The sequence below is a fragment of the Balearica regulorum genome, chromosome 2 (genome assembly GCF_011004875.1).
Source record: "Balearica regulorum gibbericeps isolate bBalReg1 chromosome 2, bBalReg1.pri, whole genome shotgun sequence".
Lineage (NCBI taxonomy): Eukaryota > Metazoa > Chordata > Aves > Gruiformes > Gruidae > Balearica > Balearica regulorum.
Genome location: NC_046185.1, coordinates 31,551,254 through 31,622,915, shown reverse-complemented (window position 1 = coordinate 31,622,915; position 71,662 = coordinate 31,551,254). Strand labels below are relative to the sequence as shown.

The following is a 71,662-nucleotide window of genomic DNA, read 5'->3' as shown; positions in this document are numbered from 1 at the left end:
TGAATGGAATATTTTTGGGGCCTTTGGCAACACCTTGCTGAAGGCAGTACTGGTTTTGGACACAAACAAGGGAGATGAAACTTTGTTCAGTGGGAAATGATATAATATACCATGGTGGCCAGAATTTATCATTCTTTGTCTTCATAATAAAATATGGAACTATTAATTTGCTAGGTAATGACAGACATATTGTTTTTTAGGTTGGCTCTTAATCTTGCATAGTATATCAAATGAGATAATTTGTCTTTATATTTAACATCCAGATATTTCTTTTTTCTTGCATGAAAGAGGTTCGTAGAAGATTTCAATAGCAGTTGAGCACCCTGACCTTTTCATCAGCTAGGGATTTTTTCAGATGCTTTTGCAAGCGCTCTCAGCTAGAAGAATCTGACTGCATCCCCTTTCCGGATGGCATATCGGGCTGTATTTTCTGCAGCTTTCCTACTGACCATTGCTCTTCCTTTTCAGTGGTGATGCCTGTGAATCAGTTCCACAGGCAACTGCCTGGCGAGCTCACCTCAGCTACTCACTGGTTCTTCCAGTCTCTGCCTCATGTCCTGGTTTGCTACTTACACTCTGTCCACCAGTCTTCTCCTTTCATGCCCTTTTGGAGAATGTGACCATTGGTCTACTGTGGGCCTGGAGGACCTGAAGTAAGCAGCTGAGCTCCATCAGGCTCCTCTCTGTCCCTCTAGACCCCTTTCTACATTGTCCCCTCTCTGGGACATTTTTACTTGATCTGAGATTTTCTTCCTTGCTTTTGTGGTTCATAGCATCTCACAGAGGGGATGTGCTCTGCCTGAGCCCCATGACTACTCTTTGTAAAGGCTCATTGTAGGAATTTTCAGTATCTGTTTCTTGCCAATGTTTTTTTGGCTTTTCCATAGTTTCTTTCTTAAAAGAGGATCCTAAAGTGTACTCTCCATCCCCTAGGCCTGCTCCTGGTCTCTTCTCTTTGTTTCTTTCCACACTGTTCTCCTAAAATCCAGATAGACGGTTCCCACCCTTGCCAGTCATTTTCTTTATTGAACAGGAATTCAATATAGTCCAACACCCGATCTGCAGAAATTCTCTTACAGCAACGTCTTACCTCCCTCCAGGAATCACTCAGTGTTCATGAAATGCAACTATCTTGTATAGCACTGATAAGTTGTTGATCTGTTGATAGGGTGAGCTGTTTCCAAGGAATAGCTCAAAAAAATTTATTAAAAAAGAGTTTGAAAGACAGTATTGTGAAAATTTTCTCCTTAAGAACTGCATCCCCTTTCAGGTAAAATTGCTTCATCATCCTTCTTTTCTTTATCATGAGTTTTTCCAAGGTCTATCATCCATGAAGTGTAACTGAGCTGTATCCAACAATGAATTTCTCAACATTTCAGGATGAGGTTATAGCTCTGAAATGTTTCTGCTAAATCATTTCTTATGACAAATATTTTCTCTTCCAGCTATAGAATTGCATGATCCTGATTATTCGCACTGAGATAGGAATTTAGAGGTGTGGACCCCTTCTCCTTAGAGATTTTTAAGAACAGATCATGGAAGGTCTAACAGAAAGGGATGGGCTAAGTGCTCGTTACTATTCCTCCTTGTCTATAGTATCATTGTGTAAGCTGAGAGTGAAAGTGTTTTCAATGAGTCTGAAAAAACTCAGAGTAGGCCATTACCAGAATAACTGGTGACACTGCTGTCATTCTGACTTGAGATTACCTAGTGCATAAAATATGCATCATCAGGCATTTGCTCTATTCTTTCCTTTAGAATGGTCAGTGCTATGAAGCCACTCTGAAAAACTCCATTGTAATTGAAATTGTCTGTGGTGGAAGACCTTGTGCGTAAATTGAACCTTATCTGCGTTCCAGTGTTCCAGCTTTGATATACTTTTCTTCTTACCTGCAAGTATGCTGCACCATTGCTGTTAAATTAAAACATACTTATCTTGCTGTTCATCGGTGTTACTCAGAACTTCCTCCTGCCTGAGAAACCGTCCCAGCCACCTTCAGAGTGCTTGCTGTAACTTTGAAGTTACAGTAAGCCAGAGGAGCCTGCCAGTAAGGAAATCTCACTCTTTGTTCCCTTTCCCTGTACATCAGGTGTTGGGTTTGCACCTTCTGCAAATCAGCACAAGAGAATGGTCTGTTCAAATCCAGGTGAGTTATTGTTCCTGAGGGCAACTGGTCATAGGGAAAGACATCCGACTGACTCTCAAAGCCTGTGTTTTATTTATCTTCTTGTATATTTTCTCAATCCCACCTTCCTATAAATTAGAAAAATAGCTTATTAAAATTTAAAAGAATACTTGATCATCTTCTCTTTCCCAGCTTCCTGCCTTTCCAGACAGCTTGTAATTTGTCTAAAATTTACAGTCAAAGCAGGCAGCTTTAGCTACCATAATAAATAGGAAAGGTTTCCTGTCCCTACTGGTCCCTGTTCAAAACTTTCTGTTATTTCACAAGAACAGGTCCACTGAATGGTGAGAATGTTTCCATAGCTATCACACTGTAGGGATATAAGGAAGTGGGGTTTGCAGGGAAAGCTTTATTAAGTCTTTATTAAACTAGCCGATACAGGTGGAAAAATCGGGTAACATTTCAGGCTCAGAATCCCTTCTTCAGTTCAGCTGAAATCATTGTGTTACACCTGTACAGATATATATGATTTCTGGTTGCTTGTTTCAGGCCTCTTACTGATGGACAAGGCTATATGAGCCTGAAATCTGGGAGGAAACAAAAAATCACTGCTGTTGATCATTCAAGCTGTCAGCTTCGATCACTCATCTTCTGGGAAGGACTGTGAGTCTGTCTGCATAAAAAAACCTCTGCCTTTCAGTTTGCTCCTCATTCAGGAATCTTGGGTTCACCAGAAAAGTTGTTTGAGACAAACGCGTTTCCAAAGCTGACCGCTGGGATGTATGTGACACAGTCAAGTCTCCCAAGACTGGTTTTTGAAGGAATCCATACGCCTGCCACTGACAGCCCTTTGCTTATTAACTGGCACTATTTGCTGTAAAGTTGCATTGATTTTCTCAGTACTGTAATGTCCTAGTGACATTAGGCAAGAATAGCCTGTACAAGTCTATTACCACATACTCAGCAAATATTACCAGACAAGAAAAAAGAACAGCCCTTCAAGTACTGGGAGAAAGGTTGTCCTAGTTCTTTGGAAATCTTTTTTGTTTCTTCTTTGACCTAGCAGAGACCTAGAACTGCCCAATGGTTTCTTCAAGGTTTTGCAACTGTGAGTCAAGAGTCTGGCAGAATCTCAAGTGCGGAATGAGTAAAGGGCAGCTTTCTGAATTCACTTGATAAAAGTGTTTGGAAACAAGATAGCAAAAGAAATGAGCTAGCACTAGCTATATTCACCCCTAGTAAATAAAGGGTCAGGGCTGTGGCCCACAGTGGGAAGGTGAGCTTGGAGCACTGCCCTGTGAGACAGTGGTGAGGTTATGATGGGGCAGACCAAGGCATATCTGGAGTTTCAAGGAGAAAAGAAAAAGAACAACAAAGGGCAGAGCACTATTGTGATATTGCTGGCTCCTCCTGTTCGCAGCACATGATGCAGAATGGCACGAGGACAGTGCTGCAGCTGAGATGTCAAACGTCGTCTTGCATGTGTGGAGCTGGCAAGTGATCTCCCTGTTGTCTTTGCACAAAATTGTGGCTTTGCTTTACTTTTGCCATATAAAAATGTCCCTGTCATCAATCCGCAGTGGGCTCAGTCCTGTCAAGTTAACAGACCGTCTGGTACTAATACACAGAAATCTCTTAAACTGAGGGATTTTTTAAAAGGGTTGGGAGGGGGATATCCTGTACTCCATTCTTTTTCTCTACAGCACCTCTGGCCCCCTCCTTCCACTTCCACACCCTGAGCTCAAGTTTGTAAACCTTTTGAACTATTTTAAAAAATGTACAGCTTGTCCTCTAAGACATAGGAAATTACATTTGATGGTCTATTGTATAAGAATTTCCATATTTAGAGAAAAATCAACAGATGCAATCTCTGATTTCCTTTTCCCTATACTCCTCATATTTGCTTCTTCTTGCATTGCTTGGTTTGGCTGCTGCCATGTTGTAGCAGAAGCAGATGTCATCAATTAGAAGATGGTTTAAAACTAATGAGAGCTCTGTTCAAAGAGCCTGCCTGTTCATCCAGCTACCGTGTACTCACCCTGGGCTGGGTTCTCTGCCCCAGCTCACATCTGGTGTTTTTGATGTTTTGTAGTGCTTTTACGGGTACTTCAGAGATAAGCTTCTACTCAGCCTGTGCAAAAAGATGTCATATTTAAGGAAATTGCGTCTCCCTGATTTACAAATTCTGAAGTAGTCTTTCTAGGACTCAGAAAAACAGAGGTCAGTGATATTAGATTGGATCAGTTATGTAGCTAAACTCTAAAAAGGATTGCTAAACATACAATTTGAGTTTCTTGCAGCCAACTGCTCAGTATAATCATAGTGTAATTTTTCTAAGTGAAACTAAACTCAGCAACAATATTGATTAAGGAAGGAACTCACTAGCAGGAGCTCAATAACTTTGTAGTAGCAAAATCCATTTGTAGAAGGGCTGGAGAGGAACACTACCAAGCAGAACAAACCCAGAAAGATATGTTTAAAAATTAAGCTTTCTGATTTAAAAGGAAATTACCCAAAATCTTTAAAACTATGATTTTGGCTAATTTTAAAACAGAGAAAATAACAGGTAAATCCAACAAATAAAAAAAAAAAAAAAAGGCAAAAAAAAAAGCTCTCAAATGAAACAAAGACAACAGCTACAATTTATCATTTGCCCTTGACACAAGATGTTAACCCTTTGGCAATTTAGACAAGAAGAGTCATTCTCATACTCACTTTCCAAATGGTGAGACGGACTCCCTTTGAAACAAAAGACGCTTGCAAAGATACAGTTTCTACTCTGACAACAGCACAGACTTTGACCTTGTCTTTCCCAAAACAAACACACATTTCCGTATCTATTGCATGCATAAATTTATTCCTTGGGTGGCGTTTCTGAGAAAATACATCTCACACAGCAGATGCTGGTCACCTCTTAAGGCGCTAATTGAAGGCTCTTGCACTTTGGTACCCAAAGTGATCCAGGTGCCCAGCTCCGACTGGCAGGAATTCCAGTGTGGTCAAAACTATCATGAAGTGTTAAGAAATCTGAGGTTTACAGATGAGTTCACAGGAAACAAATTAAGTCATTCTCAAAAAGAATAACTTCATTTTTTCCTGTGTTTTGTTTTGTTACACTGGATTTTTTTTTTTTTGCGAAATGAGGCAGATCATTATAAATGAAAAAGTTAATGCTTTTTGCTTTTCACCTTCCCACTAGTTTAAATATTTATGACAGTCTTCACTGTTTAGAAAGCACACGTAAAGCTTGCAAACAGGCCAACCTTTTGTGTAGTATGTCAGTTTATAAGATGTAGGTTCAGCTGGCTTAACCGTATTTTCCATTGTAAGCTTTCTGGCTCTTTTTTCACTGGTCTACAAAGAATATTTTGCGCTGTAGAATATCCATGTAACTACAATGTTTGTATTCACATGGAGAAAATTGTAAGCACATAAAAGTAAAGCACATTCCTCATGATCTTTACGCTGCTTGAAGATTAAGAATACAATAGATTAAAAGAATCCAGGAATAAATTGGTCTCTGGGGAGCATTCACAATATTTGTGTAAGTCTATGCTGCTTTAATATATGAATCACAAATAAAGCCCTAATAGAAATGTTTGAAATATTTTCCAAACACTCTCATTATATGGCCTCACCCCCCTTTGGCTTTTGTATTTCAGCGGTAGAGCTGATCAAAAGAGTTTGTGCCATGCATTTTTAAAAAAAAATTAAAACCAAAAAAAATCAGAGTCCAGTCTGTGCACAGTAAAGCAGTTCAAGCTATGTAGTTTTACAAAAGCTAGGAAAACATTCCCAGAAAGCCACTGTTTCCAAACAGATGGATTCCCAAAACAAATCTTTAGTCCTTTTTTTGCAGTATTTATGCAGCGTGACTTCTTGTAGGTGTTCTCAAGGCTCTAGTAAATACTTGAGGCTAGATTAAATAAGTTCAGTGTAATTGATTGGTGTGATTTGAAAAGCTTGACCATTACCTGCTTCCATCAAGAAATCACAACCACATTGTCACATGAAGCAAAAGCTCTTACCAAAAGATGAATAATTTTGAAATAAAATATTAAATTAATTTTTTAGATCTTATTAAAATATAGTGGCCAAATGGTCGATATTAAAAACACCTCTAGCAGGTGCCAGCTGAAAATCAATAAAAGCAGCACTAACACAAACTCACAGGTGACACATTTCAGAAAGAGGTCCTAATTTATGTTCCTTTTGCTATGATACCAGCTTGAAAACTGCCTTTATTCTTTTGGCATTAAATATTTATTTCAGAAATAAAAAAGTGAAAATAGGCATCTGCTTCTTTTTTTATGGGTCATGAAACCTTATATTGCTCTGACTGTATGTCTCTATTCTTACTCAGTTTCAATAGCAACCTAAGTTCAAGGAGTATTTTGCAAACACTATCAGTCTTCCAGTTATCAGTAAGAAGCCAAAAGCCCAGGTTTGAATGCAAATCTGTGCCCAGCTGGATTTGACTGTCAAGCATGCACTGCCATATCTGCTGCTTTCTGTAAAGCTAGATTATTTGGAAGGACACAAATAAATCTTCAAGAATATTGTGTTATGTGTGACTGAAATCTGTAAATTCATTTCCATGATATTGGAAAAATGAAATTTATCTGAGGTGATCAAGTGTGCAGAAAATATTTGCCCTGAAAGAAAATTCCCAGGGCCTACCTGACCCTGTGCAAGTATTGTGAGAGTATGTGTTCTCCTGCCTCACTTTTAAAACCTTTAGAATGATTTTAAGTCATCCTCACCCAGAACCCAGGCAATGCCAGGTGACCTAAGGTCCAAAAGCTGTTATTCCCCGTGAAAGTTCAGAAATCAATTAATTCATCTAACCACAAGACCTTCAATCTTGGTGCCTTCAATCTGATGCAAAACCTTCTTTGATTATTAGACTTCACAGCCTGTTAACATCAGTGGGCATAAATGAATCACAGCACTCTGTGCCCATCGGTGTCCTTTGAATCAGAGTCTGCCTTTTGAATGCCCGTGCATAAATTCAGTTTTTGGTCAGCACTGCTTTGATGATTTCTGCATCAAGCTCCATTTTGTGGTGTAGACATCCCTGTGTTAGCTAATACAAAGAGAGCTTGCAAAACATCCATCGTGAAATGAAGACAGTGTTATAATCAGATGTTGTTAGCAATAAAGACCTAATTAGACTCCAGTCCCATGCGTGATGCCAAACCCAAATAACCTCTTATGCATGCGTTTTTATTGTGCGGCGTATTTAATTGCCTCCTTCGAAGCAATCTAGGATTCACAACCAGATGATTATAACCCCAATCTCCTGAAGAGTTAAATCCTAAAATGCTGTGGCCAGGAGGAAACTTCAAAGCAGAACTACTGGCAGCTTTACCTCCTGTGCATGCTCAGCAGGTCCGCAATGCCCCGGCGGGACATGCCTGGGGAGCAATCTCAGCATGTCAGGGACCACGGTGGATGCACCTTGGCAAATGCTGCCCAACATCCAGCCATAGATGCTCCCACAGGATCCTCATGCTCCTGACAAATATTGTCCCTGGGAGTGCAGTAATGCTGCTGCGGCTGTGAGGAAGCAGAAGAGAGGTGCACAGCAATGCAGCGTTCAATGTACACCTATTTTTTTTCTTCTTGCTGACAAGGAGAAAAGAGCAAAAAAGTGTATTTTTTTTTACAGAAGTCACGTGCATTTAAATCCCACCTTCTTGACAATCTGTGTCTATGCAATAGGTAATATCTATCCTAACAAATGAAATAGGGCCAGAGCACAGGCCCAAGTCCTCATATAATACTGTCCGTGCTGTCAGTCACAGTGTTGTCCTAGGCTAGCTGGCACTCTTCCCATGGTGGCTTGTGGCAGTAGCATGGCCCAGGAGCAATCCCTACTTAGCAGATTGGCTGTGGTCTCCTAGTTTGGGGGAATAGGGGTGCTGAAGTCTGGGCACACCAGCCCGTATCAGTTGCCTCACTGCCAGAGAGCAGTCACTGGCCCTTTTTATCTGTTAGTACAGATGCAACCCTTGAGACCCATTAAAACAGTGCTGCAGTGCTCCTGTTCACAAGTATCATGCCCATGAGTACAGGTAACTGAGATTTGGCTTGGCTTCGTTCATCAGCAGAAGAACCAACAGGTAAGAAAAAAGAACAAAAAAATCTCCAATAGTTTTCAGTGTGCAAAGAGTACATGTTTCACAAAACTATTGTTCCTACTTAAATAAGTAATTAGTGGATCGATATCTAGAGCAGTTATTATTGTGAAAAATTGCATCCAAACCACTAACAGTCATGACTACTTAAAAAGCTAACTAAGCAATTAAACATTTGACTGATAAGATGAGTAAATACAACAAAGATTGCTTTAAATGACTGTAATGGGTATCAGACCGGTTTGATTCATGTGTTAGGAATAAAGACATTGCCATGTTTTGTTAGACCAATGGGTAAGCTTTTCTCATATGTGATGCCAGAGGAGTAGGGAGGGTCTGAATGCTCTCAAAGGATGCTTCTGGTTTTTGAGGCTGTTGGACCCAGGTCTATGAACTTTACCAGTGCTTTTCTTCCAGTATTCTTTAGAAAATGCTAAAGGCAGAGCAATGTGTCTGATGGGAAATGAGACTTCTGCAAAACAATCTTTTTTTTTGCTCTCAAGCAATTTTTTAGAAAGCAAGAGCATGGGGACCCATATTTAATGGCTAAACAGAGCATTTCAAGTGATATGCCAAAATATCGATCCAAGGAACAAATAAATCAGGCAGAACTAGTCGCAGATTTTACTAGGGAATTTGAAACGAGGCAGAAGTGCTGAAACAGCTGGTTTCAGATCCGAGCGTGCCCACCATTGTCGCAACCTGAATGGCCTCTGGGGCAGCCTGACCTGAGCAGTGGGAAAAGTGAGCAGGCTTGATGGCCCTGTCTTCTGCTGGCAGAAGTCAAGTACCTCCCTGCTGCTTTGGGCAGGGATTTCCTCTGTTGCTAGATATACTTTGGTCTTGAATAGGTAATCATGTCATTTGCTAATACTTACAGCCAACTTGCATTTCCTGGAAACAGGGGCAGGGCTGTTCAGTACATTTTTATGAGTTTAAAGAAATATAACAAACATCATATGAGACAGAAGTTCATTGAAAGATGACAGCAAGATGTCTTTCAAAATTGTTTTCTAAGATATTTGCGTCATTTTCATTAAAAAGCAAATGCAAATTTTCCTGATTTTATTTCACATCTCCTTGTTCTGGAGAAGGAGGGGAGGAAGCTTCTTTTAGCCAGCCTGGCTGGGTCATCTGGTAGCATATTAGAGGAGGTGCTTGTGTGGAAGTAGAATTTCAGAAATGAAAATGATTTTGCTAAAGTCCACAAGGAATTTGAACTATGATGTTGAAAAAGCTGTCCCCCTCCCCTGCTTTTTTTAAAGCTGTTTTCCCCGTTAAGGTTCATACTTTATCCTGGGAATTTAAATAGGAATTTTGTCTCTGATTCAAGAAGACAGGACCACATTCCTGGTAATTAGCTCACTAAGCTGAGCACAGACTATTCTCATTCCTTCCTTGCTCATAGCTGATATCTTTATATCTACCACAAGCATTTCTGGCCTATTGTGCTTTCTGCTTTGCAGGTATACAAGTTGAAAAAAGTAAATGAGTGATCTCTGTGCAGTTCTTCCCACCACTTTAGTGAATGGCAAGAAGTGAACTCTTTCTTCAGTATAGTTTTTCATTTCTCCCTAACTATATTTATCAAGCTTGTTGTATGAAAACTGAGTTAACAGTAGCATTTGCTGTACAACTCTGCTGTGTTCAGGGCAGTTGAGAATCCTGTAGTCTCTATTAACTTTGCAATATCAGGAAGTTTACTAAAATATCAGGAAGAGCTGAAACAGTTCTGTTAGGTGAGCTTTCCTGGACATTAGGGTGGAGGGGAGGACAAAATGTTAAAAATGAGCCTAACATCAGAACACCCATTTTACAGACGGATAAAATAAAGTATAGAAAGATTGACTAATCATTTGATTTTTCAAGCTGCTGTCCATCTTTAGCTTGTAAAAAAATAACCAGGCTCAGATGTGATACAGACTTAAAAAGGCATCTGTAGTCTGGGGAAGATGAAGTGAGAATGGTTGTTTTCCTCCCTTTGCCTTTTGCAGAATTCAACTTCAGGAAGCTAACAGGCAAGCACTGGAAAAGAGGCAAATGGCCATGATTTTCATGCGGTCACAAAAATTTGCTATATGGTGGAAATAGAGATCCCAGAACGGTGAGAAGGCCAGATGTATAAAACGACTCAAAAAGCAGCTAAATTAATGTGGAGAGGGAAGCATCTAGACTCCTCAATTTAGGAATGTGCGCGAGAGCTCCAGCTCCAGCAGTGCCTCATCCGTGGGTATCTGGGAGCTGGGAGGATGTATGACGGAAAGGACCACTTAGTACATGTCCTGCTTACTCTTGTGCGCTTTCCTCTGCATCCATAGATGGCCACTGCTGGACATCAGGTCCTAAATAGGACCTGATTTTCAGTCTGATTCCGTACCGCAGTGCTCATGTTCTTATCTCTAGGTAAGCGCTGCTTAGGCACAGATTTATTTTAATGCATCTTTATCTCAAAAGCCCTGTCAAGCAATTTCTAAATGATTTGAATAATTTCTTTTCACATCCCTAGTAAGTGATGCCAGGGAGCATTTGCTGTTCAGCATTTGTGAAAGTGCTGATCTATAATCAGATACTAATCTGTTCCTTTGCTGCCTGGAAAAAAAAAAAAAATGTTGCAATAAATTCAAAGCTGTCTCATGAGGGCTGCAAAGATCAAATGCTTTTTGTTTCCCCTTTTGCCCACAATAGCCTGCTTCACAAACTAGCTGCAGTAGGCAGTGGCACGGCAAGTGAATTCCAAATCACTCTGGGCTTTGTTTGACCTAGCAGTCAATATAAGACAGAGACACAACTGCATTATAACTTCCTTCCCACAACACAGCATTGTTTGGAAGCTGACCAAAGAATATTACACCACCAACTACATTCTTAGCCCGGTGGGTATCAGTAGCCCAGAAAATTGATTCCCTCCTTTGTTACTTAGAGAACTTCCCATTTTGTACCCAGTCCCTTAAGCTCTGTTCTCTTTCTAGTACCATCAGACTCTGTGAAAACAGAGATAGCCTTATGAACAGAAAAACTTGATGTCAGAGAATAAAAGTGTTCTCAATAGGAACTTTATAACATTTTTACTGACTGTTAATGAAACAGCAGGCACTGCTTTAAAAGTTATGTTTTCTTATTTAATGTTTTCTTCCTCCTTTCCTAGTGCCCATTTTTGTCCTCAAAACCAATATATTTAGTCACGTTATCTTTCAAGTGGTAGGACCAGTATGAGTGCATGATCACTGAAAATACGGCGTCTACCATGAATTTACATGGTAGTGACAGGTTATATGTTTTAATTAACATCATATCAGTGAAAACCATTGTTTATAGAGGCAAGAGCATTATAAACCCTTCCTGTACTCTTAAAAAAGACAATGAGGGCAGAAAGTCCCAGATACTAATTGCATATTCAAGATTAGGCACAAGCTGAAATTCTTCACTCTTTCAGAGCTTAAGACAGTAAGATATGATATTGAATAAGGAAGATAATTTGGGATAATTAATGACAAATTGTGTAATTAATCCTGGCTACTACACAGATTAGTGTAGTGTATTACGATCCTGACACAAACCTCTCCTTACCAAAGGCCAAACAGCCTTTGGTCCTGATCCAAAGCCCACTTGAGGACAGCAGGAGTCTTCCCGTTGACTTCAATGGGCTTCCAACCAGTCTGTTTGCTGTTATCTATTTATAGGTAATATTTGATGCATTTTGTTGTATTTTTACAATGTCTGAACAGCTGCTAATTAACCACATAGGGGTATAATGGAGAGCATTTACCAAGACAGCAAAACGCCGCCAGTGGGGCAGGAAGACCATGCTTTGTGCTGATGGCAGCTTCCCCGGGGCAAGGCAGCAGGCTTGCTCTGGCAAGTCCAGATCCCTGAAAAAGGAGGGAGGAGTGGGGTCCTGCCCTGCCAGACAAGCCGTCAAACTACTCAGGAAGCGGCTTTCAGTTCTGGCCCCACTTACCAGGGATTTCTGTGAGGATGTCCAGCTTTAACATCCAGCCCAGAGTGCAGTCCTGAGAGAGCAGGCGGCAGGCTCTCTGGCTTCCTTTGCTTTCCAGAGCTGTTGCTTGCACCCCACCCTGTGCAAAATATAGCCTGGAAAAGGAAAGTGGGTTCATTAATATCCCAGTGTCCTTGCTTCAGGCTTCCTTGCCTTTCCCCAGCTGGGGTGGTGCCATAGCAATCGGCTGTGCTCTGGGTTCGCACCCATGCCCATTCATCCTATCACTCCATGCCCTTGTAAACAGTCCCTCTCCAACTTTCCAGTAGGCCCCCCCTTCAGGTACTGGTAAGCCGCAATTAGATCTCCCCAGAGCTGCCTTTTCTCCAGGCTGAACAATCCCAACTCTCTCAGCCTGTCCTCATAGCAGAGGTGCTCCAGCCCTCCAATCAGCTTCACGGCCCTCCTCTGGACTCTCTCCAACAGCTCCATGTCTCTCCTGTACTGGGGCCCCCAGAGCTGGACGCAGTACTCCAGGTGGGGTCTCACAAGAGCAGAGTAGAGGGGCAGGATCACCTCCCTCGACCTGCTGGTCACACCTCTTCGGATGCAGCCCAGGACACGGTTGGCTTTCTGGGCTGCAAGCACACATTGCCAGCTCGTGTTGAGCTTCTCATCAATCAACACCCCCAAGTCCTCCTCCTCAGGGCTGCTTTCAATCCATTTTCCACCCAGCCTGCTTAGGATCGCCCTGACCCATGTGCAGGACTTTACACTTGGCTTTGTTGAACTTCATGTGGTTCGCATGGACCCACCTCTCCAGCCTGTCAAGGTCCCTTTGGATGGCATCTCTTCCCTCCAGCGTGTCGATTGTACCACACAGCTTGGTGTTGTCAGTAAACTTGCTGAGGGTGCACTCGATCCCACCGTCCATGTTGCCGACAAAGATGTTGAACAGTGCCGGTCCCAGCACCGACCCCTGAGGAACGCCACTCATCACTGATCTCCACTTGGACATTGAGCCACAACTCTTGGAGTGTGACTGTCCAGCCAATTCCTTATCCACTGAGTGGTCTATCCATCAAATCCATGTCTCTCCAATTTAGAGACAAGGATGTCATCTGGGATAATGTAAAATGCACTCCCAAGGTTGTGCCCTCCCATTAGACTCACAGCAAAGAAACCAACTTTGCTGCCAGGTGCACATTGAGCACAATTGGAAGATGTCTGTGCCATTGCTCTTGTAGATATTGATTATAGACTGTGCTGGGAACTCATCCAGAAAAAAAACAGCAATTTGGTCACCAAAAGTCTCTATGTACGAAACAGAGGAACTACTTCTACAAGGACATTTCTTAACTTCTGAGGGCTTGACTTGGCAGCTAGTACCATTCTTTTTAACATTTTAAAACACTGTATGGATAACCTATACATTCCTCTCTTAATAAAGCATAGATGACTCAAGGCGCAGAAAATAAGCTGTAGACTTTGCACTTCTAGCCTGCCAGCTGGAATCCAACCCAGATGACTCGTTCTCATCAGCAGCTCTTGGGATGTCTGTGCAGAAGCAGAGTGAGCTGAGGGCCATTTTCTACTTCCCATACCACTTATTCCAGTGCCAGGCTTTGCATTATCTGCTGTGTTTTTCCAGGGGTGGCCATAGGGATCAGCTGTCACATTAGGCATTAGGCATATGCATCCTAATAATAGGCCAGGGATGACTTGTGCTTGGAGAAAAAAATATATGGGGAAATTTGTCCCTGAGTAAGTCAGGCTGTCGCATGGATGACTAATAATAGCAGTGGCACACAGTCAGTGAGAGCGATGACTCAGAAAGTGGTTTTTAAGCTGAAAAAAAGCCTCAGAGCTGTTACTGAGGATTATGGATGCATGAGGAAGGTAGCATTAAAATTTGGCCTTTTGGTTTTTTTTTCTTTTAATTATTTGTCAACCTGCACATTTCTTTGTGCTCATCTACCACATATTTCTTTTCAGAAGCAAGTTCAGTGCCCTCCTGCCCTCCACAACCATTCGATGACAAAAGACATGGAAGAAGAAAATAAAGCTGTGTATTAGCACTGGGTTTTAGGCTTCTCCTGTAGTTTCAAACTTTTAAGAATATGTAAACAAAATACTACCTCTTCCTCCCCCATCAAGCTGTCTGTTTCACATTACAGGTTTTCTGTATGCCCCTATTGCAACTGGCAGGGTGCAAAATGGACAGTACATCACAAGACAGCAAATACTGTTACAAGTTGCAGATACTTTCTGAGTGGAAACTGAAGACTAAATGTTTTAGATGTCATTTGATTGTCAGGGCCTTGGAGTGTCCACCTGTTTGATTACAGGCTTTGTAAATCATATTCTTTTAACAGCATCTTCCCCAAAACAGCTTTAAAATAGAATAAGCATGATCAACAGACATCCCTGGCTTAGGATGCATGTGACTTTTTAACATAAACCTTAATCCTGGGCACCAAAGCATTCACATGATTATTTAATACATATTTAAAATACCAAGAAAAGTACATGACTTTGTGAGATCACTGATTTACTATTTTCCTCTCATGTACAAATGAAAACCCAGTATTTTATATATGTAGCTGCTTTGCCTAATCTTCTGGGACATCGTTCTCTGTCGGATAGGAAATGAATTGTATAATCTGTGATTTGTTTTCTGCCATTTTTTTTTTTCGATTTTCTGATACCTATCCTTCAAGAGTACATTAAACTGGAGAGTGCAAATTAGCTCAGAGCTTTCCTAGAGAACCAGCTATAAAATAATGAGTATATGAAGACAGAATATTTAACATGATGGTTTGCATTAGCACATGAATCAAGTTGAGGGTTTTTTACATGCTTTGTGACCTTCTGTTCACAGACCCAAATACTTGAAAGGGTAGCAGTGAAGATGAAGGGAGGTGCCAATGGCTCCCACACAGTGAAAGGACAGGGACACCATGCACCCAGGAGGTCCTGCAGGGTGGCACCTGGCCACCGTCCATGGGGCAGCCAGCCTTGCTAGCTGCAGGTGACATCTCCCTGGGCACCTGGGGGAACACAATTGCACAACAAACAAAAAAATCCATAAATGCAGGAATCATCTCACAATGCAGACCAAATTCATATGCTGACAGATAAGGTTAAAGTAGCCACAAAAACTGGTTTTAGGGTCAGGGTGTCTGTGCTACTTCTCACCAGGGACAGACCTGAGGAGATTTTTATTGCAGCCAGGTATTGTAAGGTAGCCATGTCGATGGGACACATGACTTTGCAAATTCTTGGCTTTCCATGGCAAGCTACCTCGACAGTGTACAGTCCTGTTGTGCCAGGAGAGTTTGGGAACAAGTGCTATGTATGCAATCTATTAAAAAACATGTGGGCTGACCTCATTCGTGACTTTTTTAATGTTCTTGAACATGCAAAAGCTATTGCTGATTCCTACAATTTAATCTAATTCTTTCACTTCTTTTCCCAAACTGTTGTGTTTCAGTGAGTTTGTGAATCTAAATCACATATTACTGGACCTTTCAAATATGGTCTCAGTGCATACTGTTTCAAAATCATAAACACACACAGTAAATAAAAATAGAAAAACAGAGAAAGGAGAATTCCCTTTGATTTGTCATATTTGATAGGCATATTTGATCTTTAAATACAAACTGGGGATTCAGAAGCCTGGGGAAGACTTGGCTGAAATAATAGACAAAACATTAACTTCAAAGGTAGATACTATGTTCTCTCTTTCTTTTTTTTGTAGAGCTTCCAGTTCAGTGAGACTCATGTGGACATTCAATGCTGTCCCATGACCCTCTGCTTTAATATATATAAAAGTATTTTTTGTCTGGCTTTTGTGTTTGTGGAGTCAGTCAGCTTTCTTTGCACATATTTTTTTAAATTCGATTTAACCACGTTTATTACTTTGCTCCTCTGTTCTTAAAACTGCCTTTCCTGGAGTAGCGTTAACATCCAAGAGCCTCAGTTTCACAAAAAAACCCAACCCAACAATAAAATAACCAGTAAACTACTAGCAGAGAAAGCTTGAAAATGTGATCACTGGCAGTGTAAGGACCAGAAGACAAAATGAAAGGGGTCCAAAGTACTGTGGTTTTGAACAACATCAGGGTTCCACGTGTTTGGCGCTGATGACAATGAAATGAGGAGGCCTAGTTAAGCATTTCTGAGAGACAGGATTCCTGTGGAATGGCATGCAACACATGCTAGGTCCGCACTTTAGGAAATCTCCCTTCCTCTATGGTGGCATCATGTCTGTAGTTAACCTCTTCTGTCTCAGAACAACATAAAAGGCAGCTAGCTGCGTTAAAACATCCGGGTAGAGAACAATATTCCAGTTTCCTCCAACAACATGTCGTCTCAGAAGTCTTTTAAAATAGTTTATAAAAATTCCAGTAGACACAGCAAAACAATAAGGTGATAACTTAAGAAAATCATCAAAAGCTAACTAGGAAATTAAGCTTTTAGAAAAAAGCTGGGTATGAATGAAGACCGCCTATGCACTAGCTTTTTTTTGTGTAAAGAGGAGGAAAATATTCTGTAGTTGGATAAGGTGGAGCTATGCGGAGACTTTGCCAAGTTACCACTAGTGTTGCCTGCTATTAGTAATAGCAAGTGGCAACTCCATGTCTACCAATTGATGTGTCATGTGCCTTGTCTTCATTTCTTCTACAAGTGATAGCAAATGTTTGTCAGAAAACTCATGGATGATTAACTTCCATTGCAACAGATTAAGTTTAGCCTCACTACCTCCAAAATACATTTTGATGGTCTCTGTCTGTCGATAATTTTGTATAAAGTACTCCTCTTTCTCCTGTGCTGACATTGCAGCATTCAGAGATATTTCAACAGCTGATCACCACAGTCAAGAGACCAGTAAATTACACATGTGGGAGATCTTTCCTGAGACTCATTGCAACAGAGTCTGGATTTTATATTGGATACATTAGAGGAAAGGGATGCCATCCAGAGGGACCTTGACAGGCTTGAGGAATGGGCCCATGTGAACCTCATGAGGTTCAACAAGGCCACGTGCAAGGTCCTGCACATGGGTCAGGGCAACCCCCAGTATCAATACAGACTGAAGGATTAATTGATTGAGAGCTGCCCTACAGAGAAGGACTTGGGCATACTGGTGGATGAAATACTGGATATGAGGATATTCTCACCAATGTGCACTTGCAGCCTAGAAAGCTGAATGTATCCTGGGCTGCATCAAAAGAAGCATGACCAGCAGGTCGAGGAAGGTGATTCTGCCCTCCTACTCTGTTGAAACCCCACCTGGAGTACTGTGTCCAGCTACGGAGTGGTGATAAGGGTGGTAAGACACTGAAATATGTTGCCCAGAAATGTTGTGAATGCCCCAACATTGGAAATGTTCAAGGCCAGGTTGGATGGGGCTTTGGGCACCTGGTCTAGTGGAGGGTGTCCCTGCCCATGGTGGGGGGTGGGGTGGGTGGAATTAGATGATCTTTGAAGGTCCCTTCCAACCTAAACCAGTCTGTGATTCTATGATTCTAAATATCCCCCTAGTCTTTGCAAGGATAAATCCAGTTTTAAGAAAAAAAAATTAAAGTGCTTTGTTGTCCTTTATAACACAGAAATCTAATATGGCTTATTAGCTCTGTTATTAGCTGTTCTGCCTCACATAAACATCCATACGTATTAAAATATGCATTCCTGCAGTGTTTTCTGCTATCACTAGACTTAGGTGATAGTGTTTTGGAACACAAAATGGACTTTTTACAAGTGTTGATTTTATTTTCGTCAAAGCATTTTGACCTTTTCAATTATTTGTAGTGTAGGTTTCTTTCATTCTTCCTTTGAACTTCATCTCCAAGCCTGCCATAATCTGGAGTTTGAGGCCTCTCCAATTTAATTCAAAGCTGCTTTCTTCCGGGAAAATTTGGTAATAAGGAATTACCTTTTTTTGCTCTATTCCCTCCCAAGTTCACAGGGCATTATTACATACCTATGTGTATAAGCTACCCCAGTAGAAAACCCACACTCTCAAAGAGACCTGCACAAAAACAAAGGCAAAGCTATGCACACAGGCAGCCATTACAGCTGTTGGATCATATTTTTAACAGCTACCTGAGAGTTACGTGGGAAAATTCATGAAAAAGTTACAACATGAAACACCAAGTCCTATCCAAGTGAAATCCCTGAAATCCTTAGCTCAAGGATTTCCTTTGCACAAGATGCCCAAACCTGTCACTTGCAGACTCTGAGAGAGGGAAACCTGAGTCAAGGAACAACCTACAGCCAGTAACACGGTGCACAAGCAAGGAAGAGGGCTTAGTTACCTTATCTGGACAAAGAGACTCTGGCATGAAACTCTACAGTGAAGTTATTGGAAAGTGTAAAACCAGTGCTGAAAAGAAGTAGGATTTTTGTAAGAATTATTTTCTGTCACTTCTTGTTCAGTGAGAACATTTCTAAGTGATTTTTTTTTTTTCTAGGTGTTTTCAATTTAAACAGTATCACTTTTTAACAATTGGGGTGATAATATTCATCATTATCTTGCTTTTTCTGTTTGGAGAACATAGACGGGACAAAAAGAATATGATGTATTTCACCATTTTTTATACAGAAACTTTATCGGACAAAAATAAATGTTTTTATTTAGCTGTTATAAATAGCTTTTATTTCCTGGCTATAAACATTCTGTAGAGTTACTGTTCCACCATTCATCCATCTTAAGTATCGTGCTTAATATGGAAATAAATAATACATGTGTTGGATTTCATATGTTGGAGCTTTCCGTTGCCTGAGGGCTGGATTTCCTGCTATTGTTTGTTACAGGTGCCTATGTATGCTCAATGACCACAGTGAAGACCAATGTTATCTGAGGTGGTTTTTGGCCCGGTACCTGCGGAGCCAGACTTCAGAGCACGTCCTTCTGTTTGGGTTAATAGTGGAAAAATAGAAAATACTCTTTGCATGGAATGACTTTTCTTCCTTCACTTTGAAATCAATGTCAACTTTTTTAATGCGATTAAGAGCTAATTCCTTAAGTAAGTGTCTTGGGAGACAGATTTTCATGCTGACTGAGATGAAAAAGAAAAGCAATGAGCTTTCTGTGTGTTCAAACTACACACAAGTCAGTGCACGATACTCTGACCATGGGTTCTTTACAGAATGACAGATACAAAATTATTTTCCCCTCTACGTCTTGACACATGGCTCCTTTTACCTGTCTACCACAGCTACCATTCACTTGTGGTGACCAAATCATCCTGTTCTAGTTTCCACCTGTATGAATGCAACTAGACTGTCCTTTGGTTGTGAAAGTGACACAATAAAAACTAGTTTACCTTGCTGTGGATGCACAAACTCACATCAGATCCACTTGAGAAGAGGACAGAACAACAAATGCTGTGCTGATGATGGGGGAGAGGACATGTTGTCATTCCGGTCTACAGTCTGCTCTTTTCAATATGAGCATCAGTTCCCAAGTGCTGTTTAACATCTTTGTCAGCAACATGGGCAATGGGGTTGAGTGCACCCTCAGCAAGTTTGCTGACAACACCAAGCTGTATGGTGTGGTCAACAAACTGGAGGGAAGGGATACCATCCAGAGGGACCTTGACAGGCTGGAGAGGTGGGCCCATGTGAACCTCATGAAGTTCACCAAGGCCAAGTGCAAGGTCCTGCACGTGGGTCAGTGCAATCCCAAGCATGACTATAGGCTGGGTGAGGAATGGATTGAAAGCAGCCCTGAGGAGAAGGACGTGGGGTATTGACTGATGAAAAGCTCAACATGAGCCGGCAGTGTGCGCTTGCAGCCCAAAAAGCCAACCATGTCCTGGGCTGCATCCGAAGAGGTGTGACCAGCAGGTCGAGGGAGGTGATCCTGCCCCTCTACTCTGCTCTTGTGAGACCCCACCTGGAGTACTGCGTCCAGCTCTGGGGGCCCCAGTACAGGAGAGACATGGAGCTGTTGGAGTGAGTCCAGAGGAGGGCCACGAAGATGATCGGAGGGCTGGAGCACCTCTGCTATGAGGACAGGCTGAGAGAGTTGGGATTGTTCAGCCTGGAGAAAAGGCAGCTCTGGGGAGATCTAATTGCGGCTTATCAGTACCTGAAGGGGGGGCCTACTGGAAAGATGGTGAGGGACTGTTTATCAGGGAGTGTAGTGACAGGACAAGGGGTAATGGGTTTAAGCTGAAGGAGGGTCGATTTAGATTAGAAGTTAGAAAGAAATTCTTCACTGTGAGGGTGGTGAGGCACTGGCACAGGTTGCCCAGAGGGGTTGTGGAGGCCCCATCCCTGGAAGTGTTTAAGACCAGGTCAGATGAGGCTTTGGGCAATGTGGTCTAGTGGAGGGTGTCCCTGCCCATAGCAGGGGGGTTGGAACTAGATGATCTTTGAGGTCCCTTCCAACCCAAACCTTTCTATGATACTATGATTCTATGATTCTATGCCTAGCAGCTGCCAGTGATTGCTTGTTACGTTTTTAGATATTCACCAACTTAGATACTGTAGTTTGGTTATGCTGGCCACGGAATGGACACAAACTCCAATGGGAATAAGTTCTGATAATATGCCTGGAATCCATTTTGCAAAGAGGAGTCTGCAACCTGATCTCTGTGCAAGCGTGAATTGTCTCCAGCCCCTGGAAATTGCTTGTATTTACTTCAGAATCTCTCTCAGCTACAACTAGTGAATCGAAAAGGAGCAACTCAGTTCTACCTCTTTTTCTCCATTGCTATTTAGCTGCCATACAGCAGTAAATCTGCATTCTTGGAGACATGTGTGATACTCCAGGTCCTTGTACCATAAGCTCCTTGGAGCAGAAACTGTTTTCTGTGTTAGTAGAGGCTAACACAAAGGGTGCTAGTCCTGGCTTATTTGTATTGATGCAGTTGGATTACAAATATCATTCACTTTTAGCCAGAAGATCTGATAACAAATGGTTCTGCTTTCATATTGCTAGCAAACAGGATAACCTTGTCAGATAAAGCATCCTTTTCAAGAATGTTCTTTTAAATTATCATCCTGTATTTATTTCTTACTAGTGAGGTGCTAGTCACATCCAGGAGAGCAAATATAAATGTATTTAGAGAAAATTTTTTTAATAGAGAAGAGCATCTTTCATGTAGAAGTTGTAGATGAAATTCCAGAAGGGATGAAGAACTGTCTTACAGTCTATGGACTGATATCAAATGAATAAAAAAAAAAAAAAAAAGTGCTGGGTTTTTTTCAATTAATATTGTAGGTTATAACAATGAATAATAAATGCTGTTGAGTCTGTCCACTTTTTCACGGGCTCTTACTGACCTCACTTTTATGACACTCTATAGTGTTTTTAAGATCAAAGACTAGGAAGATGTCATACAGAAGCATCAGAAGGAAAGGCTAAAGGTGTATAGTGATGTACTTTTGCTATGCCTTCAGATTCACCTCTTCCCCATAAATCATTGTAGAGGAGTCAATCACACTAACTATTGCATTTTAAGCTAATGGATTACTTGGGTTAATTAAGGAAAGCAAACTTATCCTCTCTTCCTACCTCACATTTAGATGCTAAAGGGGATACCTCAGTTTTTCTGTGTTTAGGCGACGTTCTCTCTTCCTCACAGCTTGAGAGACTTCTTATAAATTTGCAAGATTAAAAAAAGTTATAGCCTATGAATGGGTTTGTAAGCAGTAGGAGTACATCGACTTTCTCTGTGTATGTGTGTGTGTTGTGAAAGGATGTGTATGGAAAGGCATGTAAATTACAAAGGATAGTGTCATCGTTTATAAGTTATTTCCTTTAACGAGTACTTCTATTCAAATCCAGATGGTGCTTGGAGAATTTTCTGCTACTGAAAAAAGAGTTCTCTTCCTCTTGGCTGTGGTACATCCTTGCACCACACCTGGGAGTGACGCTGGTCACATTCCCCACGCCTGGCTTTGGATCTGAATGTTCCACCGTGTTATCATAATGTGGATGCTCAGCTCAAGTCCCTGAGGTGATGTCTCCCTTTTCTCTGGGACATAAGCAGCATGCTGTTGTTGAACTCTGACATCCTTTCTACGTTTCACCCTTTCCCCATCTGCTGAAAGTACTCTCTGCAGACTTACCAGGAGCAGGGGAAGAAAAAGCAAAGACTGCTCGGGAGAGTACTGAGTAATTTCCTGGTTTAATAAATGAACCTTGAGAATCTTGTTGCTATTTTGTGTTACTATTTTGCAAGTAGAAAAACTGCAGTATTTTTAGAAACAAATGAGGAACAAAGATTCAAAGTTAGTTTTGCTTCCAGCATTTTGAGTGTTTGTCAGATTCATGAGAGTCCCCTGGGAGCCCAAACTAGGTTATGACAATACAACACCATATTGTTTCATTTAGTCAAGAAGGAACGTTTAGCTCCCCAGATTCCCACACATTTTCCTAACACTACAACTGCAAACAAGATGAAGCTACTTTTGACTTAGGATAGGAAAACAACTGGAAAGCAGCCATCGGTACTGCCCAACCGCTTAGCCCAAGAAGTGAGGCAGGCTGTCAAATCCGTAGAAAGAGCAGGAAGCAAGGCAGCAGCACCACCACGCTTAGCGACATATGCCTCTGCGTGATCAGGACCACTCTTTCACATCTGAGTAGAAGGAAGCAAGTCACCTTCTCTGCTCATCTCGATAGATGATCCTCAGTCATGTTAACAGAGTTGATGCTGTTTAGAGAACGTGGATTGATTTTTCCAGCTGGGTATCGTGGTGTATCACTGGCACACATTCAGCAATGTAGGAGGGTTTTCATTGCATCACCAGCACACCACCACTCTCCAGCTGAGTGCTCCTTGGAGGTCTGCTGCCAAAGAAAGCTCAGCCACAGACCTGTTAGTCAAAATAGCAGTGAGACCTACTAAGCCTTCAGCTCACTGAGTTGTTGCATCAAGTATCAGACAATAACATATATCCCTTAACAGTCAGTGAAGTAAAGCAGATGCTTCTAAGCTGTTACTCATCTCCTAAAGAAGATGTTTAAAATAGGTCAGCTAAACTGTTTCCTAAAGGTGCCTATCATTCTCCAAGGACTATATAGGGAGGTATTTCAAATGCAGATGTCTACAGTGAGTGAGGTGGAGGCATCTACACTGCATTAAGAAGAAGGATTCAAGAGGAGAGTAGTGCTAAATTCAGCAATTCACTTAGACAGACCCAGATCATAAAATCATAGAATCACAGAATGGTTTGGGTTGGAAGGGACCTTAAAGACCATCTAGTTCCAACCCCCCCTGCCATGGGCAGGGACACCATCCACTAGACCACGTTGCCCAAAGCCCCATCCAACCTGGCCTTGAACACTTCCAGGGAGGGGGCAGCCACAGCTTCTCTGGGCAACCTGTTCCAGTGTCTCACTACCCTCATTGCAAAAAATTTCATCCTTATATCTAACCTAAATCTACTCTCTTTCAGTTTAAAGCCATTACCGCTTGTCCTATCACTACATGCCCTTGTAAAATGTCAAATAACATACCCCTTAAAACTCATTGTTAAACCAGGGCCTGGCTGAGGAATGGAAGCAGAGGGGAAGGCTCGGCTGAGTCACAGAAGGCAGGGCAGGGACGTCTGCTTGGGGTTGCTGAATTCAGTAGCCCTGCAGAGGTGAGGCTGCCGCAGCTCTATGCCCCAGGTACAGTCAGCAGCAAGGCTGAGTTTGTGTTCCCAAAAGGCGCGCGTGCCTACACACACGCACACACACGCTATGCATACACCTGTACGTATGGGCAGCCACACAGACCACCACAAACTGAAATACTCAGCATTCGTGCAGGAACGGACACGTCCTGTTCTCTTTCCCTCCCTGCTGATCGGGATGAAGGTGCAGTAATGGGAAATTAAGTTAAACCAGTCGTTTAAACAGCTGTAGAAAATGAGGAGTTAGGAGAAGAGGCAGAGGACAGCTAGTGTGGACTGTCTGGTAAAAACAGATGGGGGGACAGTGTGCTGCGAGCAGTGTGGGTTGCCAGAAAAAACAAGCTTGAGCTATAGGCAGAAAGGAGAAAAGATATGCTTTAATCTCCATGTGTTTTAACACCACTCATGTCAATGTTGCGTAGGGTTTTTTGTTTCGTGCTTTTGGTCTTTTTGGCAAAATAGATTCAAAGACAGTGTGTCCACCAAAGCAGGCTGCTGCAGGCTGCTGGGGGAACCCTGCCAAATCCCTCCCCCCAGTCTTCCGGGGTGAGGCATGGATGTAGTCAGGCAGCAGAAACTGCAATTTCAGCCTGAGCGTGGGCACATCCCAGAGCCCTGCCCATGAGGCGAAGTACTCCTGGTGCACTGGGTAGGATTTCTCACGCAGGAAGCAAAGGGGCTGTGACTGCTACTGGGCCACTCGGCCCAGCTCCAGCACTGCAGGATTTTTTTCAGAATGCCGTTTTTGACTGGGCTAATTGCCACCTTCCACGCTGGGTATTTTTCAGGAATGATTTATTCCCCCAGTGCCTGGGGACAGTCCACCATCAGTCCGTCTAGGTGAGCTCTGCCACCAGCGGGCACCCAGTAGATACCCAGCAGTGTTTGACAACAGCATAGCTGACTATGAATTTCTCTGAGCAGCAAGAAATAATCTTGGCTATTTTCTTTGTCACTTTAACTATTTTTTAAGATATTCATTCTGATAGCACAGTCTTACATCAAAAACTTGAATCGTATTGACACCCCTATGCTGACCACCACGAGCTGTCAGGGGGGGTTTCCAAGCTGGTTTCAGATGGAAGAGCTGTTGTTGATGCAGAGTTTGAGAATATCTTTAGTCCGACATACGTCTTCAACCTATGACTGCCAATCCTCAGAGGGCTCACAGGTGTCATATAGACAATTCCTGCTTTGAGAATTTAGAGTTGGTGCTATTGTATGGATTTCAGGGAAGAACTCTGGCTTGAGTACAGTTAAAATTGTCAAAAAGCGCATTCTACAACTGTTTTCACAGGCCCCTGTGAATAATTTGAAACTTGTATCAAAGTACAATACAGCAATTCTTCGCTGATCCTAGAAAAGCTTTGGGAAGATGACACTTAATCACCATCTGGTCACTCCCTCCATAACAGTGACAGGGTGACAAGCATAGCTTTCTCAGGAGATACAGTGTCTTCTACTCTACAAGCACTTCAGCATTTCTGAAATGATGACAGATTTAAGATTTTTAAAATTTATTTCAGATTTTCTTTCTCTGTCTTTCCGTGTTGTTGTTTTTTTCTCTCAAACTGTTCAACATCCAGCTGCTTATATATCTTGAGCAAAAGAGTGTCTTGCGCCAATGTATTATTTCAGGTGCAAGCAACTTCAATCTCCTATTTCATATGATAAATCATTTAGAAAAAATATGTAGAAGAAGTAGAAGGAAATCAGGAGTGTTTTTTGTGCTTTGAGTAATCTACTCTTTTGCTATAGTTCTTGTTCAAACTCCTTTTTTCTTTATTTACAGCTGCTGACCTATAAGAACATGTACTTGGGAACCTGAGGAGAGATACACTGAACGGTGACTCATAGCAGGTACTGCAGAGGTGACGTTAGTCTCAGCTGCATCAAGTCCTGGACAGTTTCAGTGGTGGAGAACAGCAGTCACTGTTGTCCTGTGTCACCGGCTGTGACTAAACCCATGTGTATTAATGGATAATTCTCTGTGTGTGCGTGTCCGTGTTTGGGTAGATCTACGTATATTGAACATCTTACCTATCCAAGGAATTTGGTGTATCACCACAGTCTTCCGTGCCCTTGACCAGTCTCCTTTCCCTGAATCCCTTCTCCCTAGTAATTTCAGGCTTCCATTTAGGGCATGTTTTTTGGGTTTCATTGCTTTTCTCTGAACTCTTTCCATTGATCCATTCCTTTTGCACTGCATTACTCAGAACTAGGGACGACAGCGTGCATCCCGGAGGCTTTACTAGTGACAAGCAGAGCATGCAGATGACTGCAGCTCACTGGCTATCCACCTGACCGTGCATCCCAATATGAGGTTTGCTTTTTTTTGGTAATGCCACATTTGCCACTCACATTCAGTCTGTGATCCACTATGAACTCTTGGTGTTTGCAGTAGTTCTTGCTTGTTCTCCATCTGGTATTTGTGTTCCTGCTGACATCGCCTAGTACATTTTTCCCTCCTAAATGTCCCCCTGGCTGTTTCAAACTATTTCCTGAGTTTGTTGAGATCACTTTAATTTGAACCCTGCCCTCCGGTATGCTTGCATTTCCTCTCATCTCTGTACGGTGTATAAATAGCATCATGGTTATTACTGAGGAGATTGAATAGGACTGGACCAGCACAAGTCCACTTGATACACCCTTCCACTTCGACAGTGAACCATTGACAGTCCAAGTATGGGTTTTGCATCAGTTTGTACCCTTTCTTTGTAGCAGCAGTTTAATCTAGCCTAAATTTACAGCATGTTTATGAATGTGTCTTAGGGCTTACTGTCAAAACCTTACAGAAGTCAACAGAGCTGACTACTACTGCTCTTCTTCCATCCTCAAGACTTGTCACCCTGTGTAGAAGAAAATGAGATTGGTTTGAAATGACTTATTCAGATAGGCCCTTGTTCTTTAAAAAAATGGGAGGGAATATAATCTTAACATTATTCCTCTTCCTTGACACAAGTTTTCCAAAGTCATTAGCTTAGACTATAACGATTGCCTCTTCATTTCACAACACGCTCTCTGCCCAACTGGAGACAGAGCCAGGATAAACTGTGATGATGATGCTTGATTACACCAAAATCCCCAGAAAGAGGAAGCGCCAGGGAGAGCCTTGATGTTGGTTCCTGTGCTCCTGGCCAGAGGGCTCAGATGCTATCTGGAAAGTGCAGACGTTTATGCACCTAACCTTTCATAATCTGACTGCTCTATCTCTTGTTAACTTAAATGAAAACATTTGTGTTAACTGGGTAATTAGGGGCCTTGAATGTTATGTCTTACAGTGTCAAATTGCTTTGTAGTCTTATTTTTCTACTGTTCATAAAGAGAGGAGGTTTCTGAAGGAATTAATATTCCTTTTAAATGAATTTACGTATACAAATTTGTAAGACGCAGTAGGCTATAAAACTCTGAACACTATATGGTACAAGATACAAGAAAGTGGCACAACGCTGTACAAAGCTGTGTCGCTCCACTAGGACATTCTCTATGTAAAGAGACTGAGGGCTCCACCTTCACTGTCTCACAGATTTTTTTCATATCAAATGTGCAGAGCTTCCAAGTAAAACATGCATATGTATTTTAGATTTCAGCTCTGGAAATTTATGCTAGGATCTGAGAGATAAATGAGATGATTGTTGGCATATATAAGTATTGTACAGTAGCTAGAAACATGAAATATCTCCCCTTTCCAATAATTATGCCTACAGATTTCCCAAAGAAATCCTAAGCTCTGTCAGACGTGATACAGGCTATACTTTAGCTGGCATGTCCCACAGCTCCACTATAGAAGTCTCCTCCTGTAGCTTTAACCGTGACATTGTGTTTATAAGCCTGAAGGACAAGATCAATTCCCGCAGTGTTTTTGACCCGGTTGCTGACAGAGGTGCCTCTTCTAAGGAAGTCTTATCCACAAGGGAGTGCGCCAGGGAGTATGTTCACCTCTTTTTCCCTCCTTTACGCCTCTCACAAATAGTATGTTTGTTACTGGTGATCACATTATGGCAAATAATATGAAAAATACTTTAAATACTTTCAATTAATACTCCACTGAGGACCTGAAAATAGAACCAGCTGCAATCCATTCACCCCACCCTTCCTAATCCCTGAATCATTGCATTCCTCCTGATTTTAGTTTTTAAAATTTTCATAACATTTGAGGAAAGTGTATTTAAATACTGATTTGCTACTCGAAAGGTAAAAAGAGCTCAGTCTCCTTTGAAGATACTATATGAACGGAGTCTAACACAGCTTTCTCTCTGCGTAGTGTCTCAGGGACTGCATTATTCCCAATGTTGTTGTGCCCTTTAGTCCAAATAACATCTCATTTTCTTGTGTTTCCCATCTGCAGCGCAATGGCTAATAGCCAATCACAACGTTTTGCATTGAAATGGCAAGGATATGCTCTAATTGCCTCCCTAACAAAGACCTTGATTACATCTAAATTCCAGGATTTCTGAAGGCGATTTTTTTCATGGCATCAGCCTGTTTGTTTCTGACTGATTACCCCTTCAGCGCTAACCTTTCACTCCTTTGTATCCCAGACTTCAACAGAGCATCTTTAATCCAAAATGAAAATTAGGGAAGGTAACAATGCCTGTGTAAAGGCACAGTTGAGCAATTTCTATACAGCACAGTGTTCATCAGCGTAACAAGTTGTTTCTGGGAAAAAATGTCATAAGCGATGAGGACTTCATAAGAAGTGCAATTGCTTTAATAACACAGCCTAATACCTGTCCCCAAATCTTTGTCATTTCTAGAACTGCTCAGCCATATGTTTGCTGTCTAGTGAAACTGTCCCGACAGGTGACAGGGTTTCTGTGTGACACAGCAGCAAAGGCCATGTGCTGGGCCCCGGGGTGCGTGTGAATTCTCTTTACAGGAATACAGCTGCCCCCAAAATGAACTTAGTTAAAACAGCCAAGGGAAGTTCAAAGTTACTACCTAAGATATCAACAGGGACAAAGATTCCCTTGCAGGAGAGTCAGTGGATTTGCCTCTCCTCTCTGCTCCACTCCACGTGGAAAAGATCAGGGTGCAGGGTACAGTATCCAAGATTTAGCTATACATCGCCAGGAGATGCTTTCTATCACAAATTGCCAAATTCTGCCCAGTGCAAGGCAACAGCTAGGGTACCCAGAGTCCAGATGCAGCTTTTATGTGATTTCAGTGTTCCCTGTGGGAGCACTGGGGCTGAGGCGGGCTCTTGTCATGCCCAGCTTGCTTCTCCTGCCCCAGGAGATGTCAGGGAGGGCACAGGCAGACAATGCTGGCAGGTCTGCAGCGACCGGAGGATGAAAACCCCACGCAGATGTTTCCCAGCATCAGGTTGCTGATATTTCTAGATTAAATGTATATACAAGCCAGGGAAATGGCAACTACACTTGTTTGTCAATGTGAAAGCACAGTTCAAGACACAGGCATCGTACCTTGGTCTAGATGTTTATTCCATGATTACCTGGTCCATGTAAAAATTTAAGAAAGAAGAAAAATTAATTTACAGTAAGACGTAAAAAAGACCTTGAGACTACACAATTCATATTCCCCCTAAATTCTCCTGGAGACCCCAAAGATTGCTTTACAGACACCAGTATCCCAAAGTGCTCCATTTCTGTGCTGATTTGTACCACCTGCCTTATTGTTTTTGCCTTCAACACTATCAGTTCTGTTGCACTTTTCCTGTTTTGGAAAGTCTCCAGCTCTCATGACATTTTAAAGTGACCTTTGTATAGAGTGAAAGTGCCAAATGCTAGGCTCCTAATAACATATCTGCATTCAGTTAGGAATGTAAAAACTCAAAAGCTATCCTTATTTTAATCCCAAATATCTGGAAAAATAAATGCATAAGGAGAAAATAAAGTTCCATAAGCAGAAGAGGAGAGAGAGATGGGTTATGGCACAGAAAAGGAGAAGACAGTAAATAAATAAATGAGGACTAGGTGAGCAGTCCTTTGTTTTTTCTTTTGTTACTGTTTCCAGTTTGTATCAAAGTGAGTGTTTATTTCCTTTTCTCAAGGAAATAAAAAGCTGCAAACTAGTATTTTATTGGAGAGGAAATTTTTCCATTTAACCTCAGAGAAGCATTTACAGGTTGCAGAAGGAAAATTGAAGGAAATACAGAGCTTGTTCGCAGCAGTAACTTCTCCTTTGCCTGCAGCTCAGGGGTGGAGATGAGCTCTGCTTGAAAGGCTTCGGACAGTTTCCACCTTCCCAGAGCCGGGCTGGGGTGGGCAGCTCCGGCGGCCTCGCTGGGACCGTGTTGTACTGCAAGGGGAGGGAATGAAGAAGCTACAGAGCACAAATCCAGATTCATAAGTCGGTTTCAGGCCATGGCAGATTCTGAGCTGTAAGAAATGTGTTTTCAGCTCTCTGTTAAAACAGAGTCTAGGAGAATAAACTGGAAGCTCACATACAACAACAGTTCACGCTGTATAACTGTTCTCTGGTGGATGATCATCACTTAAAATATGTGATCACAATCTATTTGCAAAAGATGATACAAGGGGTATCATGCTGCTTCCATTCCTTGTTACAGTCACTGAGGATTTGGAGTCGCAGAAACTCTGACACTCTCAGAGGTGAGTTTTAATGGTAAGGCTGAAGATGGAGAACTTGTCCCTCCACCTAGGTTAGCGACCAGGATAAACTCTTCCTTAAAATTGCTGTCCATGAATCTCACAGCTCGTATTTTCCAGGACTCATCCAGTTTGCCTTCTGGCAGCTGCCTCCAGTTAGTCTGCATCTACATAAAAATGGATCCAAAGCTGAACCCAGTCTCTAGCTTTTCCAGTGATGGGTAGAGAAGAAAGGTGACCTTTACATTTTGCGTTCACATATGATATCCGTCTCTTAACTATCTGCTTGGCCACACCAGTTCAGATTCTGACATTCAGGATCTCTCTTAGCCTTGAGAATTTGTGCTCTTGACTGTAACACCAAGTAGGCAAAGGTTCACATCAGCACTGCAGCTCCTAACAAGCCAAAATAAACACACGCGCCTCTCACAGTTGTTTTAACCCCACGGAGAAGGCAGGGAGAGCCCTGCGTGATGGCATGGAGGCAATGACAAGGGATGAATAGCATGAATGTTGTGGTGTTACTGAACACCAGCTAATGGAGGCAAAAATTAATAAGCTGCCAGAGTGATTCTGTGATTAAATAGATTTCCGGAAGTCGAGGTTTGGTTTTTCTGTTTTTTCCTTAGTTAAAAGCAGAGTAAGTGCAATGGGAGGAGTGAACAGCTTAGCAACTCAGCTGGGCCTGGTAGCAAACTCTGCCCAACAAAATATCTTCCGTGTGCTTAACATTAAGCACGTGCTTATATGCTGTGCTAGAAGCAGTCTGGATTGCTGAGCACTTTCCAAAATGAAGCCCTCTAGCCTTAAGATTTCTGGAGTTCATTCACACTTGCTCCACACTTCGCTTCACAGGTCAAGAGCTCTTTTGGCAGAGAAACTTGGAATATATTTTGATATTTTTTTGTCCAGTAGCTGTTTTCTTCAAAATAAATGTCAGGATATAAAAAATGGTACTGAAAGAAGTATAAACATTTTGGGATGAGAATGAAACAATTATGTGGTAAAACCATAAGGTTGAAACAATGAAACATACTGAAAGTCAAAAATTCTGTTGATAAAGATGATGTTCCGTATAGGAACTATTCAGCAATAAAATCTTTTACAGGAAAGGAACATTGAATCCATGAGATGATAATTTTTATACATGTCAAGGAAGCAGTGTCAACTGCTCACTCAGTGGCAGATCAGTTGTGTTTCACCATTTTACTCAGAAATAGTCTGACCGCTCATACAGACAGGAACAACAAAAAAGATGGTGCCATCCAAGAAAGAAAAGTTAAATCATTCATGTGGAGACAAACACTATTTTATGTGTTGAGAAGCTTTTATTGGATCACCACAATACTTTGGATTAGTTATACTATGGCTCTGATATATCAAATTATAGTGTAGTCATTTTCCCAATAAAAGGAAATAAGAAAATAAAGAAGCACAGTGCATGAGGCTTTGGTCACTGAACTAAGCTGAGTTTTAAGAGCCAGTCCCAGATCGGTGCAGAGAAGGAATTTCTTCACGCTCTTTCATAGATTCTAGTGCAGACAACTCCTTTCATGGCACATTCCTAAGGCACAAAGGAAAAGATTAATATAAACCTTTTGCTGACAGCAGGTGTGTCCACTGCAGTAACCTCTGAAGTCAGTGAAAATGCAGATGTCATGTTTTACATCTTTACATATTTACATAATTTTTAGAGCAAACAGCAAAGCTATTTGTGTATTGCAAATAGAGTGGTTTCTATTTTAACATCTTTGGACTTAATTAAGTGGCTTATGACAAACAGATTGCAAAATTAGGCTCAGATTCCAGAAACAAATTTACCTTCCTTGGTATTATTGCTGGCTTGACAGAAATATCAGCCTCACCAAGTTCATTATACCATGGCCCATGAACACAGGTTTGGGCTTTTGGGGGGGTTTTTTGGGGGGTGTGTGTGTGTTTGTTTGTTTGTTTTTGTGGAAGCAGAAGTAGCCCGGATAGTTCAGAGGTCAGGCTTCTGGCCTAAAAACCTTTGCACTTAAGAGTCACAAAATATTTCTCCTGACCCTCTTGCCCCAGTTTCCTTCAGTGGCTCCTGGTGACTCACAGCCACAGGACACGTGTGACAGAGGCAACGGGACATTAAAAAAAGACCTTATCAGTCTGCAAAAGACGAGGCTTCTCCACAAACCTGCTTGAGGCAAGTGGCAGACGGCAGGACGCCAATGGAAGACGGACCCTACCTCTCTGCTTTTCGAAGATGGTTTAATAATTAAAAAAAATTTACACAGAAATGCAGCCATGAGGAGGTGCAAAAGCAAATCACCCTTCCAAATGTACGAAAGCTTTAGTGGAAATAGATGTGTGAAAAGGTGTAAAATCAGTATTCTAAGGTGGACAGGCTTTATTCCAAAGACAGGGAAAAGGAAAGAGCCATTCTGGGGACAGCAGTGCCCAACTTGTAAACTTTTATTTCCATTTCACAGGTTTCTGCTATTTGAAAAGCTCATTTCTTTTAAGAATAATCATCATCTTGAGAGCAGTAAGTACGCTGTCAGTTTATGGCAGCTCTGCCAATATAGTCACCTGAAACACAATTTGCTGTATGGAACAATATTGATTTCCTTCCACCTTGTTTCCTAAGCTCGATTCTCTTTTTCTCCCTCTTACTTTATCTCATAAACCAGAGAGAAAGCCAAAATTGACAGTCTATTTAGACAGAAGCAAACCAAAGGCTGCATCCTTCTGACCTTTATCAGCGTACAAGGAGCGTGAACTTACCACCACCATTTTCCCATCAACCAGCCTTCTCTTTATCGTGGTCTCTTTGCCGTTCCACTTCTGCACTTGCACCAGTGCCCCTTTCTCCAAGGTTATGACACTCTGCGAAGGCCAAGAGAAGAGTTTCAAACTGCAGCCTGAGCTTTGAAGATTAGGGTAGCAATTCTCTTTACGTTCAGCAAGATCCTCATTCTTGGCTAACGACACGCTTAGTAACATTAGTTTCAACGCCATACTATATCTTCTTTCAGCGCTTTCTTTGAATAGTTTGGGAAACTCATAGTGCACTAAGAGGATAGGAGATGTCCGGACCATTGAGAGATCATCAGCTCCCTTACCTTGACTTTCCGATCGTCTGCTGTCGTTTCATCAAACTGCTGGCCCAGTTTGAAAGAGATGGCTGTATTTTTGAAGGTGCTTTCAGTTCTGATGGTTACTATGTCTCCTTTCATACTGATGATCACATCAGGCTTTGCCAGGCCACCTAGTTTTCGGGTAGCTAAGCCCACTCCTAGAAATCAGAAGCAAAATTAGCATTACATTCTAGCAAGCAAGAAACTCAGTATCCTCCCGTAAATCTTCAGTGGAAGAATAACGAATAGATTCCTCTTGAATACTCTAATGCCTGGCTCGGATGAGATGCTAGTTCTTTGAATGTGGAAGTACTGCGTTCAGAGGATGAGGCAGCCCCAGTTGTTAGAGCGCACCTTCAGCAAGAAATAAAGATATACGTGAGTATACACTTGTGTACATTTAGCTAAGAAGAAACATAGATGGTTACAAATCTGCATGAATTTGTGCAGAGATAGAATGGGTAAAAAAATTCAGAGGAAAGGTCTGTTTCCCATAAAAGCCTGCAAAAATAATTTTTTTTTAAAAAAATTCTTGACAAATCTGAGAATCTGCACTTTTGTTAAGCAGCTGCATGGAAGAAACTGGATATTGAACTGACAATGTGTTGGTGCTTGTTTGTTAAAACATATACCAGAGACTGGGCAATTCGTAGGTTGCTACTAACATCCCTCAAGGATCCTTACATCTAAACTGCAGTGAAAAGTACAAGTACAAAATATAAAATAAGTTGAAGCATCACTGTGAAGAGCTGCAGAGAGCTCCAGGAAAAATAGCACATCAAAAGCTTTTTATATTGCCTAGTGCTTTTCAGTCCAGTTCATTGTCTAGAAGTTGTGGGGTCTGGGGCAAATTAGAATGAAGGGCACTGATGATATATCACTGTTTTATAAAAGTAGAAAGGGGATAGCTATAGTTATTGCCTTTGTTAATGCTCTGCTATGCTCACATGAAAAGATCCGTATAAAAGGATATAAACTTATCTGTAAAGTATAACATTATTTGCAGTAATTATTCTATAGTGAAAAAATTCTGTTCAGATCTTCAGAGAAATATCTGTAGCTGGACTTTCATCCCACATTTACTCTGGTTAATTAATTAACTGCAGTTCTTTTGTTACTCAGTTTAACATTTCAAATAAAGGGAATCAGTGTCTCAGTGAATTATTTATATAGCAAAAGAAATGCTGTAGCTGACTGTCTGCGCGCTTGCTATATAGGAATGAAGCCAGCATTAAAATGAAAAACAATGCCTAATTTATAACATTCCTGTCATTCTTTAGTAACAGATAGATTCATTCATAGGATTTAGACCTCTGAAACCAAAGTGTCATGAGACATCAGCTCCATTATATATTGTAAATTATCACAAGTCACGAGTTTAATGCTGCAATCCAGACAAACATAAAAAATTGCTGCATCTCCAGAGATTCTTCTCATTACAGAAAAACAAATTAGATCAGGTCAGTTCTGTCTGACAGAAGTAAATTTATTATAGTAATTCAGCACCTGCCTTTCTGTTTTTCCATTTTAGATGCTAAAGGAAAAGAATAAAGTTATGCTAGAAAAGTAATTATGGTGCTTCTGTGGCCAGGAAGAAGGCACCATCCATGAGCAAAGCATAAGATGAAGAGACGTTCCCACAGAAAACTTAATAAAAAGAAAAGAAAAGAAAATAATAAAGAACATTTCTCACCCAGCTCCTTCATATAGTCATCAAAATTTTCACTGGAGACGAGTTTCCAGGTTCCCACAAATCGGTTACACATCGCGTTGGCTTTGCGAGGCAGCGGTCCTGCAGAGAGAGGCAGCAGCCACAGCAGCTCTTGGTGGGAGTCAGAGAGGTTGCGTGCCAGACTCGGACCTTGCTGGGCCCCTTTTAAAGATGCCCAGCCACTTGTAGCAGTCAGGACGGGCCAATAGGAGAGGCAGTGCCAGGGCAAGACAATGTGCACCTTGTCCAAGGCGGCCGTGTCAGTACCAAGGCTCCGGGTGACGCCTGCCTCGGCTTCCTCCACTGAATAGATCAGGACACTGAGAGGGGCACGTGGGGACGGGGACGTGAGGTTACCACGGCAGTCACAGGAGCAGTCAGGGGACACTGCGGTGGGCTCTGAGCCACATGGAACCACCAAGCACAAGAGCACTGCGTCCATACGAAACCCAGCTCTGACTGTCCTCCCAATGCCATTCTCCTGCTATCACCACTACCACTGCTGTCACCTGTGTGCTAGTCAGGTAAATCAAAGCCATGTGGATTTGGGGAAGGAACTGTTGAGAAGCTGCTGTACATAACGTGGGGCTTTTTTTACTTTTTTACTTTACTTTTCATGGTCCATCCTAAAAAGCATCTCTGTGTCTTACCATTTAAAGGCAGAACTGAATGATTCTGTCCTGTTTTCTGCCTTTGCATCAGAGCAATGATCCCAAGCTGTGGGCTCGTCGCTGCACATATCCCAGGCAGCACCACAAAGAGAAGAAACAGCCAAACTTTGCTGCCTCATTTCTTCCAGAACAGAGCATGTTCAGAAGATCACTGCATCGCTGGAGATCAGCTCTTGTGCTTGGCAGGTGGGTAGTGACAGCAGAGGTTGAGTCATTAAAGGGCTTACCCTCAGTCCAAAGTCACTTGGAGAGAAGACAGCAGTTTTACTGGGTTGGGAGGAGGGCAGATACTGCTCGCTTTTTGTCTTTCTGCACCTGGATAGTTGGTCTGTGAGAGAGTTAAGGGCAGATTTGAGCCGGTGCAGTCATACAAGGCCTTGCATTCAAAAGTGTACTACTATAGTTTCCTTGCTCCTATGACGGGCAATAGCTTCTTCTGTGCCGTGTGAAATGGTGCACTCAGGCCAGACGCATTCTACCTCCAGATGAGATGACATAAAAATCTGCCATATAAATCTTTTTTTTTTTTTTCTAGTGGCATTACTGCATGGATTAGAATGTATCTGTGTGACTCAGTTGCTGTGACCTAAGCTTTCACACAATGACAGAATGATTGTGTTTGGAAGAGACCTTCAGCGGTCATCCGGTCCAAACCCCCACTCCAGCAGGGCCACCTACAGCCAGTTGCCCAGGACCATGTCCAGATGGCTTTTGAATATCTTCAAGGATGGAGACTCCACAACTTCCTTGGGTCCATGTCTGCCTTGTACTGGGGAGCCCAGAACTGGACCCAGTACTCCAGATGTGGCCCCACCAGTGCTAAATAGAGGGGAAGGATCATCTCCCTCAACCTGCAACACTCTTCCTAATGCAGCCCAGGATACTGTTAGCCTTCTTTGCCACAAGGGAATATTGCTGGTCCATGTTCAACTTGGTGTCCACAAGGACCCCACAGCCTCTTCTGCAAAGCTGAGTTTGAAAGTTTGAAGAGTTTGAGTTTAAATATTCAAAACATTTTTTAAGAAGTAGATTTAGAACTATTGCCTTGCAGTTAGTAAAAACCAGTCACAAAGAACAAATCCATAAACAAAGTGTATATTTGACAGGCAGGAATTTAAAGCATTGTAATTCAAGACACCTCAAACTATCTGAAGCTATTTAGTGTACGACCACATTAACTGTAATTCTGTCCTTCCTCTTTCTAAACTGTCTTGCTGGAGAAAGCTATTACTTGCTACATGGAAAGATTAGATGGCTTCTTTCCTCCTTGAATGAATAACAGCTGCCTCTTTCTCTTTTTTGCATTATTAGAGTTTCTAGCTTATGACCACATATAGGGACTTTTCGGATCTACATTGTAAGGATGGGGTGGACGCTGGGATGGTAGGCTGTGGGACTAAATTTGTTGTGTTCAGGGTAGAAGAAGTGAGACGGAGCTGATTCTGGGCCAAGGAGGGTGAGGTTTAAGTCTCATCTTAAAAGCTGTCATATGCACGAATGGAAACATGCTTAAGCAGGAAAACAGTACAACCTGAGCAGCAAAAATGTTGTAGTTTTTGCATTATACTGTAGTTGTGGGGAAATAACAGGGTCTTAAGGCACAAATTTTGGTTGTATATGCAAAATGTTTTTAATCCCATCAGTCATAACATCAACAAGGGTAAGTTGAGCAGAACTTCCCATTACTACTCAGGTCTAATAACAGTGCAGTGTAAGGAGGGAAAGTCTAGAGTGATTGAAAATGAAAACTAAGTAAAGAACTCTTTCTGCCCCACAGTAGGAAGCAGATACAGTATCTGTAATATGCAAATAAATGGCAGTCTTTGAAGGTGTTGTCCACACAATGCTCTTCTGAAGCAGATGCATTATATCACATTTTGTGTAAAGAATAGCTAGCTCTTTTATCCAATCTCTGGAAATGAGAAAGCTCCTCCTAAATGAAACTATCCATTATTTCTCAAGGAATAATACAAAAATATTCTACCGGTGCTCCTCAGGCATTCTTTGTTCTTTCATTTAATTGTCTTATCCACATAAAGGCACTTTAACAAGACAAGGCTGGTGCCTTTGGGAAATAAAAGATGATTGGGATGTTGTAAAATCGGGCCCAAAGAAATTCAAGAAGAGCAAATTAGTCAGAACAGAACAGCTATACTGCAGTACCAGTAACCTTAAGAACAAAAGTGACAGAGAATTATTTATACAGACAAAACCCCAGTCTTAAGCAATCTCAAACAATGTTGACATTGCTACCATCTATCTCTTTGTCACTAAGAAAAATCAGCACTTTCATTTAAAGGACTTACAGTCTAGAAAGAAGAAGAGCAGGGAATTATATCTTCAGCAGAAATAATATCTGTGGAAACCAATCTTTTCTTCAAGTTTCAAGGGGAAAAAAAGTGGCAAGGATTGTGAGTACATGTGATAAGAGGCCCTTTTTTTGCTTATGGTTGGAGTAAAGCAGGATTTGAAATCAATACACTAAAACCTGTTAAAAATAGAGAGCTTAAATAGAGAGCTAAAAATGTAAAGAGACTATTTAAAGAAGTACAGAAAATAAATTCATGTCAATTTCTTTAAAGGAAATATGATCTGGGCAAATTTAGTGCCAAAAAAAGCCTGAAGTCGAAATTAAATTCCTGGGAGAGCAATGAAGGAAACAGAAATGAAAGTGGATAACAAAGGCCAAATGCCTGCCTTGCTGTGAGGACACCAAGGATGTTCTAACACTGATTCTGCGGAGCCAAGGGATCGACTCCAAACACAAGGCCAGCAGTCTGCCTCTTCCCAATAGCTGCGTTGGAGGGTACCAACAGCCTTTTGTCTCCTTAGCTGGGGCATCCCACGAGACCAGACCAAGACTGCTGGGGCCGAGGGAACGTGTGGCAGCTCAGGGCAGACTGCAGAGCTGGGCGCACGTCAGGCTTGACTGGCCAGGAGGTGTAAGTACTCCCAGTTCCTTCCAGTGGAAAGCAAGAGTTAAAACAAAATCAGAAAAATAACAGAAAGGTCAAAGTGCAGAATAAGCCTTGCTTCATCTTTCTCCTGAGCTTCTAAAAATCTGTGGGTGTGAGATCCCTTTCCCTCTTGTCATCCAAGAAACTTGTAAAGGAGCAGTGAGAGAATATGCTAACGGGCAAAGATTTCCTCCTCTCAGCATTCAAAGGTGCCTGTTGCGATGAGCATGTCACCCATGGGGTTTGTAGGGCTTTGGTGAGATCCTCCTTTTTCAGAGAGGAATGCTATGGGACAATTCCTGACTTTTGGAGAGTAGTTCAGCACTTCAGAAAAGAGAGGGGGACCTGTGCTGCTTTGCAGGCAAGGGCAAGACACTCATCTGCCTTCACCCTTAGGCATGCATATGGTCACCTCTGTCCAGGTCTGACAATGCACACCTTTCTTTGCCAGAGAGGAATTATCTCCATTTATTCAAGAAGTCATTATGCTGCTGCCTTCTTTAGAGAATAAGTTTTGGCCTTGTTCAGAGAATAAATTTCAGACATGATCACATTCTAAGAAAAGCATCACTAATTATTCATTATGGTGCTGGCCCTATTAAAGTTTATAGACGAATGTCACTTTATTGAAATTTCCAAAAGTTGAAGTTTTAAGTGGCTTCTTTATTAATAAATCTAGTCTTTGATTCATTCATGAAGTCCAAATTCATTCACCAAGTACTAAAAGATGGCAATGCTTTCAGAAGAGATTACCTGCCTCTGAAAAGTCAGGCTGTGAATGTTAAAATTGTAACTGCAGGCTTCATTAAGAATGTAAGATTTTTTGAAAATAAAGGCTGCTATATAAATATTGGAAATTTGACCTCTGAAATATAGTATATGTATGTATATTCTCATATCTGTGAAAAATGGGCTGATCTTTAATATCTCTATATAGCTTATTTAAATCAATGTTGCTGCTTCTTATGATCATCTATCCCATGTAGGTTTTCTACCACTGAACTGTAGTTTTATCCTGGCTTTTGTAAACAATTTTGTTTTTTGTTAAGAACTAAGTGGATTTAGTATTGCATGTATGGGGTACTCTGAAGCATGCTTCCTTCCCCTATGCAACTGCTGTTCTTTAAGCTGACGAGATTTCACAATGAATGAAGCCAAGGTAAAAACAGGGGAGCTGTTTGTTCATGGCTTTTTTAACATTTTCTGCATAATTTACTGATAGACTTTTAGAACTGCTCTTAAATGACTCCTTAGCTCATCCAGAGGGTAGAAGTCATTCTTTTTCCCTCTCCAACTGTATTAATAGTGCAGAAACTTGGGAACGGCCTGAGTTATGAGGAGGAAAGTTCAAGTGTATGAGGTCTCTGCTGCTGGCAGTAGGGACTCGGCCCCCTCACCTCTGACAGCTGACCTCAGGAATGTCAGGGATATGTGGAATTCGGTTCACAGATCTTAATTAAAAAGCTTGAGATATGCTCACTTCCCCATTTTGTGGTTACTGTGCATTTTTTCAGACTCTTCTTGTCTAGGTTTTCCTCAGACTTCTCATTTTTCTTGCCTTCAGTTTGAGTCCTCCCAGATGTAGAAATCAGGGCTTCTGTGGACACAAAGTTTTGAAATAGGAGGCCAGGCCTAAGGGCAGTAGGAGAAAGTAGTTCGAGAATAAGAAGAGTTGAAAAACAGGATGTCCAAAGGGCTTTGCCTCTAGATAGGCTCATGTTCCCAAGATTGATGTAATCTAATGAGCTACTACAAAATGCATACGTATAAAGGAGGTAGTACCACTAGCAAACTTTTATAGGCTTTTATAGAGTACTTTTAAAGCTATGATTTTTAATTCAAGGCTTTTTGTCTAATCTAGGACCAAAAAAATGTTAAGGAAAGAGACATTACCAAAATAATGACAGCTGATAGCTACAGCAGCTATAATTTCACAGTGTAGGCAGAAGAGGACAAGATCAAAGCACTTCAGGTGATCCCTGGGTTTAAAATTGTCAGCTTTTGTGCAAGGAGGAGGTGCCTGGTTCCCTGCTCACGTTGGAAGCCAATGTTGGGCATGCTTTCCTCCCCGCCCCAGGGACAACACCCCTTGCTCAAAGCCAAGAGAAACAGCCCCATTATTGCCCTCGCTGCACACAGGATCCTTGCAGCAGGTAGGCCGCATGCAGCGCTCACCAGAGGATGTTTTGTGGCCAGGTCTACATCTATCACACAACAAGTGCCACTCACTGGATCATCTCGGACTCTCTTTCCGCAGCGAGATGGGTCACAGAGCGTGGTACTAGCTCTCGTGTGGTGCTTTCCTGCACAGCACCCGTCCCCATGTTGCATCCCCCCCTGGCCCCTTCCTGACAAAATCCAGCACCAGCATGGGTTGTAGAAAGCTGAACATTTTATTGAATAGCCACAACAAATTAGACTAGGTGCATGTAACTGTTTTGGGATATATCTGTAAAAAGCACAGTTCTTAAAATGAATTTGTGGAGTTTTTCTCCTTCAGTTAAGTTAAGTTGTTTTTCTCCAGCTTCAAGCATTAGTCTGATGTGAAGATGGCTTCTTCATGCTTTTTCATAAACTCTTTTGCAGGTAACATTATTCATGGTGCATTCCTGGAAAGAAAGGCAAATTTAATTAGCCTTTAACTGTCACTAAATATTTGTCAGTCAGAAAGTAGAAAATTACTTATCCATTGGGAGCCAGTATATGAAAGAATTTGCATTTTCCCTACTTTAAAACCAATTGCCAAAACAGTGAAACTCAAGTTTTAGAGCTTCAGAAGCAGAAGTCTAAAATATTTCATAGGAGAACAGGACTGAAAGAACATCAAAGGACTGTTCCTGCCACCCCCAGGAGATTTCTAATCTCCTCTTAAAAGCATCTGAAGAAGGCTCCTAGGACTTCCACAGGGGGTGATTGGACTCTGGAGCTGGGCATTAGCCTTTTTTCCTTTCACTTTTTGTAGCTGTGGCTTGTCTTCTTCACGCATGTGTGAGCAACATACACACGAGTCCTACACAGCTTTCAGACTTGCAGCTGCTGGTGTCAGCCTGTTCAGGAATTTCCTGTATGCCTATCGTTTTATAGCACATAGGAATCTCAGCTACCTTTTATGAACAGAATTTTAGTCCCCTCCCAGATTCTTCAAAGTGTCTTTCCTAAAACTGGAGAACAGTGCTGGGAAACCCTGAACTGCAGGTGAGCCTCTCTGGCACCAAGTCAAACACAATACTCTCTGGACAGACAACAACAATCAACAGAGCTCAGATATAGGCTTTTGTGTGTGTGTGTGCGTGCTATAACATCATATTATTGACACAGTTGTTAGTGACTCATAATGTGGTTCCCACAGATTGCTGTTGAGTCTTGAGTGGAGATGAGCAAATGGAGTACTTTGCATCAGCACATAGCAGGCACACTTAACATGGACTTTGCTAATGCTTCCTCTGTATTGTTCAGGACTTAATGATTATGATATATAAAAATTTCCCTCATGGGGATGCCATTTTTTTCTCCCTACTCTTTCCTAATCATGTCTTGCTCTGCATGGAGAACAAGCACCACCCTACCATTTCATAAGTTTAATGCCATTTCAGTTCTAATACATACTCCATGTTCATTCAGAGAGACTTCAAGTGCACAGAGTCCTTTCAGATGCTTTCACTCTCTGCATTTGAATCCAATGTAACACACTCGCCAAACATGAATTCTGCACAATTAATTCAGTGATTAAGCAACAAAAATAGACTCACCACCACCAGGTTCCCATCCACCACTTTTCTCTTTATGATAGTCTCTTTTCCATCCCACTTCTGCACCTGGTTCAGTATGCCATTGTCTAGAGTTATGACGTTCTGCCAAAGAAAAAAAAAAGCAAAGCGTGGCTGTTTCATCAAGGTGCTCTGGGCTGAAGACAAGACTGTCTTCAAACACTGAAGTTTGACAAAGCATCCACAGCACTTTTACCTTTGAAGGCAGCATTTCTACACTGGATGTCAAAAATTACAACTCCGTCCTCCTGCTCCCACATCCTTTTTGAAAGATATATTTGGAAAGTGCCCTTTTTGGACTCACCTTTGTTTTTCTGTCATCTGCTGTGGTCTCATCAAACTCTTCACCCAGCTGGAAAGAGAACTCTGTATTTTTGAAAGTACTTTCTGTTTTGATGGTTATCACATCGCCATTGATGCTGATGGTTACATTGGGCTTGGCCACGCCAGCCATTTTCCTGGTAGCAAACCCCACACCTGTAAATAAGACAGAGCACTATGAAATTTTTGTCTTTACTAAATGTTTTCCTCTTATTTGTTGGGGGGGGGGGGGGAAGACTTCAGTGTTGATTTCTCTATTACTTTCAGAATTTTTAATTAATTCTATGTTGCAGAGGTTCCTTTGTAACATCTTACTAGCTTGTTGTGGTTATAGACCAAGCCGGGTGGGATGACATAAGGAAATTCTCTGCTCTGTCATTGCCAAAATAGTAAAAGCAGTATTTTGAAGACTGAGACAATATTTTAATGCCAGATATTTGCACATAAACTTTTTCAAAATAATTGCAATGGTTTGTACACCAACCTGTATGCTACCTGTATCTAAAAGTAAATAAGCAGAAATGACAGTTTCTAAGCCACAAAAACAAACAACCAAAAAAAAAAAAAAAAGAAAGCACTTTTTATATTTATCAGTGGCTAAGCTGAATAAAAGGAAATGATTAAGAAATAGCTGGCAATGTTTACGTCCTGAGTAAAATGTGGGGTAAAGATTAAGAGCGCAAGAGTCTCACTGAAAGCTGTGCAAGTCTCAGTGACTATTTTGCCCCTAATCTCCAAATAAACCCTCAACTTTTAAGCATGTAATAATCCAATCAGTGCAAGTTATGCCATACTTTCCCCACACTAAAAAAAAATGTGGAAACCTTTTAAAGCCCGATTTTAATTCTAAGCAAGAAGTCTACATCTTTAGAGAAGGGTGTTATCCCTCAATTTTTTGCAAGTATCTGCATGAATCCATGCAATTTTCTTTGTTAATATTCACTGGAGGCAGCTACAGAGTTTCATTCACTATAATAACCATGATAATTAATCAGTCTCCTAGTCCAGTAGGAATAGAAAGAAGTTTAGATGTGTTGCTTTTAGACAGAGAGAAGCTTGCTGCATTCCAGCATTACACTGCTTTGCGTGTCCAAGGATAAAAGCTAATCCACACAATATTGCAGTGACATGGTTTACTTCCATTTATAACACTACTAAGTAGGCATGCATAGACTTGGCTTACCTGAAACTATTCCTCCCAATCAAGGTTTTTCTACATTATAGGAATTTGACACCACTAATTCAAACAGCCGCCAAGTTCTCCAGTTTAAGATCATCTGATCAAAATAGTTGGACTAAAACCCTCTTGGTAAACAGCATCATAGACAGAAAAAGCAAGTAAGGAATAATGTTCAAAATCAGCATTCCTTCCCTGTCCCAGATACAACAACTCCAAATAACAATTCTCACCCAGCTCTTTCATATAGTCCTCAAAGTTTTCACTAGAAAGGAGCTTCCAGGTGCCAACAAACTGGTCACACATTTTGTCAGGCTAGAGAGAAGTCTTCCAGAGGATCAAGCAGAAATGTAGAACAGGAGGATAGTATGAGCTCCAGGAGGCCAGGAGTTATCTTTAAAGAGGAGCCTTGGCCACATGATGCTCTAGGATGACCAATGAAGAAGGAGTCCCAATGCCCAATGTTTTTCTTCCTCCCCTGCCCCTCCTTTGCCAGTAGGTCATAGTGTTATTATTCATATGCCCTTACTAGCACAAAGATCACTGTCTTGTTTTTATTTAATTATTTTTGTCATTCAAAAGCACCCTACCTTAAAGGCAAATAATTAAATCATATTGTCTTTCAGAAGAAAAAAGTAGGCTCAGCCCACAGAGGGTTATGATCTCTCCCATACTCTTTTCTTTCATTTCAGTCTGCCATGTCAAATGGATGCAGCTAAATTCCTAGACTGTAAGATCTGAAAGGCTCATTTGGATGACTTAGTTTTCTTTCTGCACTCCTGCAGTCAGAGATTTTCTGCAGAGAGGCACAGAATTACAGGAAGAAGTGGATTTGGGGCAGAAAGAGAGAGTGCTGGTGCTGTAGAAGGGTAAGGCAATAAAGTTGCTTCCTTGATTGGGATCTCCTTATCATTGCACCATCTGAATCAATTGACCAGTAGGTCTGTGTTCTGCTTTTATGTGATGGAGAGAGGATATAGGGCTCTGTGAAAAGCAAAGTAACAGAACAGATTATTTTTCTCCCTTTTGCTCCTGTGCTTTCTGAAGATCTATGTCCCAATAACTAGCATTATGACTAGTTATGGCATAAAACTAGGCTCTGGTATGGACCCACCAAAAGTCCCTGGAAACTTCATTTGTTTTCTGTTCGTGCTGTTTGATGCAAGGTGTGTATAGGTCTGACATAATGAGGTTCACCTTGACTGATCCCCTAAGCCCTGTCATAGCTCAGATCACAAAAACCTATATCAGAGAGCAGACAAGCAATTTCTTAGACTTTCCTTTTCGCTGTAACATGCTATTCCAATAGCAAAAGCCATCTAACAAGTCCAGCCCCTGGAAATACTCTGCTGGTTGTTAGGCATCAAATATTTTGGTCCATGTATTTTCATCCTTGTTGATTTTGTAAGTAACAATTGCAGAGAGATTATTTACATAGGATTGTAAGATCAGAGGGAAATTCAGAAGGGAAGGGAGGTCAGGAAGTCTCCAGCACAGCCTTCCACTCAGGCAGGGCCACCTCTGAGCTGTTGGGGCTTGGAAACCTCCAAGGATGGAGCCAGCACAGCCTTCCTGGGCAACCTGTACCCCTGCCCAGCTGTCACCAGGGAGAAAATGTCACCTTATCTCCAGTCTGAACCTCTCTCAGCTTTTACCCATAGTGTCTCATCCTCCCACCATTCACTGCCGTGAAAAGCCTGGCTCCAACTCCCCGGTCACTTCTCCACAGGTGTTGAGGGCTGCTGTAAGCGCTCCCAAAGCCATCTCTTAACCAGGATGAAGGACCCCAGTCCCACAGACTCTGTTCACAGGGCAAGTGCTCCAGCACCCTGAGCATCCTGGGGGCCCTCTGCTGAACTCACTCCAAAAGTGGATGCAGTACTCTGGATACAGCCTGAGGAAAGGGGAATAATCACTTCCATCAACCTACTGGCTGTGCTCCTGTTCATACAGCCCAGGATGTTTTTGGCCTTTCTGCTGCCAGAGCTCAGCTCAGTGCCCACCAGGACCCTGAGGGCCTTTTCTGCAGAACTTCTCCCTAGATGGACTATCCCCAGCCTGCATTGCTGAATATGTTTGTACATGTATGATTAGTTACCCTCTTGTGCCTTTCAGACTGCAGACTGTGGGAAAAATTATTCTTTTTTACCTTTTTTTTTTTTTTTTCTAGAATAGCTAATCTTACGTTTGACCTATTCTTTTTTGGGTGTTTGCATATTTACTGATTTTGGACTAATCCCAAAATAAATAAATTAATATTCTAATTATTGAAGTTGCTGATGTCTTTCCTGATTGGTTTTATGAGTATCACATGCTCAGGTCCTCTTTAAAAGGAAACTCTGAGGGGCCCTCAAGTTTGTGTCATTACCTTGTTTGTTTTTTTTTACTTAGGATTATTGGCTTGAGATACACTGCACCATGTGTGAGCAGTCTGTAGGAACTTGAAAAGTCAAATCCAGTAATTACATAATGAGTACTTGAAAGTATCAGGTGAGGATTGCTACAGTGCCCCGGATAGAAAGGATATGATCTGGCTGAGCTCGGTTCCTGCACTTACTTTTTTTGCCTTTTGGGAAGCGTTCTGCATGTGGTTTACTACAATTAGCATTCATTTCTTTAGAGGGGAAATGGGGCTTTTATATTCAAAACCGTAGCCTGAGAGAGGGGATTGGCCTCCCTTTGGTGTTAACAGCTGTCTGCAACGCTTGTGCTGCTGGAAGAGTTTTTTGGGAGAGAGTTGAAGCACCTGTTCCATGCAAATCAGTTTGGAGCAGACAAGCGCACCCTCCCTAAGCAGTCAATTACTTGCACCTATTTAAAGTGAATCTGAGCTATTTGTAGATGTCTTGCAAACACGATGACTCAAAAATGCAAGAAGAAAGCCAGCTTGTGGGTTGACGTGCTTGTTTACTTCAAAGCAAGCAGCCGTCTGGGAGCAGACTCCTGGCTCTCACTTGGGAAGTGTCCTACTGATGGTCTCCTTTCCCTCAGCAGAGGCTTCCAGTGACAAGAGATAAGTTTGTGGCATTGATGTCATCTAATGTAAATCCTATCTGCTCTCTGGGGCAAAGGCCTCAAGTCATACAGCCCTGCTGATAAAGACTGAAGTGCTAAATGGCCATGAAGAAATCAGTGGGGTTTCTGAGCCTGGAAGCTTAGGCAAACCTGGGATTTGTGCCACTTGCAGAACTGTCTTACCAGCAAGAGCTGGGCAACCTGGCTAAACAGCTGTGGTCATCAGCACATCTTTGAAAGTGTAGAAAATGCCTTCAAAATATGAGGAAATTTTGAAGAAATCACAGCAGGTAATAGGTAAACCAAGGAAGGGAAGCTGGTGAGGGTCCAGTGCAGTGAGGAAATGCTGGCAAAGTAAATTCATCGCAGAGAAAAACCCTGTTGCTTAATCCTGATATGAACTGATGTAGCTGAAGCCTGCAAACAATGATACACTGTCTGCAATGTGTTTTTGGGGTGAGTGCTCTGTGAGTCAGACTGACAGTGGAGATCTACTTGAGATAAATAGCTTTTTATAAAAATGAGCACAATAATAGCCTCCATTTGGCTCTTTTGGGAGTGCAGGAGGAATGACACTGCTTCCACTAGAGTATGTGAGAAAGAGAATGCTTATTCCCATAGTTGAGATCTGTCATTTAGGACAACTTCTAATTGAGGACTATGCCAAAGCTTTCCTGGTACTTTAGATAGGTATGGATTTGTCAAAGTAAAAATACAGTTTATTCTCAAATGTGAAAACATGAATTAACAAATCATAGTTATGACTATTAGAAACACTCTGCTTAAATAAGTTTCTTTCTCCCATTTCTCCTTGTTCCAGAAGGGCAACAGTGTACAACTCCTTTGACTGCTATAGCTATGGAACTGGTGACTACCAATGAGCAGCGGTGTATTGGGCTTACACAGTTGTCTCCATAGTTCTGCTACTATAAAAAACTGGGCTGAAAAGGTACAAAGACATCCCTGCTCAATTCCAAACCTGATGCCATAGCAGACTATTAGCCTGTTGACAATGACTTCTGTTGAAAACTCTTTTAAAAGACATGTGGCCTCTACGTGGAGTTATTAGTGACACAGATGGCAATGTCCGTAGTAAGAAAAAAATACATATTATTGGAAAAGTTATTAAAAATAGGGATTTTTCCCTTAAGCAGGGAAGGAACTGTGGCTTTGCTGCAAGCTTCCTGTTCAGGCACGGTAATATCTATTGAGAAGATGGGCTATAGCAGCTTGCATGCCAGGAAGGAGGGACAGTGTGACGCTGTCTGGTACTGCTGCAATTTAGACCGAGCAAAAAGTTTTCTTAATACTTGTCTGGCTGGATACTGGGGTGGGAATCTGTTCTAAGGCCCCAGGGTAACTTCAAGAAAGGTGAGCTAATGCTGGAGAGCAGACAGGAACAGGTAAAAGGGTGCCCATCTCTGCTTGCCAGCTTGCTACTTTGATTTCTGATTAATGTTTGAGACAGGTGAATTGCCTTAGATTTCTGCTTAGCCAAGGAAATGTATGATTAAAGCTTCAGTACTCATGATGTAAGGCACTGACTTTACAAAATACTGCCTTTGCCTTCAGTTGCTTTCAAGAGGCCAATTGGTTTTCAGTGTTTTTTTTCTTTCTCCTGGAGAAGGAGGTCAGCAAGAGACACAGGCGGGTCCTCTTTCCTGTGTGCAGCAGAACAGTCCCCAGCAGCAAGCTGATGCTCCCCCACTCATGGCTGTGGCTTCAGGCCTCGCCCAGGACTGGGGCTGCTGTTGCAAATAGTCACTTTGCTGAAGGAGTCAAATTCTGCCAGCAGCAACGACAAATCTGAGGTTTCCTTGAGTGGCTACCGGCACCACTCTGCCCAGTTACATTACTGGGCTGTGACATTTGGAGACCTCAGGCTGGTGGGCCCCGGCACTTGATTTTTACTTTTAGTGATTTTGTGTTCTCGGACTTTAGCCCAATCAGCAAGTACTCCACACGCTTAAATAGGTTTCCAGTATCTGAAATCAGGACTGAAAATTGAAGCATCTAAAAGGTGTTTCTGAAACACTAAGTTAAGTTTGTGTTAATGCTAAGAACAGAAATTAAATCTCATAACTCCAAGGAATAGTAAGATCAAGCCCAAAACAAAACCTGGTGGTTGACACCATTAACTTGGAATTAAAATACACATGATTATATTTTCTAAACTTGCTTTAAAGATTAAGAAAAAAATGCTGATGTGGCTGGAGGGAATGGCAAGTCTCTGGACCCTTGCCCTCACTGAGTTCTTGTGAGACTAGTGTTGACAGCTGAGGTTCTGGCTTTTCTCAGCAGATGGCATGACAATGATGTATGGTCTCAAAACATTTGTGGCTCATGCCAGGTGACTGCTATTCCTGAGGAAAACATTGACTTCTCATACACTGCTCCAATGTGTATGTGTTCCCTCATTCCTGGAGCAAGTCAGCTGGCAATGTGAATCCCATCAAGCAATGCTGGAAATTGCAAGGGAGGGAGTTAAAAGGAATATCAGAAAATTAGGGAAGGAGGAGTATTTGCAAATCAGTTTTCAGTGCAATGAGAAGAAATGCAGGTACACTAGCTCCTACAGGCACGCAGGTGATAGGCTTCCAGAACATAATGTGGGCATTTCTGTATAAGGATATCCAAAATCTCAGAGCTCTGCCTCAGATACCCCGTATTCAGCAAGTGCCATAGTGAGATTAATGATAAATCTAACTTAACAACTTCTGAAGGTTTGTATGAGAGAAGATCTTATTTTGCTGGTTGTAACATAGGCACTGCGAATGTTTCATTTTTCTACCTACCTACCGATTTCCCTTGTCTAAAGAACAAGTTTAAAGTTGTCTGAAGTTTCTGATGCTCAAATCTGTCCAGCTTTTGTCATACACTGCACAAGTCTTGCATCTAACATCAGCATTTCCTCTCGACAGTGTGCAATGAAAGTCAGCCTTTTTCTGAGTCCTGCTTTGTCTTGTCCGTGGACTTAATTTCCCTGGACTTGCCTCAGAGCACATAGATCCTGTCTGTTCTTCCCCACCATGACCACCACCCCTGCCCTGCCCCCCCCCCCCCCCCCAAAAAAAAAGATTTTCTTTTCTTACTTTTTTATCTCTAAACTTCTCTCTAGATTTAGGTATTGCAGCAGACTTGCAAATGAAGAAAGTAATGTTTCCCAAAGCACTTTTAGGTCTCTTCTAGCAATTTGAAAACTTGCTAATAACATTCTGAAAAATCCCTTTGTAGTCCTTCCCCAGACGCTCTTCTGAATTATCCCAGATCATCCAGCTGAAACCATCTCTTGAAGCATCCATCTGATCAAAGCGATAAGACCATTGGTTTCACCTGCTCTGGGACTGCCCAGCAGGAGTCCATTCCGGTTCTGCCTTGTTACTGCAGCTCCCACGATATCGCCTGCAGAGAGCCAGGCTTGCACCTTATTTCCATGCGGATCTGCATTTAGAATCCTTCCACTGTTTTTTGTTTGGTTTTTTGTTTATTTCTTGCTAGATATTTTTTAGCAAGCTGAGGAAAAATCTTCAAATAAAGATGACAGACTAGTGCATTTTGGTAACATTTAATATCTTGTAAGTTTAAACTATTTCTATCAGTGGTTCTCCTTCTCTTAACAGTTGCACTCTTGTGAAGTGAGAACATTCCCAGAATTTCACTTCTCTTTCTAAGAAAACTAAAGAAAGAACAAAGTGTAACAACAATATTTCAACACAACTAAAAAGACCCTGTACAAAAAATTTAAGCTTTGCTGAACCTGCACTTTGAGTAAATATACATGGTTTTTTCCATCCTTGTTTCTGCATCTCTTCACTCTGCATGTTGCAGTTTATTGCTAGCGATGCTTTAATCTGACAGCTTGCTCTGAAACCTTTGGAGATCTCCTTTTGTGTTAGCCAGAAAGCTATCTGTTATTACAGATGCATTTGGACTGACTCCAAAGACCTATTGCCCCATGTAAAGGAAAGAAAAAAAAAAAAAAAAAAAAATCCTAGTATGAAATGCCCTGAGTTCAGAGACGAAGCCTTACGGACAACAGCCCTCTCCCTCGACGCGTGGCCGAGTAGCGGGTGGGTGTGAAAGCTGGCAGGTCTCCCGGCTCTCTGCAGCGCTCTGCAGCTGGCTGCTGCCCTCGGGCGCTGGGAGCTGGAGGGAAGGAGAAGGAGCCGCTTCGCAGAGGCCACCAGCTGCGGCCCAGCCACCCACCTCGCCTGGGCCAGCGGCTCCTTACAGCTGCCTCCTCTGCAGCATCGCCGCTGAATTTCACTGTCGCAGCCATCTCGTTTCATCTCATCTTGAACCAGATAAAGGAGGTTAGGAATCTAAAGGATCTCTGAGGAAAGACATAAAAAGCGTTTTCTAAAGCAATCTACCATTCCTGCCCTTCCTGCTCTGAAGAGCTGTCTTGCCAGAAACAAGTAAACGTTGCTCATGTTTGGCACATAAAAACTCACATCTCCAATCAGGGAGTGCCTATAAAATACATTGCTTAATGTCATGTAGTAAACCAGCTCCTCACTCAGGATGCTGCAGAGGAGCTGGAGGCACAGGGCAGCTTACACAGGCAGGACGGAGTTTGCTGTCACATGTGCTGCATCCCCCCCAGCAGGCATTTGTGGGCAAGGTATGTCCCTATGGCTCTTGGTGCCCAAATCCCTAGCTGCAGCCGAGCCTTAGTTTTGGCATGCACAGAGTCTCTAAAGCTGCTAGTGACCATTATTACACCTAGTTGAATCCTAAAATGGCCCCTGCAGCCCAAAAGTTGCTTTAAAAACCTTCTGCCTTCTACTTTTTCCCCTCTGGAGGATCTCATCACAGCTGGCAGGCATGGGAAGTTGCGGGTCTCTAGTGGAGACAACATGATCTTTCCGGAAAAATGAACATCTTTAGCTGTCCTTCTCAGTACTGGTAGCTGTTTCATTGATTTACCTTCCCTGTGCTTTAAAGGTGGTTTCTACTTATCTCAACATCTTCCCAAACTCCTCAAGCTATTAAAGACCGAAGCGTTGCTTCAGCTTGTAACTGCTCAGATGGCTGTTTTTGAACTGCTAGAATATTGTCAAGAAATAAACAGACCTGGAAGCCTTGTCCCACACTAACATCAGCTATTTGCATTTGCACACTAGCTATTGTAATGCTGCTTTGTATTGCTGTTATCGGCCAATTTTCAGAGCCTTTTGGAGTTAGAGCCCCAGCGTCCCTCTGAGCTGCTGACTGAAGGCCTGAAGCACTCATGGCCATTTGCAGAAGCATTGCTGCCTCCTTTTCCCTACAGCAAGGGCCTGCTATCTTGGCCGCCTTTATTTGTTTCAGAGCTTCTGACGTTTCTTTAAACTACAGTGAGTTCTACCATTCCTTTTCGGAAGGCTTGTTGCAAACACTTGGTGGGGTGTTTGCTCCGTGACGAGGGTACAGCAGTTTATGCTGCTGTAACAGGGCATCTTTGTACATGATTTTGGTATCATGAAATGCCTGGTGGAACTGTCAATGCAGTGTACACTAGGGGACTGCAGCAGATCTTCCCATGCAAGAACTAAAGGAACCAGACATCAAGCATGGCACGAGGCTAGACACGTGCTCTTTTTTAATAGACGCTGTTTCTTCCTCAGCCCCTGCAGGTATGGCTTCCTCATTCCCTCATATCATTTTAGTCTTGCTGCCAAATGATTTAAGCTGAACATAACTTAATTGTTTTTATGATCTGATATGGCTTTAGGTTGTACATATCCCTGTTCTAACAGTACTTTCTGCATTAGTTTTGTCATCGTGAACTTCTGGTCAGCCAATACTAACTTACTGGAATGATACTGAAGTATTTGAAAATCCCTTCTGCCATTTATAACTTACTGGATGGCTTATTGCTCCTTCAAACTGCTCACCACAATTAAGGCATGACTGTTCCTTCCTTGGTGTATACAAAGCTTCTGTGAAGAAGACCCCTGCAGCTGTAGCACCTCAGGTTCTTCCCCTGCCTATGTAAGTAAGTGGCTCAAATACAATCCTCAGCATCAAGAGCAGAAGAAGTGAATAGCAGAAATGCTGCTTTCAACTATTGAGGATGACTTCCAGGGTCACAGGGCCTGAGCAAGGGACATCGGTTGTTTCGCAAACATCTGGTGCAGTTCTGTTGTACAGAAATGGGCTGGGTAGAAGAAAATAGTTTACTGTTTGTATTGCACTGTTGTTCATCCAGTTTCCAGGTATTGCCTATGACTTGTTTAACCCATAAACATTTACTTGTAACTAATTACATGATAAGGTGTTGATGGGCTCTCTGGGGTGACTGAACTGTGTTTGGTGTATACCCAGAAAAAGCTATGTTTCTTTCCAGCCCTCTTCAGTTCCCTATCCTTAAGGACATGAACCTGAACCCTGATGTCTCCTTGCCTCAGCCTCCTGCAAAGGCTGTTACAGAACTGTTGTGTTTATCTGATTTTTCAGTTTTCCAAGTATATTCTATAAAATGCTTTGAACTGTTAATACCAAGAGTAGAGGTTCTCAGAAAATATGGCATCAAAGTAACTGTAAGTTACTTTCAGGTCCGTCTATGAAAACTTTTGACAAAGATGACTTCATGTGTCACTTTACTGTTGGAAAACTAGGCCATGGTTATCTAGCAGACAACTGGTTAAGCTAGGATGCAAAACCAAAACCACATCCCTTTTTCCTGGAATTAGTCTACTATTTATATATTCAACTTGTGTCTGGGGCTGTCCAGGGCCCATCTTCAATGAGAAGATGAGAGTGTTTCCTGTCCAGATGAGATGGTACCTTGGGTGTGCTAGTGGAAAATGAAGTATGCAGGTTTGAATTCCCACAGGCTGAAGAAGCTACTGAAGCAATGTCTCCTGATACTCAGACAGTGGGAGAGAGGGAAGTTTTGTTCAGCTGTTTTGGTTACTTTTTTATTAGTGAGAGAGTTGTCTACATCTGCATGGAACAGAAGTATGTGCATGGCTGGTAAAGCTTCAGGGAGGTTCCCACACATGGAAAGGGCTTCAGAGAGATGCTCCTTCCCTCATGCTGAGCTGAGGCATGGGCATTTCTTCCCTTAGCATGGTGGATAGTGAAGATTCTTCTTGTTAGGACCTACGTTTCTTCATATGATGAATAAGAAAAGTTTCCCATTTACCTTCGCATTGAGATTTCTTCCTCCCAGACTTCACCTTAAGTATTAAGCATTTGGTTTTTTGATCTAGCATTTACTGTTCCAGCTAACAGGCTATGATGGAGTGCAACAGTGTGAATTTTTATTCTTCTGGTATCATGTCTCGATCTCATCTATGGAAATCTCTGTCATAGACTGATATGTATGACAAGGGAATACTTTACTGGAGTATAGCTGATGAATTAAGATTCATACATAAAGTCTTTAAAATTAGTTCTAAATAGATCTGCTTTTAGGGTGATGTTCAAGGTGCTCATGAAGGAAAAAATGCCAGTCCAGTCACATTCTTTCCTGTGGGAAGACAGACTTGTGAAATGGGAAGATATTAGCACAGTCAGAGATCATTGAACCCACCTTCATTAATGAGCAAGGTAGTTAAAGCCAAGACAAAAAGAAGGGGCAGGAATTAATCCTGGTTCAAATCCTCACCTGCTGTTACCTTGGTTCTCGTTTTGTGTGATGAGCTGAGGGAAGGGCTTAAATGATCATTTGATGCACATAATCCCATTTTAGATAGATTTTAAGAGTTGCAGGTCATTAGGATCTTTTCAAACTCTGTCGTGGGAAAGTGCAAAATCTTGGCCACACCAAAGCAAGCCGTCTGTGAGAGACTCTGTATCTACAGAGACGGACTTGATGCCTCGGTGGACCACTGTGCCTTGAATGAGCTGCTTGCATCTGTGGGCAGATTTCATACATTGCAGCAGTGAATAATACATTGTGAGCAACTATGGTGGCAGATGCAGATGCTGACAAAACAGACTCATGGAAAGGAGTCTCGCTGTGGTGAGTGTGGTGTTTTAATCTGTACCTGATCCCTGAAATGGTAATAGAAGGTGATCAAGTATTGATGAATTAAACATGTGATATTATTATGATACATAACACAGGAAAGCTTTTTAATGCTCATTGCCAGTTTTTAGTTAAGAAATTACAGAAGCACTGGACTACCACAGAGCTCTAACCCAATGGGCCAGGTGTGATTGTCAAGAAGACCAAGATCCTTCTGGAGTTCATAAGTCATCAAGGAAAAGTGTTTGGTAATTCAGTTTATGCAGGTACAGTTCTGCACAGTCTGGTTCACTAATCCTATATGATATTAGTTCTTTATGAGTTTCAGTGTATCCTCCTATATCTTCTTAGGAATGCAGTATAAAATTGTCTGCATGAGAACCAATGAGGAATTGCTCCATGCAGCATCAGACCTTGTTGTTGCGAACTGGTTTGATTATACCCAAGATATGTGATCATATTTTAGAAAAAACAATCAGCAAAGCTCTTACAAGTGTATTGAAATCATCACTGTACCTAGTCTGCCTGTTATTTTGCTTACTAAACTTAAAAACATACAATGCAAGAAATTTGCTGAATTTACTGCCGAAGAAACTATCTGGAGTAATGCTGAAGTTGTTTGATATGATGGTACAGGGGTAGTCAGAGACCCTTAACTCCTAGCTATCAGCGTATTAGATTACAGAATTTGGCTCCTTGATTACCACAGTGTCTACTTAGGCTGAACTCTCTTTGTCCTTAGAAAGGCTAACAGATACTTATCCTACCTCATCCCCTAGAGACTTAGACATTTTCTGAAGTAGAAACAACCTGAGATCCTTCTTGTCTTGCCTAGCAGCTAACTTCTCAGATGCAAGACGGTGTTAAGCATTTGTTCCCATTAGCAACAAAAGAACTTGACTGCAACCACAGCATTGGTGAATCAAGCTTTCTTTGGGGCAGAGAGGTTTATTTGCCAGTTCCTGCAAGTAACTCTAGCAGGATGGAGAGGGACTTTTTGCAAGGGCGTGTAGTGATAGGACAAGGGGTAATGACTTTAAACTGAAGGAGAGTAGATTCAGATTAGATATAAGGAGGAAATTTTTTATGATGAGAGTGTTGAGGCACTGGAACAGGTTGCCCAGAGAAGCTGTGGGTGCCCCCTCCCTGGAAGCATTCAAGGTCAGGTTGGATGGGGCTTTGGGCAACCTGGTCTAGTGGAGGGTGTCCCTGCCCATGGCAGGGGAGTTGGAACTAGGTGATCTTTGAGGTCCCTTCCAACCCAAACCATTCTGTGATTCTATGATTCTAAGATAATGATCACACTCACACTACCTGCTGCTAGACAGAAGGTGTGCAATCTGGGACTGTACTGAAGTTACTGGATCTCCCAGAGCATGCTGACACAACTAGCAAAACTCCTACAATCTCTCTAACCCTGCAGAGTAAGCAGTGAGACAAATCTGGCTAGTGCTTGGAAGTGCTTAGCTAAAACTAAATCTAGACTAGCCCAGGACAACATATTGGCTCATTCTTGGCTGAGCATGGCTCTCTATAAATAACACATGGAGTCTGCTGGCACCACAAAAACCACTATGTGCCTGACATGATCTAATCTAGCTGCATAGCATCTTCTGCTTTGTGAAGCAGAAAAAATTAGAGACTGCTTTCTCAACTGGTAGAGCAAATTACCCATGTGTTTCCTGAACATTTGCTGGTACAGAACCTGAGTACAGTAGCTTTGGGCAGAGAGGCTGTTTTAAAAAAACAACAACAAAACTTTCTGTCTGGTAGCCAATAATGTAGCATGTTATAGGATCAAAGTGGAAGAGACTTAACCCAGTACCCTCACTGGCACTTGACGAAACTGTTGTTCAGTGTTCTTTGGAAGTCGTGTCTATCATGTCTCAGAGTTATTGGGATGAGTATAAAGGCTGTAAGATAAGTCTTATCCGGAGGTGACGTGTATCTTTCATAAACACTTGGGCGAGTGTGGAATCTAGATTAAAATGTCTACATTCATAATCAACTGAATAAGTCAGAAGTGGTGGCCTTTGCATTCACATCTGCTTACACAGAATTTTGGAAGATCCCTCACCTTCTAGTGTACATGACAAAGATCAGTGTGCTAAATATATCAATACCTTAGGTTAGCAGAGCATTATTTTGAAGTTCTGTAATTAACAACATCCTGATTAGTTTCTACTTTTACTCATATTTTTATTATGAAGATAAATACAAGATCTGGGGCCCCCAACATAAGAAGGGCATGGAGCTGCTGGAGAGAGTCCAGAGGAGGGCCACGAAGTTGATCAGAGGGCTGGAGCACCTCTGCTATGAGGACAGGCTGAGAGAGTTGGGGTTGTTCAGCCTGGAGAAGAGAAGGCTCTGGGGAGACCTTGTAGCAGCCTTCCAGTACCTAACGGGGCTTGCAAGAAAGGTGGAGAGGGACTTTTTACAAGGTCGTGTAGTGATAGGACAAGGGGTAATGGCGTTAAACTGAAGGAGGGTAGATTTAGATTAGATATGAGGAAAAATTTCTTTACTGTGAGGGTGGTGAGGCACTGGCACAGGTTGCCCAGAGAAGCTGTGGATGCTCCATCCCTGGAAGTGTTCAAGACCAGGTTGGATGGGTCTTTGGGCAGCCTGGTGTAGTGAAGGTGTCCCTGCCCATGGGAAGGGGGTTGGAACTAGAGGATCTTTAAACTCCCTTCTAACTCAAACAATTCTATGATTCTATGATTATTAGCATTCCATATTAAAAGAACAATTTAATTCTAAAAAATCATTTAACTTCATATTTTGGAGATAAATGAAGTTCAGGTCTGCAAACACACACCCCAGGATAATTCCAGGAGCTGAGGTTAAAGGTCTGCTTTACATGTAAGGAGAGATAATGACTTTTAGTCTTTTGAGGCTGTGGTGATGTCAGCCAGCTGAAGTCCGAAAATTCAATATTGCTTGAATGACCAAAAAAATCTGCGTAAACACCTTACTGAGTGCTCTGGCATAAAAACAACCAAGAGCTGATACTAACTACGCAATTTATTCTTCATCCTGCAATAGCAACTTTCCTATGAATTCTGGGAGAATGTTGAATGCAAATAGAATACTTCAATCTCAGATTTCTCTCTTGCAAATTTCAGAGGCAAGCTGATCTGTCTCCTGCCTTACCTTTTGCCTTTATCTTCAGATTTGATTGTATTGTTAAAAGTAACATCTCTGAAAAGGAGAAGCTGTGTTGCACATATTGAGAGAAATCATGAATTCTGATGCTTGAACTAAATCTGTTTATTTGTATTATTTGGATTACTACTATCCAAAGTCATAACAACTTAAATCTCTGTGGGTTTAGGTTATTGGTTGGATGGCCAAATTCTCAATCTGCTTTTAGGCAAGAGGATGGTCTGTGCTTGAGTAACCTGGGCTAAATTAATGCCTAACACCTTCTGCAGAAAGTATGTCCCTCACACTTCAAAACTTACTTAGTTTCTGCTGCATGTGAAGCTATGCTAGTAATGAGCTTCTTTAGAGAGAATACACAAAATGACCTCTCTTCTCCTTTTCTTTCCTCTTTCCCACCCAGCAGACAGAAAAAACCTTTCTCTTTTGAAATAAAAAACAAAATTTAAAAAAAAAGAGCAGTCGGTGAGCTTGAGATGCATCTGTCTGTGATCTTCTGTGACCTGCTTTAAGTTGTGAACAAAAGGGCCAGAATTGCCAAGAACAAGACCACAGTTGCTTAGAGAGGAAAGTGCCTCTCTTTCTCTTAAATTAGGGCTTGTTAATGCTGTCAAGATGACTGAAAAGGCAGGCACTGACTGCACACAGCCACTTCAGTGAGACTGCTGAAAACTGAGCTAAATCCTCTGTCATTCAAGTTTGTGAAAAGGCAAAACAGAAGAGGGTCATTGCTCTATTTATTCCCCTCTGTGTATATTAGTAACTATTCATGCTAAAAAGTTGCTTATACTCACGTCCTACTCTCCAAACTCAAGTCCTTGCACTTTGGGAGCCTTTGTCTTCGCCGCCTCTCCTGAGGCCCAGCTACTCAAATCTCCCTCTCAAGTACTGTGTCTTTTTTTCTCCCTCTACATGCCTACCAGGGGAACCTACTTTGGTGAACATGTAAAGGTAGAAAAAGGCAAGGAAAAGCTCGTGAACATTCTTTTTTTTTCCTTAGCAGGATGGTAAAGTTAAGCCTTTTACTAATTTGGTATAAAATTTCCTTTAAAATCAAATATCTTTATTCCTTTCCTGACTCATATAACATTATTTTAGTATAAGTAAGGAAGCAGCAACTTCCCTTCTCAGAAAAAAAATGAAAATCACGTTAGCTTTCTGGGGCCAGGAGAGTAAATGGAAGGTCCCAGACTTGTCCAGCTCAGTAAGGAATGAAGCAGGTACGTGGTGGAAGGTAAGTGTTTACAGCTATAGGGACCGAGCAAATTGCCCATCCCTTTTTCTGTTCCCTGAAAGAGCTATTCCTAAAGCACAAGAAATAAATTTCTTATTCCTTACATTTTATAATGCAACAATTTTCAGGGATTATCTAGGGATTTACTTCAAAGCAGTGTTTAGTTTCTGGTGTCTGGAAGAGGTGAGCTATTTGCACATGCTTAACATTCTTATTGGAAACTCTGTGTTGTGATACTGCTGCAATAAATGAATATATATAAAAGATTGTCATTATCACAAATTAAACTCCAAACTCAATCCCTAAGAACATATGGACTCTTTAAGTAATCCATTTTTCAAAACACTGCAATAAATGTCACTGTAAGTCATCTATTTCTGCACGTCCCAGTCTCAGAGTAGTAGCATGTACCTGTAAACCAGAAGGTGTTGTTGGTTTGGATCTTCAACTTCAGTTGTAATAATTAAAGGCAGATAACTTTAATTCAGTCATAAGGTTGTAATTTGCTGAGCTGCAGTAAGAGTTATTCACCAGCTGTTCTGTGGCTACCGAGAGAGCAATCTGTACTTGGGCTATGTCCTTGTGGCCTCAGCCTACGTCAAATACGAAGTTTAACTCTCTAACTGTTGGTTAAGGCAAGCTGAATAATTTTCTGGTTACTGTGGCTTGGCTGATGTCCTGGATGGGACTGTCCTGAATAAATGTGGATGTCTAGAAAATGGGTATCTATATCAAAGCAAGTCACCTTGGATTCCCCTTTATACTCAACAGAGGTTCAATGGTGGATTACAAATACTCTCATTTTAAGGTCATTGTCTATTTTGTAAATTGTATTAATATCTTGTAAAAATGAGCAAGAGTGGTCCTACCTGAAGCTCCATATCTTCATGTCAAAACTTAGATGAGATGCATTCTACATGATGACAATGATGATGAGAGTAGGATGCACTCAAGGCTTTTATCCATTTGCTTTAACTGAATTTGAGCAGTTCAGGGATTATATAATTATGGTTGTCCATGTCTCTAGTAATTAGTGCTTTACTCTTGAATTAGAATCTAGATGATTTGTAGACCATCAAGTGTACTTTTCCAACCATACCTTGAAACGCTGGTCAGCATTCAATCTTCCGTGTTTAATACACAAAGCCACGCATCACTTACTTGATCTTCAAAGTCATCTTTGTCTTTGTGGTTCTAATATCCAGATGACATCCTGGCCCTAAGTAAGTTCTACTTTGTATCCTTGTAATCATTTGGGAGCTAATAACATACTGTAGATGAAGTAATCTCAGCAATGTAATCTTTAAATTATCAATTTTACTTTCTCTCTTCCTTTAAAAAAAAACAAACACCAAACTGTATTGCAAAGACTGTAAATCCTGATTTATTACAGTAATAATTACATATAATTTGGGGAAAGAAGAAATATCCCTAGACAGAAGAATGTTGTTTTTAAAATTCTCCTGCTTTTTTTTTATTTCTTAGCAAAAGCTGATAATGTTCTTCTGCTGAGTTGAAAAAAGTCTTCAAACTGGCAGAAAATATGCTGCCAATACTGTCTCCTTTGGTGACAGTAGGAGGTTTAATTGGGATTTTTTTTCCTAGGTACCTAACTCTTTCCATGAAATGTATAGAGGTCTACCATACTGTGTCTGGCTGGGATGGACTTAATTTTTGTAGCAGCCTATATGGTGCTTCATTGCTGGCTGGTGTCAATGCAACACAGACCAACACACATAAATCTGGATGACTGCATACTTGGTAAGGCAAAGGTTGCATTGTAGTGCTTGAATCCTTGGCTGAATTTTCCAGACAGCAAATAATAAAATGATATAAAAAATGTGAACTTGCTTGATAGTAATTTATTTTCCCTGTCTGATAGGCAGATCTGTGCAAAATCAATTCAGTTTCTCTGCTAATTGTTTTTATCTACCAATCTCAACTGATTTAATGAGATATCTATTAGATTATGTTAACAAAAAAAAAAGAGTAGAGTGGATGTTTCACTCAGCTGAAAGACTTGGTCAGATTTTCTTTCTTCAAATAACTAGCTGTGACTTTTTGTTGTGCTCCTTGTCCCTCTGCAGCAAGAAGTGTTAATATGGCTCTTGTCTGGGATGACAAGAAAGCTTCTGTCCTACCACCAGGCCATCTGCTGACAGGAACTAAATTCAAGGTGGCAGAATCTTTTTTTCCCTCACATCCTAAATTATTTCTGTACCAATAATCCTAATCTTTAGTTATCTGATTTCACCTACTGGAATCAGAAAATACATTAAGTGTTTTCTGAAATTAATTTCCTGTGAAATAATGTGTTGGAAGTGCCTTTCATCCCTTTTATCCTAAGGCTGACACATTGACATTTGGGGATTTTTCTAAAAACTTTTTAATGTTGATGAAGAAAAAAATGACAAGGAAGTTTTGTTAGCAGTCTGAGGCATCTCCTTATCTTCAGTCACACTTCCAGATCCAATGGGATCACGGTGCGAAGCACAAAAAGAAAAGAGAGGAACAAAGCATCACTTCCCAGGGCATTAGCATCAGCTTTTATTCTGAAAATTTGTTATCATATGTACTTGGTTCAACTTTCCCTTTGTGATCTTCCAATTTAAAACATGTTACTCTGCACAGCTGTTCAACTTCAGAGCCCATTAGCTCATCCAGATTCATTGAATTCAGAGCATTTTTTAGTTATCAGTAATGTGCTAAGAAGAAATGGAAAGTGCAGTCAGCAGCTCTCCACAGACCTTTGTGCAAGATGAGAAATCTTAGCCTCACAAAGAGGATATGAGTAGACTGGGACAAAGGTGTCCAGCTCCCAGAGAGCAATGAGTAGTTCAGGCTACCTACAGTCCAGTGCCATTGGGTCCTAGTTCTCTGCACATGCTAACAGCATGGAGCGAGTATCATGATGTCTAAGCCTGCACTAGCATCTTAAATAAAATCTTTTGGGTTTGCATGGCAAAGTTCTGGTAGTGGGGGAGCAAACAGGGGTGCCTTCTGTGAGAAGCTACCAGAAGGTTCCCCCATGTCTGACAAGAGCCAATGCCAGCCAGCTCCAAGATGGACCCTCCGCTGACTGAGGCCAAGCCCATTAGCCATGGTGGTAGTGCCTCTGGGATAACATAGTCAGGAAGGGTGAAAAAAAACCTGGCCAGCAGCATTTGCAGCCAGAGAGAGGAGTGAGAAGATGTGAGAGGAACAACTTTGCAGACACCAAGGTCAGTGAAGAAGGAGAGGGAGGAGGTGCTCCAGGCATCAGAATAGAGATTCCTCTGCAGCCTGTGGTGAAGACCATGGTGAAGCAGGCTGTCCTCCTGCAGCCCATGGAGGAAGGATGAGGGGATGCAGAGATTCCACCTGCAGCCCGTGGAGGACCCCACGCTGGAGCAGGTGGAGGCACCCAAAGGATGCTGTGAACCCATGGGAAGCCCACGCTGGAGCAGGCTCCTGGCAGGACCTGTGGCCCCATCAAGAGGGGCCATGCTGGAGCAGGTTTTCTGGCAGGACTTGTGACCCCGTGGGGGACTCACGCTGGAGCAGTCTGTTCCTGAAGAACTGCAGCCTGTGGGAAGGACTCACATCAGAGAAGTTCATGAAGGACTGTATCCCGTGGGAGGGACCCCACGCTGGAGCAGGGGAAGAGTGTGAGGAGTCTTCCCCCTGAGGAGGAGGGAGCAGCAGAGACAACATGTGATGAACTGACCACTGATTATTCAACACTCAGAAATGCCCATATTCTCTCCTGGGGTTTCATGCTGCGGATCATTGGCTTAAGAGGTTTTGTGTAAAACTGGTGGGCGGTGGTCAGTACTGGCTCAATCTAATACCTTTATTAAAAATGGAAATAGATATAAAATCCCTGCCAACAGAATCTGTAGATGACACAAAGACTGGCAGAATGATAAATTATGACAGATTAAGGGCCGCAGTATGAGCTGGACTTGGTAACAAACAAAATGTGTTACAGTGTGCATATAAAATGGGATACTGGAAAATGGTAAATTTATAAAGGATTTTGACCAAACCACAAAGTGTTAACACCAGTCTAACAGTGTGACAAACATGGCTGAGGTGCTTTTGGAGGGCATTAAGAGGAGTACGGTATTTTTATAGTATTAAGGATGCTGGATGCAGAGAACTGCTGCTGTCTTGTACAGGATCAAGAGAATATTCATTGAAGAGCTGCACAAATCTTCTGAGGGATGAAAAAATATCTCTTGGTGACGGATATATATAGCTGGAGTTGCACATAGAAGCAGGCTGAGAAGGAAGCTGAACACAATATAATCATTTGGCCTTCACTGCAGATACACAGCAAGAGGATACTGTTATGTTTGATACAGCGCCTTATTCTAAGGCATAACAACAGTCTGTGTCTGAAAACTTGAAAGGGACAAATGAAAAATAGAATTGAGGCACACTCCCTGAGTGAGTGAGATTAATAAAGCTGGACAGAAATTTTCTGTATCTTGTTTCCAAGTCAGTAGCAGTTATTTTTCATCATCATCATGTCTGTGGACGATCTTTTTTCATCAAATTAAAATTGTCTATTCCAGTTGCAGGCACTACTGTGTGAAGTTGAATTATTTAGGAAACACAGAAGTCTGGATTAATATATTAAATCTCACAGATTAATATCTTAACTTCTATGAATCTAATGCAGAAAACAAACCCCTCATGGTTTTCTTAAAATCCCTGGACCTGTCTGTTCCTGGGTATGGAACACCTATTTCCATTTCATTATTTTTTCCAAAAGCAATTGGGTTTCACAAATATTTTTGCTGATAATCTGCATATCTTTTCTTGTTCTTCTGGAAATATGGGCAATCTAGTGGAAACCTTTCATTCTTACCTCAGTTTTACAGTCACATGGTGCAGTTTCATTGAATTCCTCACCCAGTGTGAAGGAGTTTGTGATGCTTTAAAGGCACTTTTTGTTTTGATGGTGATCACATGCCTTTCAGCACTGATTGTCATGCTGGGTTTGGCTAGCCTGCCCAGTTTCCTTGAGGATAAAACCACTCAAAAAAGAAAACAGAAAGAAAGAGAGAAAGAGAGAAAGAGAGAAAGAGAGAAAGAGAGAAAGAGAGAAAGAAAGAAAGAAAGAAAGAAAGAAAGAAAGAAAGAAAGAAAGAAAGAAAGAAAGAAAGAAAGAAAGAAAGAAAGAAAGAAAGAGAAAAAGAGAAAGAAAAAGAAAAAGAAAAAAAAAGATAGATCAAATTGGATGATCTCTGCCAGAAACCTGAGCAAACTCTTGGGGAATTGAATGTCTTGTAAAGAGAAAAGTGGCACTGATGGGAAATGCAAACATTTCACAGCATGTGGTCTTGAAGAGCTCTTAGCAAATCTGCAGTATTTAATTTCCTACTGAGGAAAGGACGTAATGTATCATCAAGTCAGTGGCTTTTATTTGCTAAGTAGGAAAGACATTTTCCATCATTGTCAGGTCACTGCAGTCCACTGCTCTTTTACAACTGCCTTAGAAATGCTTTGTAGGATATTCTATACACATGCTGAACTGTCACACCGACCCTGCACTTGTGCACAGAGTGCACTTTGTGAGGTGAGAGTAAAGGCATATATTAAACCATCTCCATAATATGAATTGTTGCCAAGGGCAATAGTGCTTTTGCCTTTTCAGCTTTCCTGATAAAACATTACTAGTAACTGAGCACTATGTAGGCAACCAAACAAAAATAAGTCTACACGCTTTTGGTGCATGTACTGGCTCTGTGAAGCAAACCAGGCGCATAACAACACTTAGAGCTGTAGGGTTTCTGCCCATCAGCTCCATTTACTGTCAAAGCTGCTTGTGTCCAGACAAGCTGAAACATAAGATTCAAACATCCCACCAGCATCAGGCCTGAGAACAAACCAAGGAGAGAGGCAGACTGACTCACTCCTGCAGCAGTACTCTTCCAGAGTCTGGAGATACTTTGTGCTGTTCTTTAAATCAATAACTGAAAAATGAAAAATCATCTAACACCCCAGCTAGTTGAATCTTGTTATCGTCTGCTGAGATGCTGCTCACAAGAGAAGGTGAATCTGCAGAACATACTGTGGCTGTATGGTATTCCCCTGCACCTTACAATCAACCCACCCCATTTCATAATGAAATGAGAAAGGATCATAAAAGTTTAGCATAATAGTCAGTCCTGTGTCAGAGAAGCCAGAGTTTCACATGGATTTGGTGCTCAGAAAAAAAAACCACAACAAAACAAAACAAAAGACAGTGTGTGTAGAAGCCAAAAGTGCTGAGAAACAGCAAAATACAGTGTCCTGCTAATTCCTGGAGTGATACCAACTGAGTTATTGCCAGGTTGCCTGACGTTAAAAGAAGCAGGAAACTGTGTCCCAGCTGCCTGGGTGGTCCGAAGCTGAAAACAGCCAAAGTCACTACACGCACTACATGCTGCAGACAGACACGTGTGTGTGCTGCCTGATGAGGATGCTGTATGTGACTGCTCTGCCTGCAGACTGGAGGGTGTTCACACCCGCAAAGAAGTCCCTGCAGCCCAGCAGTATGTTGTGCAAACAGATTGTAACTACCTGGCCATGCGCCTGCACGATCAAAACTTCTCCCAACTGATCGGGGATGAACCACAAGCCTGAAGGAAAAATCCAGGGATTCCTAGAGCTGCTAGTAGACTGAGCAAGCTGAAACAATTCCACCCGATCAATCTCATGAGAAATATTCACAATGTTCATAGCTCTCTGCTCTTTGTGGAAAGCTGTTAGAAACCTACTCCAGAGAATGGCCTGCTACAGCTGCTTTTCTTTTTTTTTTTCAGCATTGGCTTTTCAAAAGTCAGACATGGGCAATAATATAATGTATAATTCCTGCTATGGCAAGTGCCATTATCTGTTGTTTGATGAGGTCTTCTCCTGAGCATTGCTAGCATGTTCTGAACTCTGGCTGCCTTGCTTAGTGCTGATAAAGATGTCTTACAGAGAACAGTTTTGCAAGTATTTTTTACGCAAACGTCAACGATTTCATAAAAACTGAGATAAAATGGTCTTTTCAGACTTCATGCCTTACAAACACAAGTCTGAAGGAAGGACCATCACAAGAAAATCTTACTACAAATCCCCTAGGGAGGTTCTGTTACATCTCTAGGAAAGCAAAGTTTTTCAAGAATGATTAATGGAAAGTGGTTGTGTGCTTCAGATGAGCCAGGTCAGTGTTCAGGGAACACCTACTAGAACCAGATGGTTTTGGGAAATTATTATTGAACAGGCATATCTCAGTGTAGAAAAGGTGTCTGAGATAAGCTGTAGATGTCTCGATATTAGATTGCAGCAGCACCGCAAAAGAGACAAAAACCAACAACAACCGCCCCAAAAGTAATTTACTTATTTCTAACAACTGAAGAACAACTGTTTCTACTCTTATCTTCTGTGTTTTCTTCCAAATGTTGTCTCTTTCAAAAGTGTTCTTGGTATTTAAATGGATTTTCATTAAAACATTGTTTGCTTTCTAGATGCAGAATTTCATCCTTTTGATTAGGGTCTTGAATTCATTTTTCTCATGGGAAACAAAAATTATCATTAAGATAGTAAACCCCAGATTATCTTTTAACACTGTTTCTGTGATAAAGCTACCATCTTTAGCAGAACTGCTTGAGTTAGAAGACTGACAGATGGGTTATTAGCAAGTGGATGTAATAGCAGAGACTTGACACTCTTTTCCAAGAGAAGCAGATTACACAGACAGTTTCCTCACAAAATAGGTTACTTCCTGCAGTTTCATTTCCAGCCTTTCTCCAGTCTGTTATTCCTTCTTTCCCTTCAGGATATTCTATGTCTTCACAGTTATTACCTTCTTATCCTTGTAAATAAGATAGTAAATTATTTCATCCCTTCTCTCCTATCCCTATTTCTCTTATTTCTATTTTAAAATGGTGTTGAAAAGAGAACTTTTAAAGATAATCTCATATATATATACACTCACATATATATTTATATATATACTATACATATACATGCATATATGTGCATATAAAAATATGTATATTAACCATGTCTCATCTAGTTCTTTCATTATTCACATTTTTTACAGGAGGGTGATCTCAGGTTCCCAAAAGATGATCAATCACCTTTCTGGATGTAGTGAAGTGCTGCTTCTGAAGGATAAAAATAAATAACTGTTTTACTGGTATGATCCAAAGGAGATTCATTTGCAATCTGTCCCTAAGTGTCCCTATATGTGTGACAGATAGAAAACAGCATTTTCTAGTGTATGATGACGCATGCCGCTTAGCCAAGACTGATGGAAAAAAGTGCCTCAGAAGCCAACTTACAAGTACACTTTCACATCTCAGTCTTCACCCCACAGCATTTCACGTTTCCCATTAACAATTCAGGAGGGTAAAACAGCCCAGCGGAGCCTGAATAAAAGCAGCAGCTAGAACCAAACACAAGCAGGACTGGATCTGCTTCCCACTCCTCCGCTCTGTTCTCAAAGGCATCAGGGCTCAAGGCCAGATAGGCGATTTTGCAGTTTTGGAGGGAGGCTGAAGACGCTGGTATGGCTTCCCAGAGGCAATGGATGTTCAGTCCTCTAGTCCTTGCCTGAATAGGCCAGCAATAGGCAGGAATAGGCAGGAAATGTCAGAGAGAGGGTCACCTAGGGACACACAGGGACACTCAGTAAATCTGATTTTAAGATGTGGCAGATAAAGGCTTAAGCCTAGCTTACAATGATGCTGAAGAAAAAAGTAGGGGAAGAAATTAGAGTTAAGAAGAAGATAAGAATTTGTGGGTTTGAGAAGCTGATTCCAGAGTGACAAAAAAAACATTTCTGGAGCCTCTGAAAGACAAAGGGGGAGTGAAAGGTCTGAGGGAACTGTGGAAGAAGAGATTGCAGTTGAAAAGGAGGTGAGGAGATGCAAGGGTCTGCTAGAAATGGAGAAGAGATCACTTCTGGATGTTGGGAGCAAACAGAAAAGAAAGTAACATAAGCATGAAGAGCTCTGCTCAAAGAGTCTGAGTGGTTGGGGGGGGGGGAGGGGGCGGGAACCTGCAAAGTGCAGTTTCAAATATCCAGAGAAGAAAGAAGAGTTGGGAGTTACCCAGGCAGGATTCAAGGACTTCTCTGCATAGATGCTGAAGATGCTGTTGTCAGGGGCTGAAAGCTGTATATATGTTTAAATATTAATCAAACAACTGCCGGTGCCTTTTGCTGGTGCTAAATGTTTTGGTCTGGGTTTTGAGCTTGCTTCTCCATTGCAGCATCTGATGGCTGGAGCTGGGAGACCCTGCTAGTGCACCGTTCACTGCAAAGTGGGGAGGCCACATCTCAAAGCAGTTCTCAGCATCTTAGCAGGTACCACCGTGTTGTCTGGCCATACCCTGCACTGTGTACCACAGTGCTTCTTAGTGTTGCCTTTTTTGCAATGGCCAGTGAGAAGATGAGCAATGTAAACTCTGAACAGGATTCCTGTAGAGAAACTGGAGGAAAAACCAATTTCCTGGGCAGAGGAACATCCTGAAAACCCATGTGTGCTCTCTATTGCTTAGGTCCTTCCTCGATGTTAGAAGCAGTAGTTAGTTCTGTGACTCTTTGCCATCATCCTCTGATTGGTTTTCCGACTGTTTCACTTACTGTAGGTGTATTGGGTTTGCATGGCAAGGTTCTGGTAGCAGGGGAGCTACAGGGGTGGCTTCTGTGAGAAGATTGCAGAAGCTGCCCCCATGTCCGACAGAGCCAATGCCAGCCGGCTACAAGATGAACCCACTGCTGACCAAGGCGGAGACCATCAACCATGGTGGTAGCACCTCTGGGATAACATAGTCAGGAAGGGGGAAAAAAAAACCTGGTCAGCAGCAACTGCAGCTGGAGAGAGGAGTGAGAAGATGTGAGAGGAACAACTTTGCAGACACCAAGGTCAGTGAAGAAAGAGGGGGAGGAGGTGCTCCAGGCGCCAGAGCAGAGATTCCTCTGCAGCCTGTGGTGAAGACCATGGTGAGGAAGGTTGTCCCCCTGCAGCCCATGGAGGATGATGGTGGAGCAGGTATCCCCCTGCAGCCCATGGAGGACCCCATAACAGAGCAGGTGGAGGCACCTGAAGGAGGCTGTGGCCCTGTGTTGGTTTTGCGTGGCAAGGTTTTGGTAGCGGGGGGGCTACAGGGGTGGCTTCTGTGAGAAGCTGCTAGAAGCTACCCCTGTGTCTGATAGAGCCAATGCCAGCCGGCTCCAAGACGGACCCGCCGCTGGCCAAGGCCAAGCCAATCAGCGCCTCTGTGATAACATATTTAAGAAAGACAAAAACAGTTAGAGAGCGCTTTTGCAGCCAGAGAGAGGAGTGAGAAGATGTAAGAACATCTGCAGACACCAAGGTCAGTGAAGAAGGAGGGGGAGGAGGTGCTCCAGGCGCCGGAGCAAGATTCCCCTGCAGCCCGTGGTGAGGACCATGGTGAAGCAGGCTGTCCCCCTGCAGCCCATGGAGGGAGGATGAGGGGGTGTAGCGATTCCACCTGCAGCCCGTGGAGGACCCCACGCCGGAGCAGGTGGAGACACCTGAAGGAGGCTGTGGCCCCGTGGGAAGCCCGCGCTGGAGCAAGCTCCTGGCAGGACCTGTGGATCCGTGGAGAGAGGAGCCCACGCCAGAGCAGGTTTGCTGACAGGACTTGTGACCCCGTGGGGGACCCACGCTGGAGCAGTTTGCTCCCGAAGGTCTGCACCCCGTGGAGGAGACTCACGTTGGAGAAGGCCGTGAAGGACTGTCTCCCGTGAGAGGGACCCCACGCTGGAGCGGGGGAACAATGAGTCCTCCCCCTGAGGATGAAGAAGCGGCAGAAACACCGCGTGATGAACTGACCGTAACCCCCACTCCCCGTCCCCCTGTGCCGCTGAGGGGGGCGGAGGTTGAAGCCGGGAGTGAAGTTGAGCCCGGGAAGATGGGAGGGGTGGGGGGAGGTGTTTTAAGATTTGGTTTTATTTCTCCTTCCTCTACTCTGTTTTGCTTAGTAATAAATAAGATGAATTCCCTCTCTAAGTTCGGTCTGTTTTGCTCGTGATGATAATTAGAGAATGATCTCTCCCTGTCCTTATCTCGACCCGTAAGTTTTTTTTTTTTTCATTATACCTTTTCTCCCCTGTCTAATGAAAGAGGGGAGTGATAGAGCGGCTCTGGTGGGCACCTGGCCCTCAGCCAGGGTCAACCCACCACAGTCTTTTTTGGCGCCCAACGTGGGGCACGAGAGACTCGAGATAAGGATAGTAATTGGAAGAGGTAACGGGCAAAACATTGACTGAACGTAACTTGAGAGTGATATATTTGTGAAGGGACTAGAGATAGATTTTGTGTGTAGATTGTCCACTCTTGTTTGGTGTTGTGATAGTGTTGTTTTGATGTTGGTGTGGGGAATTCTTTTTTTTTTTTTTTTCCTTTTTCTTTGTTGATGTGATTAGTGTTTGTGAAGTTTTGTGTTGAATGTATATTTTAATGGTAATTCTTAAATATGTGATTCACAGAGGCGAGGGGTGGAATGTGTTGGTTTTGCGTGGCAAGGTTTTGGTAGCGGGGGGGCTACAGGGGTGGCTTCTGTGAGAAGCTGCTAGAAGCTACCCCTGTGTCTGATAGAGCCAATGCCAGCCGGCTCCAAGACGGACCCGCCGCTGGCCAAGGCCAAGCCAATCAGCGCCTCTGTGATAACATATTTAAGAAAGACAAAAACAGTTAGAGAGCGCTTTTGCAGCCAGAGAGAGGAGTGAGAAGATGTAAGAACATCTGCAGACACCAAGGTCAGTGAAGAAGGAGGGGGAGGAGGTGCTCCAGGCGCCGGAGCAAGATTCCCCTGCAGCCCGTGGTGAGGACCATGGTGAAGCAGGCTGTCCCCCTGCAGCCCATGGAGGGAGGATGAGGGGGTGTAGCGATTCCACCTGCAGCCCGTGGAGGACCCCACGCCGGAGCAGGTGGAGGCACCTGAAGGAGGCTGTGGCCCCGTGGGAAGCCCGCGCTGGAGCAAGCTCCTGGCAGGACCTGTGGATCCGTGGAGAGAGGAGCCCACGCCAGAGCAGGTTTGCTGACAGGACTTGTGACCCCGTGGGGGACCCACGCTGGAGCAGTTTGCTCCCGAAGGTCTGCACCCCGTGGAGGAGACTCACGTTGGAGAAGGCCGTGAAGGACTGTCTCCCGTGAGAGGGACCCCACG

The 71,662-nt window shown here is 42.2% G+C and overlaps 2 protein-coding genes across 2 annotated transcripts; both read right to left on the bottom strand.

Annotated features, from left to right (window-relative positions):
• Positions 1–31,709: 31,709 nt before the first annotated feature.
• LOC104637376 (myelin P2 protein) lies at positions 31,710–35,369 on the bottom strand. Its single transcript, XM_010304839.2, has 4 exons — positions 35,222–35,369; positions 33,514–33,686; positions 33,176–33,277; positions 31,710–31,979 (listed from the first exon to the last, which is right to left on the bottom strand). The coding sequence occupies exons 1-4, from the start codon at positions 35,292–35,294 to the stop codon at positions 31,929–31,931; spliced, it is 399 nt and encodes a 132-aa protein (XP_010303141.1). The 5' UTR covers positions 35,295–35,369; the 3' UTR covers positions 31,710–31,928.
• A 5,872-nt stretch (positions 35,370–41,241) lies between these two features.
• LOC104637385 (fatty acid-binding protein, adipocyte) lies at positions 41,242–44,522 on the bottom strand. Its single transcript, XM_010304849.2, has 4 exons — positions 44,366–44,522; positions 42,939–43,111; positions 42,617–42,718; positions 41,242–41,476 (listed from the first exon to the last, which is right to left on the bottom strand). The coding sequence occupies exons 1-4, from the start codon at positions 44,436–44,438 to the stop codon at positions 41,426–41,428; spliced, it is 399 nt and encodes a 132-aa protein (XP_010303151.1). The 5' UTR covers positions 44,439–44,522; the 3' UTR covers positions 41,242–41,425.
• Between the last annotated feature and the right edge of the window lie 27,140 nt (positions 44,523–71,662).

Bases quoted from the DNA above. Each gene is read 5' to 3' on its own strand.
- LOC104637385 (XM_010304849.2), bottom strand. From the start codon at position 44,438: ATGTGTGACCAGTTTGTTGGCACCTGGAAGCTCCTTTCTAGTGAAAAC. The intron at 43,112-44,365 runs GTGAGAATTGTT...TCTTATTTACAG, and splicing joins GGACTATATGAAAGAGCTGG to GTGTGGGGTTTGCTACCAGG. The intron at 41,477-42,616 runs GTGAGTCTATTT...CTTTCTTTCCAG, and splicing joins TGGATGGGAACCTGGTGGTG to GAATGCACCATGAATAATGT.
- LOC104637376 (XM_010304839.2), bottom strand. From the start codon at position 35,294: ATGTGTAACCGATTTGTGGGAACCTGGAAACTCGTCTCCAGTGAAAAT. The intron at 33,278-33,513 runs GTAAGGGAGCTG...TGGCCTTCGCAG, and splicing joins CAGACGATCGGAAAGTCAAG to AGTGTCATAACCTTGGAGAA. The intron at 31,980-33,175 runs GTAAGTTCACGC...TTTGTGCCTTAG, and splicing joins TTGATGGGAAAATGGTGGTG to GAATGTGCCATGAAAGGAGT.